General features: G+C 37.7%; 3 protein-coding genes across 5 annotated transcripts; 1 reads left to right on the top strand and 2 right to left on the bottom strand.

Moving 5' to 3' along the window:
- Positions 1-19,256: 19,256 nt before the first annotated feature.
- LOC104086109 (UDP-glucose iridoid glucosyltransferase-like) lies at positions 19,257-21,414 on the top strand. Its single transcript, XM_009590287.4, has 2 exons — positions 19,257-19,823; positions 20,339-21,414. The coding sequence occupies exons 1-2, from the start codon at positions 19,334-19,336 to the stop codon at positions 21,229-21,231; spliced, it is 1,383 nt and encodes a 460-aa protein (XP_009588582.1). The 5' UTR covers positions 19,257-19,333; the 3' UTR covers positions 21,232-21,414.
- A 16,720-nt stretch (positions 21,415-38,134) lies between these two features.
- Positions 38,135-40,642, bottom strand: LOC104086112 (uncharacterized). The gene is made up of 6 exons (XM_009590291.2): positions 40,537-40,642; positions 40,172-40,331; positions 39,698-39,991; positions 39,441-39,553; positions 38,717-39,327; positions 38,135-38,575 (listed from the first exon to the last, which is right to left on the bottom strand). The coding sequence occupies exons 1-6, from the start codon at positions 40,640-40,642 to the stop codon at positions 38,135-38,137; spliced, it is 1,725 nt and encodes a 574-aa protein (XP_009588586.2).
- A 4,412-nt stretch (positions 40,643-45,054) lies between these two features.
- Positions 45,055-52,128, bottom strand: LOC104086108 (mitochondrial import inner membrane translocase subunit TIM10). Of its 3 annotated transcripts, XM_009590286.4 has the most exons (6): positions 52,011-52,062; positions 51,289-51,510; positions 50,807-50,858; positions 50,368-50,420; positions 50,039-50,147; positions 45,055-45,360 (listed from the first exon to the last, which is right to left on the bottom strand). In XM_009590286.4, the coding sequence occupies exons 3-6, from the start codon at positions 50,846-50,848 to the stop codon at positions 45,310-45,312; spliced, it is 255 nt and encodes an 84-aa protein (XP_009588581.1). In that variant the 5' UTR covers positions 50,849-50,858; positions 51,289-51,510; positions 52,011-52,062; the 3' UTR covers positions 45,055-45,309. The 3 variants fall into 3 exon arrangements, with proteins under 3 accessions (XP_009588581.1, XP_009588579.1, XP_009588580.1); XM_009590284.4 differs by lacking the exon at positions 51,289-51,510 and having other exon boundaries at positions 52,011-52,128; XM_009590285.4 differs by lacking the exons at positions 51,289-51,510; positions 52,011-52,062 and adding an exon at positions 50,945-51,273.
- Positions 52,129-52,697: the final 569 nt, after the last annotated feature.

The following is a 52,697-nucleotide window of genomic DNA, read 5'->3' as shown; positions in this document are numbered from 1 at the left end:
TTTCTGGGTTTCAAACCTCATTTTGGTTGAAAGTGCTGTTATTTTGCTGCTGAATTTATTGATCCCTGTTTCGCTGGACTCAAACTTGTTGGATTCATCCTTTATTTGGCATTTCTAAAGTGACTCTTGTACAATCAAGTACTTACTTTTGAGCAGATCAATTATTAGAGAGTTCTTTGTTTACAGCCTTATCTAAACTCAAATTGTATAAGGATGGTTTATAGGTCGACTGTAGTTATCATAAATTTTGAGCTATGATTTTGTGTAATGAGTTTTCAACTTGGTCGAATCATGTGTTAACGTCCGGAATAATATGCTTTGTGTAAAGATAGCTTTGAAATTATGTTAAAATTCAGTGTGGTGCACATTTTTTTTTATTTTTTTTTGTGCTCATGAATTTCTGGGCCCATTAGTTAGGCTGACTAGGATTCATACCCAATTTGGGATTTAACTGATCCCATAATTTGAGGCCTTACATTAGGCCCATGAAGGCTTACAACAGACCCGCACTTCGTTATTTGAGTGATTCTTCTTAAAGCATTATATGACTTTTAAAAGAGATTTTTTACCTTCCTATACACTATTTGAAACTTTACTACCAAAAATATTCACGTTTAGTTAATTACCCGACCTAAACAAGTTTTATTTACAAAATATATACATTTCACCTTAAAAGGCCCCCAATCCATTATTAGTGCCTTCAGTCAAGGGATTTAGTTATACCTTTTTTCTTTTTTCTCTCCTCTTTCCCCCTTTCTCTCCAGATCTTCCACCCTTGTAGAAATTTAGTGATCAAGTCAGTGGACAACTCTTTCATCTGGTTGATCACATAACCATGTCTTAATAGTACTTACAATTTTGTGTTATTTATTCTAATCCTTTTTCTTCTTCTTCTTTTTAACCCTTCAGTTTTACGTTGGAATTTAGTAAGAATTCCTCTATAATTAACAAGAAGATTAGGTTAATATTTGGGGACAACTTTTTACAAGTTTTTTTTAATCAGAATTCAGGATAAAACCAAAATTCTAATTTAAATCCTTAAAAGGGAATCAGACTCTATTCCCTGCCCATCAAGTCTATTTAATTATTATCCAATTAAGAACTTGTTGAAGTTGCTATTCAAAATACAAAATCAGAAGGGCACCCATTTCCAAAGAATTATATCCTATGCTTTCCACTTTCTTTAGGTAGGAGTAATAATTAATAGGACAACCCTAGTTGGATAGAATATATATTTGGAGGGCATTATTCTACAAATCATATTCAACAATGGTTATACTTTTTCCTGCAAAATAAGATGGAATCCTTCTGGCATGTAATGCTGAAGATAGGTAAGTTTACCTTTTATGAGAAGTCGATCTGAATTAAGTTGCAAGGTATTTCATAAAATTAAGTAATATTTTTAACAGTTTTAACACGTTTAGGCAAAGAGCTTAAAAACACAATGTAAAAGCACAACTAATCTACAACTTTCATACATTATTTCTACATAGTTAAATACAACTACAATATCATGCAACTAAAATATAATTTTTATACAAATTTTATACAATATATCTTTTATATATTTTGTATCTAATTTATACATAGTAAAAATAAATTTCATACAACTAATTATATATTATACAACTTATCTACAACTTTCATACGTTATTTCTACCAAGTTATATATAACTACAATATCATACAACTTAAATACAATTTTTATACAATATTATTCAACTTTCATACAATATTTAAATAAAAACATATATATAAACAACAAAATACAATTTTTCTACAATTTTACTACAACTTTACTACATTTTCGTAAGTATAATGCATGCCATGTCTTCTTCTTCTTCTTCTTCTTCTTCTTCTTCTTCTTCTTCTTCTTCTTCTTCTTCTATTTCGAGTTTCAATCTGAAATTCAGCCAAAATCAAGTCTAATATTTACCAAAACACCCTAAAAAATGAGATATAAACTCCAAATAATATTCTTAATTATTTGCAACAATACCCAATAAAAACAAATAATAATTTTTGAAAACCAAAATTCAAATTCAAAGCTTCAAAGTTTTTTAATGGCTGTCAATGGTGGAATTGCTGCTCTCTTACTAGAATTAGGGCTGATCTTCGAAAGTGTTTTCTTCCTCATTGAAAGTTAAGCAAGCAACAGGCGTTAATGGAGGTGTGTGGTAGAGTATTTAGAGCTTGAATCTATAAAAATAGAGAGGTATTTTTGAAGAAGAGTTAAAAAATATCACGACCCAAACTAACCCTGTCGTGATGGCGCCTATCGTGGAACTAGGCAAGCCGACTCATTTCCAAAACAAATCGATATTTTTATTTCAAAGATAATTTCAAGGATATTTAACATAAAAAACTTCGTAAAGGAGTTCAAATCAAAACAAAAGTGCAGAAAGAAAAGCCCGACATCGGGGTGTCACTAGTCATGAGCATCTACTATAATTTATCTGACAATATCGAGACTAACATAGTCTGGAAAATTGCTAAATACAACTAAATGAAGATAAGAGGGAGAAGAGCAGGGCTGCGATCGCCAGACAGCTATCTCGCTATCCCCGAGAAAATCTGTAACTGAAATAGTCAACAAACGCTACCGTATCCAGCTACACCTGGTGTGATGACCCAAAGGGTCATCTTGTAAATTAAGACTCTATTCCAGGCCCGTTAGCCTTTAAAACCTTATTTTTACTCACCTCGATTTGTGTGCGCAGTCCGGGCGTAAATCCGGAAAGCCTTTATGTGGAAATTTATGAAGTAATAATTTTTGGGATTTAAAATTAATTTTTAGTTGACTTTGGTCAATGTTTTAAGTAAACGGACTCGGATCAGTGTTCCGACGTTCCCAGAAGGTCCATAGTAAAATATGGGACTTGGGCGTATGCCCGGAATCGAATTCTAAGGTCCCTAGCTCGAGAAATGAATTTTTGATGAAAATTATAAGACTAAAATTCTATGGATTTAAAGAAATTGATTAATATTTGATCTCGTTGGTATCAGGCCCGTATTTTAGTTCCGGAGCCCGGTACAGGTTTAATATAATATATAAGTCATGTCTGTGAAATTTGGTAGAAATCGGAGTTGATTTGACGTGATTCGGACGTCCGGTTGAGAAGAAAGTAGTTTTGAAATGTTCTTGAGGAATTCCTGAGTTTTGGTGCTAAATCCATAGTTTTGGGTATTATTTTTGTGATTTGATCGCACGAGCAAGTTTGTATGATATTTTTAGACTTGTGTGCATGTTTGGTTTGGAGCCCTGAGGGCTCGGGTGAGTTTCGGATAGGCCACGGGATGTTTTGAACATAGAAATCATAGCTGGTGTGCTTCAGGTCTGCAGACTGCGCAATTGCGAGGTCTGGCTCGCAAATGTGAGCATCGCATTTGCGAAGAAGCTTTGCATTTGCGAGCAGTGGGGTTGGAAGGGGACCTTCGCATTTGCGAGATTTTCATCGCATTTGCTATGGTTCAATGTTCGCAATTTCGAACAAATGGTTTGCATTTGCGAAGGCAGTAGAGATGCGAGGAGTTCGAATTTGCGATACTTTTCTTGCATTTGCGGGCTTCGCATTTGCGAAGCCCAGGTCGCAAATGCGACATCTGCAGCTGATCAAAATGACTTTTGGACGGGATTTTTGATTCATTTCCCAAATCTTCAAAACCTAAAACCTCAAGAGGCGATTTTTGGGCGATTTTCACGAGAAAACATTGAGGTAAGTATTCCTTATCCTATATTAATTATATTTCATGATTTCATACTCATTTATATCATGAATCCGTAAATTTATGCAAGAAAAATCAGATTTTTCTAAAATCTTCCAAAAATGAGAAATTTAGATTTGAAGGTCCATTTGATATCAGAATTGGATAATTTTTATATGGTTGGACTCGTCTCGGAATGAGTGTTCAGATTTCGTAAGTTTTTCCGAGATTTGAGAAGTGGGCCCCATTGCCGAATATTTTAATGAATTTCTAATTTTATCAGGAAAATTAGTAAATTCATATGGAATTAATTCCTATGATTCGTATTGAGTATATTGAATTATTTGTGAATAGATCTGAAGCTTTCAAAGATAAATTTAAAAGAAAAAGCTGTGGTTGAGTAATTGATTGGAATTTTCAAAGCGAGATAAGTGTCGTGGTTAACATTGACTTGAGGGAATATAACCCTTAATTTAATTGTTATGTGAATTGCATGTGAACGACGTATAGGCAAGGTGAGGAGTGTCTATTCGTCGTCAAAATAATTGTTTGCCTGCTTACTTGAAAAATCATAAATTGTTTTAAATCATAAATTAATTATAATAATAATAATTATTTCTCTCCTATTCTTTGCCAAATATTAATTCTTGAATTTCTGCATAAATTGTTACATGCTACTTAAATTATGTGTTTTAATTGTTATTTGACATTTAGCATATTAAATATTAAACTACCTATTTTCTCTATGATTTTCATAATAAATTATTATTTGTCATTGTTTGGTTCATAAATAAATTATAATTATTGTGTGCTTTGATTTTTAATAATTTCTCATTGGATGTGGTATTTATTGGAGTAAATTTTATTACATTTATGAGTTGTTTAAAAATTATATTGGGGGAACGAGTTGCACGCCGCAACGGAAATGAAAGTGTATATATATATATATATATATATATATATATATATATATATATATATATATATATATATATATATATATATATATATATATATATATATATATATATTGGGGGATCGGATTGCACGTCGCAATAGACTTATTTAAAAGTCAATATTGGAGGATCGGATTGCACGCCGCAACAGACTTATTTAAAAGTCTATATATATATACTTGATTGAAATAAATATATGACAGACTTGATTAAAAGAAATATATTGGGAGAGCGGGTTTCACGCTGTAACAGAATTGAATGTTAATATATTGTAAGAGCGGGTTGCATGCTGCAACAGAATTGATGGGAATAATAATTGGTTATGACTGCTGAGTTGGCTTCAATTATTATAAATGAGCTACCTGATTTATTTCTATTATTGTTGTTGTTACTAATATTGCGTACAAGTAATATAAGTGACCTGCCTTAGCCTCGTCATTACTTCGTCGAGGTTAGGCTCAGCACTTACTAGTACATGGGGTCGGTTGTACTGATACTACACTCTGCACTTCTTGTGCAGATTTCGGAGTTGGTCCCAGCGGCGTGCCATAGACTTGCTCGGATTTCGGCTACTCGAAAGAGACTTGAGGTATAACTGCATGGCCTCCGCAGTTCTGAAGTCCCCGTCTATTTTACTTTAGCTGTGTGTTTATTTTCAGACAGCTTTATTTTATTCAGACCTTTATTTGTATTATTCTAGAAGCTCGTGCACTTGTGATACCAATTCTGGGATGGTATTTAGACACCGTCGTTTTTATGGATTATTCACTACATTTTAGACTTTACTTCCGTATTTGTTATTTGATTATTAATAGGTTTAAAAATTATTTTAAAAATAGATAATATTATTCTAACATTGGCTTGCCTAGTAAGTGAAATGTTAGGCGCCATCACGGTCCGAAGGTGAGAATTTCGGGTCGTGACAGTTGGTATCAGAGCACTAGGTTACATAGGTCTCACGAGTCACGAGCAAGCTTAGTACAGTCTGAAGGATCGGTACAGAGATGTCTGTACTTATCACTCAGAGGCTATGAAGTTTAGGAACAATATCACTTCTTTCTTATCCCGTCGTGCGATTTTATTCTATCATCGATGATTAAACCATTCTACTCTTATTCTCTCGCAGATGGTGAGAACACGTAATACCTCTACCGATGGTCAGGGACCAGAACCCCCAGTGGCAACAATGGCCAGGGGTAGAGGTCAAGGCCGAGGTCATGCTAGAGGCCGAGGTAGAGCTCAGTCTAGAGCTCGAGCTGCTACACCTGTTGAAGAACCTCAGGTGGACCTTCAGGAGGAGGTTCCAGTTCAGAATGTATCCGTTGGACCAGTTCAGGTCCCGAAAGGATTCATAGCCACTCCAGTACTTCTGGACGCTTTAGTCCGTCTGGTAAGTCTTATGGAGGGCGCGGCCCAGAATTGTACATTTCCAGTGGCACCAGCCGTCTCACAGGCTGGGGGAGGAGCACAAACTCCCACTACTCCCGCTCCGGAGCAGATGGCTCCCTAGAATCAGGCTCCAGCAGCCCCGCCAATTGGGGTAGTTCAGCCAGTTGTTGCGGCACAAATCGGTGATTGGACCTCCATGTCATTTGAGGCCTTATTGAGACTGGATAAGTTTACTCTTTCCAGTTTACTTCAGTGGTACACCTTCTGAGGACCCACATGATTATCTTGAACGCTGTCATGAGGTGCTGCGGAACATGGGTATAGTTGAAACCAATGGGGTTGATTTTGGTGTATTTCAAATGACGAGTTCCGCCAAGAGGTGGTGGAGAGATTATACATTGACCCGACCAGTCGGATCGCCTGCACTTACATGGGAGCAGTTCTCTCAGCTATTTCTGGAAAAGTTCCTCCCTATCATACTGAGAGAGGAATTCCGCAAGCAATTTGAGCGTCTACAGCAGGGCAGTATGACTGTTACTCAGTATGAGTCCCGTTTTGTGGATTTGGCCCGTCAAGCTCTCCTTTTACTACCTACAGAGGGAGAGAGAGTGAGGAGGTTTATTGAGGGACTCACTCACCCTATCATACTTTAGATGGCCAAGGAGACCGGAAGTGATATTTCTTTTCAGGTGGCTGCTAATGTCGCAAGGAAGATCGAGATGGTTCTTGCACAGGAGAGAGGGCAGAGGTCCGATAAGAGGCCTCATCAGTTCGGTGGTTTCAGTGGTGCCTCCTTTGGAGGCAGAGGTAATTTTGTTAGGGTTCATCCTCCCAGACCGTTTCATTCAGCACTTCATGTATCTCCCGGTGCTTCAGGGAGTCACGGTCCTATTATGCCTTACTCTGGGCAGCCAGTATTCAGTGCACATTCAGCTCCTATCAGTGCATCACCACTCCAGAGCTACTACAGCGGTTATCCGGCCCATTTAGTTCAGCTTTAGCTTCAGCAACCACGACATCAGGATGGGTGTTAAGAGTGTGAAAACATTGGTCACATCAGGAGGTATTGCCCTATATTGGTGAGTAACAGATCTCGGCAGGATTCGCGCTCCATCACACTAGTACCGATTGCTTCACCGCCTGCTCAGCCAACTAGAGGTAGGGGTCAGGCAGCTAGAGGTGGAGGTCAAGCTATTAGAGGTGGAGGTCAGGCCATTAGAGGTAGAGATCAGACCGTTAGAGGTGGAGGCCATCCAGTTAGAGGCCGTCCCAGGGACGCAATTCAGAGTGGTGGGGCCCAGCCCCGATTTTATGCTTTTCCAGCTAGGCCTGAGGCTGAGTCATCTGATGCTGTGATCACAGATATTATTCCAGTTTTCCATAGAAATGCTTCAGTTCTATTTGATCCAAGATCTAATTATTCCTATATGTCCTCCTATTTTGCTTCATATTTGGTTGTGCCTTGTGATTCTCTGAGTGCTTCTGTGTGTGTATCTACACCGGTGGGAGATCATGTCTATCATTCGTGTGTGGTTACTATTGGTAATCGTAAGACTAGTGTGGATCTTCTACTTCTTGACATGGTAGATTTTGATGTCATCTTGGGTATGGATTGGCTATCCCCTTATCATGCTATATTGGATTGTCATGCCAAAACAGTGACCCTAGCTATGCCGGGGTTACCTTGGTTAGAGTGGAAAGAAACCACTGGTCATTCTGCCAGCAGGGTTATTTCTTATATGAAAGCTCGGCGTATGGTAGAGAAAGGGTGTCTAGCCTATTTGGCTTATATTCGCGATCCCAGTGCGGATGTCCCTTCTATGGACTTAGTACTAGTTGTTCGTGAATTTCTAGAAGTATTTCCTGCAGATTTGCCGGGGATTCCACCCGATAGAGATATTGACTTCTGTGTTGATTTGGCTCCGGGAACTCAGCCCATTTCTATTACACTATACCGTATGGCCCCGCCGGAGTTGAAAGAATTGAAAGAGCAGTTACAAGACTTGCTTGATCAGGGATTCATTAGACCCAGTGTCTCGCCATGGGGTGCACCAGTATTATTTGTAAAGAAGAAAGATGGCTCTATGCAGATGTGTATAGATTATCGGCAGTTGAACAAAGCCACTATCAAAAACAAATATCCGCTACCAAGAATTGATGATTTATTTGATCAGCTTCAGGGTGCCAAGGTATTTTCGAAGATCGATTTGATGTCTGGTTACCATCAGTTGAAGATTAGGGCATCTAATGTCCCTAAAATAGCTTTTCGAACTCGGTGTGGGCACTACGAATTCCTAGTGCTGTCATTTGGGTTGACAAATGCCCCAACAACATTTATGGATTTGATGAGTCGGGTGTTCAAGCCTTATTTGGATTCTTTTATGGTTGTATTCATTGATGATATCTTGATTTACTCCAGCAGTCGAGAGGAACATGAGCAACATCTTCGAAGTGTGCTTCACACCTTGAAGAATAATCAGTTATATGCCAAGTTTTCAAAATGTGAGTTTTGGTTAGACTCAGTTGCCTTTTTGGGGCATGTTCTATCGGCAGAAGGCATAAAGGTGGATACTAAGAAGATTGAGGCTATTCAGAATTGGCCTAGACCTACTTCAGTTACAGAGATCTGGACTTTCCTGGGTTTAGCAGGTTATTATCGTCTGTTCGTGGAAGGGTTTTCATCTATAGCAAGCCCATTGACCAGGTTGACCTAGAAAGGTGTCCCATTCAGATGGTCAGACGAGTGTAAGTTGAGCTTCCAGAAGCTCAAGACCGCTTTGACTACGGCACCCGTGTTGGTATTACCTACAAGTTCAGTATCGTATACGGTATATTGTGACGCATCTCACATTGGGCTCGGTGCAGTATTAATGCAAGATGGCAAGGTAATTGCATATGCGTCGCGGCAATTGAAAGTTCACGAGAAGAATTATCCTATTCATGATTTAGAATTGGCAGCCATTATTCATGCGCTGAAGATTTGGAGGCATTACCTCTATGGTGTCTCGTGTGAGGTATTTACTGATCATCGTAGCCTTCAGTATCTGTTCAAACAAAAGGATCTTAATTTGAGGCAGAGAAGATGGTTGGAGTTGTTGAAAGACTATGATATCACCATTTTGTATCACCCCGGAAAGGCCAATGTGGTGGTCGATGCTTTGAGTAGAAAGGCTGTGAGTATGGCAGTCTTGCGTATATTCCAGTTGGTGGGAGCCCATTAGCTGCAGATGTTCAGACTTTGGCTAATCAGTTCGTGAGGTTAGATGTTTCAGAACCCAGTCGGGTTCTAGCTTGCACAGTCGCTCGGTCTTCTTTATATGAGCGCATCAGAGAGAGGCAGTATGATGATCCTCATTTACTTGTCCTTAAGGACACGGTGCGGCACGGTGATGCCAAATAGTATGCTGTGGGGGAAGATGGGGTTCTGCGAATGCAGGGTCGTATTTGTGTGCCTAATGTGGATGGGCTTCGTGAATTAATTTTTGAGGAAGCACACAGTTCCAAGTATTCTATTCATCCAGGTTCTGCCAAAATGTATCAAGATTTGCGGCAACATTATTGGTGGAGGAGAATGAAAAAGGATATAGTTGCATATGTAGCTCGGTATCTGAATTGTTAGCAAGTTAAGTACGAGCATCAGAGACCTGGTGGTTTGCTTCAGAAGTTAGAAATTTCTTGAGTGGAAGTGGGAGCGTATCACTATGGATTTTGTTGTTTTTCTCCCACGGACTCAGAGGAAATTTGACGCAGTTTGGGTCATTGTGGACAGGTTGACCAAGTCAGCACATTTCATTCCAGTGGCAGTTACCTATTCTTCAGAGAGGTTAGCTGAAATTTACATTCGTGAGATTGTCTGCCTTCTCGGGGTGCCCGTGTCTATAATTTCAGATCGAGGTACACAGTTTACCTCACATTTCTGGAGGGCTGTACAGCATGAGTTAGGCACGCGAGTGGAGTTGAGTACAGAATTTCATCCACAGACAGACGGACAGTCAGAGCGCACTATTCAGATATTGGAAGATATGCTCTGCGCTTGTGTTATAGACTTTGGAGGTTCTTGGGATCATTTCTTGCCACTTGTGGAGTTTGCTTATAATAATAGCTACCAGCCGAGCATTCAGATGGCTCCATATGAGGCATTATACGGAAGGCGATGTCGATCGCCAATTGGTTGGTTTGAACCGGGAGAGGCTCGGTAGTTGGGTACCGATTTGGTATAGGATGCCTTGGATAAGGTCAAGATTATTCAGGATCGACTTCGCACAGCTCAGTCTAGGCAAAAGAGTTATGCCGATCATAAAGTTTGTGATATTGCATTCATAGTTGGAGAAAGAATTTTGCTCTGGGTTTCACCTATGAAACGTGTAATGAGGTTCGGAAAGAAGGGCAAGTTGAGCCCTAGGTATATCGGACCCTTTGAAATTCTTGAAAGGGTGGGTGAAGTAGCCTACAGGCTTGCATTACCACCTAGTTTATCAGCGGTTCACCCGGTGTTCCATGTGTCTATGCTCCAAAAATATCATGGTGACCCGTCCCACGTGTTAGATTTTAGCTCTGTCCAATTGGACAAGGATTTGACTTACGAGGAGGAGCCTGTGGCTATTCTAGCCCGGCAGGTCCGACAGTTGAGGTCTAAGAGTTATCCTTAAGTTCGGGTGCAATGGAGAGGTCAGCCTGTTGAGGCAGCTACTTGGGAGTCCGAGTCGGACATGCGGAGTAGATATCCCCACTTGTTCGCCAGTTTAGGTACTTTTCTATGTCCGTTCGAGGACGAACGGTTATTTTAGAGGTGGAGATTGTGATGACCCAAAATGTCATCTTGTGAATTAAGACTCTATTCCGGGCCCGTTAGCCTTAAAACCTTATTTTTACTCACCTCGATTTACGTGCGCAGTCCGGCGTAAATCCGGAAAGCCTTTATGTGGAAATTTATGAAGTAATAATTTTTGGGATTTAAAATTAATTTTTAGTTGACTTTGGTCAACATTTTGAGTAAACAGACTCGGATCCGTGTTCCGACGTTCCCGGAAGGTCCGTAGTAAAATATGGGACTTGGGCGTATGCCCGGAATCGAATTCCAAGGTCCCTAGCTCGAGAAATGAATTTTTGATGAAAATTGTAAGACTGAAATTTTATGGATTTAAGGAAATTGATTAATGCTTGATCTCATTGGTATCGGGACCGTATTTTGGTTCCGGATCCCGGTACAGATTTAATATAATATATAAGTCATGTCTGTGAAATTTGGTAGAAATCGGAGTTGATTTGACGTGATTCGGACGTCCGGTTGAGAAGATAGTAGTTTTAAAATGTTCTTGAGGAATTCATGAGTTTTGGTGCTAAATCCATAGTTTTAGGTGTTATTTTTGTAATTTTATCGCACGAGTAAGTTCGTATGATGTTTTTAGACTTGTGTGCATGTTTGGTTTGGAGCCCCGAGGGCTCGGGTAAGTTTCGGATAGGCCACGTGATGTTTTGAACATAGAAATCATAGCTGGTGTGCTTCAGGTCTACAGACTTCGCAATTGCGAGGTCTGGCTCGCAAATGCGAGCATCGCATTTGCGAAGAAGCTTCGCATTTGTGAGCAGTGGGGTTGGAAGGGGACCTTCACATTTGCGAGATTTTCATCGCATTTGCGATGGTTCAATGTTCGCAATTTCGAACAAATGGTTCGCATTTGCGAAGGCAGTAGAGATGCGAGGAGTTCGCATTTGCGATACTTTTCTCGCATTTGCGGGCTTCGCAAATGCAAATGCGACATCTGCAGCTGATCAAAATTACTTTGGACGGGATTTTTGATTCATTTCCCAAATCTTCAAAACCTAAAACCTCAAGAGGTAATTTTTGGGCGATTTTCACGGGAAAATATTGGGGTAAGTATTCATTATCCTATATTGATTATATTTCATGATTCCATACTCATTTATATCATGAATCCGTGAATTTATAGAAGAAAAATCAGATTTTTCTAAAATCATCCAAAAATGAGAAATTTAGATTTGAAGGTACATTTGATATCGGAATTGGATAATTTTTGTATGGTTGAATTCGTCTCGGAATGGGTGTTCAGATTTTGTAAGTTTTTCCGAGATTTGAGATGTGGGTCCCACTGCCGAATATTTTAATGAATTTCGGATTTTATTCGAAAAATTAGTAAATTCATATGGAATTAATTCCTATGATTCGTATTGAGTATATTGAATTATTTGTGAATAGATTTGAAGCTTTCGGAGACAAATTTAAAAGGAAAAGCTGTGGTTGAGTAATTGATTGGAATTTGCAAAGCGAGGTAAGTGTTGTGGTTAACCTTGACTTGAGGGAATAGAACCCTTAATTTAATTGTTATGTGAATTGCATATGAACGACGTATAGGCGAGGTGACGAGTGTCTATACGTCGTCAAATTAATTGTTTGCCTGCTTACTTGAAAATCATAAATTGTTTTAAATCATAAATTAATTATTATAATAATTATTTCTCTCCTATTCTTTGTCAAATATTAATTCTTGAATTTCTACATAAATATTTACATGCTACTTGAATTATGTGTTTTAATTGTTATTTGACATTTAACATATTAAATATTAAACTACCTATTTTCTCTATGATTTTCATAATAAATTTTTATTTGTCATTGTTTGGTTCATAAATAAATTATAATTATTGTGTGCCTTGATGCTTAATAATTTCTCATTGGATGTGGTATTTATTGGAGTAAGTTTTATTACATTTATGAGTTGTTTAAAAATTATATTGAGGGAACGGGTTGAACGCCGCAACGGAAATGAAAGACTATATATATATATATATATATATATATATATATATATATATATATATATATATATATATATATATATATATATATATTTGGAGATCGGATTGCACGTTGCAATAGACTTATTTAAAAGTCAATATTGGGGGATCGGATTGCACGCCGCAACAGACTTATTTAAAAGTCAATATTGGGGGATCGGATTGCACACCGCAACAGACTTATTTAAAAGTCTATATATATATACTTGATTGAAATAAATATATGACAGACTTGATTAAAAGGAATATATTGGGAGAGCGGGTTGCACGCTGTAACAGAATTGAATTTAAATATATTGTGAGAGCGGGTTGCACGCTGCAACAGAATTGATGGGAATAATAATTGGTTATGACTGTTGAGTTGGCTTCAGTTATTATAAATGAGCTACCTGATTTATTTCTATTATTGTTGTTGTTACTAATATTGCGTACAGGTAATGTAAGTGACCCGCCTTAGCCTCGTCACTAATTCTTCGAGGTTAGGCTCAGCACTTACCAGTACATGGGGTCGGTTGTACTTATACTACACTCTGTACTTCTTGTGCAGATTTCGGAGTTGGTCCCAGCGGTGTGCCATAGACTTGCTCGGATTTCGGCTACTCGGAGGAGACTTGAGGTATAACTGCATGGCGTCCGCAGTTCTGAAGTCCCCGTCTATTTTACTTTAGTTGTGTATTTATTTCTAGACAACTTTATCTTTTTCAAACCTTTATTTGTATTATTCTAGAAGCTCGTGCACTTGTGATACCAATTCTGGGATGGTATTTAGACACCGTTGTTTTTATGAATTATTCATTACATTTCAGACTTTACTTCCGCATTTGTTCTTTGATTATTAATAGGTTTAAAAATTGTTTTAAAAATAGATAATATTATTATAACGTTGGCGTGCCTAGCAAGTGAAATGTTAGGCACCATCACGGTCCGAGGTGCACATAAGGTGCAGGGAGTAACGTGAGTACGCCGACTCAGTAAGTAACAACAATAAATAAAGGCTGAGCAGTAGTGACGAGCAATTAGCATATAAAGTTCATATCATGAAATCTCAGTAAAATACCACATGTTTTTAAAATCAGGGTTTGAATCAAAACATCTCGTTTAAACCCAGTTCCAGTAAAATCATTTAAAGATATTTTTCAACAGTTTTCAAACAAAGGTTCAATGCAAGGTAAGCAAAATTGATGAAATCATAAACAACCTCTCGGGCAAAAAAAAACATCACTCATATACAACCCCTCGGGCAAACCTCACAGTCACTCGTATATAGCCCCTCAGGCATACCTCACAGTCACTCGTAAACAGCCCCTCGTGCATACCTCACCATCACTCATGCGTCCCAGTCACTCAACACTTGGCACTCGACACTCGACACTCGCACTCAGTAGGTACCTGCACTCACTGGGGGTCTGTACAAACTCCGGAGGGGCTCCTTCAACCCAAGCGCTATATCAAGCCAAATCATGACATTAATAAATCAGGCCCTCGGCCTATATCAAACATGATATGGCATGCAGCCCGATCTCATAAATATCCTCACAAATCAGGCCCTCGGCCTCACTCTGTCATAAACCTCTCAAGCCACTTGGGCTCTCAGTAAAACATGGTATTCAACCCAAAATAACATTTATATGCATCAAACTAGAGTAATAAAAATTGAGTTATGCAGTAAACAAGTAAAACCATGATTGGGTATAAATTTTCAATCGAAAATAGTGAGGAGATAGTAATAAAAGGCCCCTAAGTGTCCAAATAGCACTGGCACAAGGCCCAAACATAGCATTCAGCCCAATTTACAAAAACTCTTTCTAAAACACATAAGCATCATATAGTTTCAACGAAATATACAATTTTACAGTTGCTACGGGACGGATCAAGTCACAATCCCCAATAGTGCACGCCCACACGCCCGTCACCTAGCATGTGCGTTACCTCAAAATAGTAAAATGATACAAAATCCGGGGTTTCATACCCTCAGGACTAGATTTATAATCGTTACTTACTTCAAACCGGTCAAATCTCTACCCAGCGATGCTCTTGCCTCTTGACTCAGCCTCCAAATGCTCCGAATCTATTCACAATATGTACAATACCATCAATATACGCTAATGGAATGAATTCCACAAGAAAAACTACCAATTTAAACCAAAAACCCGAAATTAGCTCAAACCTGGCCCCCAGGCCCACGACTCGGAATCAGGTAAAATTCACAAATTACGAACGCCCATTCACTCGTGAGTCCAACCATACTAGTTTCACTCAAATCCGACTTCAAATCGACATTCAAATCCCAAAAATTCATTTTATGAAGTTTCTACAATTTTTCCCAAATTTTCCATCTCAAAGTACTAATCAGATGATGAAATCATTGATATATTCATGTATATTAACCAAATTCGAGTTAGAATCACTTACCCCGATAAATTTCTAGAAAAACTCACGAACAATCGCCACAAACCGAGCTCCCTAGGTCCAAAATATGAAATAATGCCCTAAACCCCATTTATATAGTGCACCCTCTGAACTCCCACTATGCGGTCTGCGAAATTCCAAGTGCGACCGTGCCTCCCAGGTCCTGCGGTCGCGAAAAACTGGTGCGGCCGTACTTTTTGGTGGCTGCACTACCCAGGCTTTAGTATTTTGGTCATAACTTTCTCTACAGATGTCCAAATGATGACTTATTTACCTTTCTGGAAACTAGACACGAAGGGCAACAACTTTCGTTTTGAATCATCTCAAAATTCCGTGTAGATAAAAAGATATAGGCTTCTAAAGTCGGACCAGCGAATCTGCAGAACTTTTCCCCCGGAGTGCGGCCGCGGCAGCATTATGCGGTCCGCGAAATTCTACTGAGGTCCACGAAATTCAAAGCACCAGAACCATACCTGAGTTCCGAAAATGCCCAGACTCGCTCAAAACTCATCCCGAAACACACCCGAGGCCTTCGGAACCTCAACCAAAGGTACCATTAAGTCCTAAAATACCATACAAATTCAATCGAGCTCTCGAATTACATCAAACAATAACAAAAACATGAATCGCACACCGATTCAAGCTTAATGCACTTGAAACCTCAAACCTCATCCGAATAACCTCAAATTTTGCACACGCGTCACAAATTACACTACGATTCTAATTCAACTCCCGGAATTCCATTCCGACTCCGATGTCAAATTTTCCACTGCCAACCGGAAATCACCAAATTTCTAATTTTGCTGATTCAAGCCTCATTCTACCACGGACCTCCAAATTATATTCCGGACACGTTCCTAAGTCCAAAATCATCTAACGGAGCTATCCGAACCAAAAAAATCCTAATCCGAGATTGATTACTCATAAGTCAACATCCGGTTGACTTTTCCAACTTAACCTTCTAAATGAGAGACTGGGTGTCTCATTCCACTTCAAAACTACTCCGGAACCAAACCTACCAACCCGATATAACATAACACAGTTGAACAATACATAAAGAAGCAAAAATGGGAAAAACGGGGCTATAACTCTCGGAACGACCGACCGGGTCGTTACAAAAAATATAGACTGATTTTTGAAGAAGAGTCGAGATAGGCGTTAATGGAGGGATACTGAAATTTGTGGAGAGAAAAATGTAGGTGAGTGCAAGATACGTGGAGGGGAGAAGGGGGGGAGGTTGTGGAGAGAGAAACGTGGGGGAGTGGAAGATACATTAGAGTGATTTTAGGACACTAATTATTATCATTAAATGCCTAAAAATGTACATAATTGATAATTAGGTATATAACATGTATTTATATTAAAATTTGAGTAGGGAGGGTAATAAAGATTGAAATAATGTATAAGAATGTAAAAATTCCCTTTTAAAATTAATAGACCCACGTCAGTCAACTGCCAGTTCCCATGTTTAACCATGTGGCTTTTTTTTTTTCCCATTAATTTATGGGCTACTAATCTATGATGTATAGTATTTGGTTAAACCGCAGATTAGTTTTCGTATTCCAAATGGCATGCGAATCTATTTTTTCTCAAATATCCAATTCTATATATTCTTGACCTTCACATTGATCTCAAACATAGGAAATAATTAATTCTTGAATACCTTAGTTTACTTTAGGCGCGAATAATAAATCATCGTGGTCACGAGTACGGTTTCGATGGCATGGACACTATACGTAAATTCCAATTTGGGTGTGCATTTCATGCCACCCGACCATAACTTTAGATAATAATAAAAACAAACATGTTGTAAATCGCGGGTGCGTTTCACTTGACGTGATTCGCAATGTGTACCAAAAAAATAAGTGTGCGACATCGCAACTTATTCAAATAAACTCTATAAATCCTAAAAGCAATTAAAATTCTATTAAAAGCGGTTCAAAAGTTAAAAATGCACAATAGGTTTTAAACATACAATAAATCAAATAATTAGGCCAATTATTAATAGTTTAGCGACCGTGCTAAAATTACGGAATCTGGAAGTGCCTCACACCTTCTCCCGGGTAAATATAATTCCTTATCCGGTCTTCTGATTTTGGCAGACTTTAAAACAGAGTCAATTTTCTCGATTTAGGATTTTAAAATAAACCGATGACTTAGGACACCATAATAAATATTTCACGTGGCGACTCTAATTAAATAAATAATCTCATTTCGAACAATGTCACTTTAATTGCAAACACTCCCCTATCCCTCGGAAAAAAAGAGGCGTGACAGCTCTAGCGCGAGAAAGGAAGGCGCATAACTTGGACCGAGTAAAGTGCATCAAGGACGAATAAGGTAGAGTTTTGTTGGATGAGGGGCTTATCCGTCGGAGATGGCATACCTACTTTCATAGTCTCTTAAATGAGGAGGGGGACACAAGCATTGTACTAGGTGATTTGGAACTATCCGGGAGTCGTTGTGGCTTTAGGTATTGTAGTCGGATTAGAGTTGATGAAGCTGAGGGTCTATGCGTAAGATGAGCAGGGGCAAAGCGACCGGGCCGAATGAAATCCCGGTGGAGTTTTAGAAGAGTGCGGGTAAGGCATTTGTCTAGATCTTGAGACTCGAGTTCAACTACTTTTGTTTGTCATGTAATAAGCAAACTTCTTAGGATATTTTAAACGTGTTCGCCACTTGAGTATAGTCTTCCAAAAGCCTATAGATATCTAATGATTTACTGAACCAAGTAAGCATTTCCTCAATAGATTCACTTTCTTTCATATGAAAGAGTTCATAGTCATGGATCAGCAGATTTATTCTTGTTTCCTTGACTATGCTTGTCGCTTTATAAGTGGCTTCCAGTTTATCCCATATTTCTTTGGCCGTATCGCAGCTTGATATATTTTCATATTCTTCTCTGCTATAGTGTTGTATAGAAGATTTCGTTCATTGAAATTTACCTATATTACTGCCATTTGCTCATCATAATAGTCATCTATATCCACTGGATCGGTAGATGTTTGTCCATTTGTCTTCTTGTTAGACTTTACTGCTGGAATTGGAGAGTCTCCAATTTTGATTACACATCATATTTTGACGTCATAGGATTTCGCATAGATTTCCATGCGAACCATCTAATGTGAGAAATGTTGTCGATTGAAATATAGAGGCCTTGACTGTGATGTTCCTTCTTGGAATCCGGACATGATCTTCGATTGACTTGAGTGTGCCGTTTTTGAAGCATCATGGGTTAACGCCTTGCTTTGCTTCTGGGATATGCCTGCAAATAAGAGTGATGTTATTTTTCACCATTGAAACTTGGATCTAACGGTATTATGCTTTTCTTCTCATTTATAGTAGAAAACTCTCTCTATTTCTGTCCCCGAGGATTAGGCTTAGCCAAACCTCGTTAAATCCTTATATTGATTTTTCTTCTCTATTTGTTTTGTGTGCGCTTGTGTGTTAGTTAACCCACGATCTTACACAACAAGTACAAATATGTATTTAAAATATTTCAACTATATATATGTAAAGTTCGAGCGAAGAAAATGGTTGCAGCTGCACCCATTACGGCGTTACCTTCAATTTGTATCTGCCTCAAAACCTTTGTAGTTACAATTGACGAAAAATAGGGCACATTTTAACATGAAACTTTCCAACTAATAAGTTTTCCTTTCCTAACATTGCAGTCTTCGCTAGCTACATGGATTTTATCATTTTCTGTTCTCCCACCATATTAATCAATTGAAAGACAAGCAGTAAAGTTACTAATTTTTCGTTAACTATTATATAGTGTACTCCTAGCTATTGTCTAACCATATAAATTAATTGAAAGACAAGCAGTAATGTTAATCATAAGCCGGCTGTTTGTAGTTTACTATATGTATTGCCTATCATGTCAACATCCAAATAGGGTCCCTTGATTCAAAGATCAAATGAATAGTATAACAATATGTGCTGCATATAAAGTTTTGCGAAGAACAATTATAAATTTACTAAGACATACATTTCGGAGCCCAATATTTTCTTAGTTCAGAACCCACAGCGTCTAAATTCTGAATTCGCCACTGCTGATGATCCAGATGGTTGTAGACGAAGCAGAAAAAAGTTGTGTGGTTCTGGTACCATCTCCTTTCCAAGGGCATATAACGCCTATGCTTCAACTGGCTTCTACGCTTCATGCTAAGGGATTTTCCATTGTTATAAACCACTCTGAGTTGAATCCTCCAGATAGCTCCAAACATCCTGAATTTACATTCTTGCCACTGAAGGATGGCTTGTCAAACAGTGATTCTTCTTTATTGAACCTATTGAACATTATACCAGCAATGAATATGAATTGCAGAGTTCCATTCCAAGACTATTTGGTCCAAATGATGGATAAATCAGAGCTCTATGGTCAAATCTCTTGCATAATCTATGACCACCTAATGTACTTCACAACTGAAGTGGCTGATCATCTTAAACTTCCAACTATTCTCCTCCGGTCAAGCAGTTGTGCTTATATGCAAGCTACTTGCGCCTTTCTTCAATTCCAGGCAGAAAATTTTACTCCCTTGCCAGGTAGGGTATGGAGAATACTGTGTTTGGTACGTCAAAAAATGTCTTTTATAGTTTCAATGTTTCGCTATTTCGAATCGTGAAAAATGTTTTCTTCAATACAATTTTTTTTCCCAAATACATATGCAACCTTTGATCAATGAGTTCAACTGAACCTAGTATTTTCGATACAGAATATTTATGTATGTGTATAAGCTTAAACCACTAACATTCCAAAAAATATTAAGTTTTGAATGAATTCAGTGCTATAAAACTTAGGTTGAACACATCAAGTTTAATTCTTAGCTCTGCCTCCGGCAAGGGATCTTTACAAGAATCCCAGATTTTAGTTCATATCAGCTCCATCAACCTTTACTATACAAATTAACAACTAAAACACATACTTTTAACCTATTCTATATACCTTCTGCAATCAATAACCTAGAAAAGAATTTCTCAAAGTAGAGTATTTCACAAACTATATTGTCACAACCTGGTCCTGAGCTTTAAGACTAATTTACCTACTTATACAATTACAGAGTCTAAGCTGCTGCATCCGGTGCCCAAAGTACCAGCCCTCAGGTTCAAGGATCTCCCATTTGTTCTCACTTCCGAAATTCCAGAGCCTCTATTGCAGTTATTAGAAAAGGTGGCTAACATAGGATCTTCTGTGGCAATCATTGGGAACACTACAGAGAATCTTGAGAACCGAGCATTGTTATGGCTCCAGCAACATTATCAGGTTCCTATTTTCACAATAGGACCTTTACACAAAATGGCCTCCTCCTTGCAAACCAGTTTAGCAGAAGAGGACGCCAGTTGCATTTCGTGGCTTGATACTCAAGCCACTAACTCTGTTCTTTATGTAAGCCTGGGGAGTATAGTTGTTATGGATAAAAAGGAGTTCATTGAGACAGCTTGGGGATTGTTCAATAGTAACCAACCATTCTTATGGGTAGTTAGGCCAAGTTCTACGGATGGTTCAACGTCGATTGAACATGACTTACCTAATGGCTACTTGGAAGCAGTTGGAGATCGAGGTCGTATAGTAAAATGGGCACCACAAAAAGAAGTTTTGGCACATCCTGCAGTCGGAGGATTTTGGAGTCATTGTGGTTGGAATTCGACATTAGAAAGTATTGTTGAAGGGGTTCCCATGATTTGCAGGCTATGTTTTGGTGATCAGAATGTGAATGCAAGATACATAACGCATGTATGGAAAGTAGGCCTTGAAATAAGTCATGATGATTTGACTAGATGTGTCATAGAAAGTACAATAAGAAAACTTATGGTGGAAGAAGAAGGCAAAGAATTGAGGCAAAGAGTACTTGAAATGAAACAACAACTCCAGATGTCTTTTCAAGATGGTGGCTCATCACATAACTCCTTGAATAGTTTAATAGAATTCATGGAATCTCTGATCAAGATCTAAGTAGAAAAAGATCGCGTATTCTTGCGATGCGATTGTTCAAAATAACAGTGGAACTACTTCCTGAGCAGCAAAGAATGACATAAGTGATCTTAGAAGAGGCAAGAACTACTTTCCACTTGAAGTTTGTAGAACTGTTTTCTTAATGTGTTATATACAGCTTAAATAACATTGTTGGACTCGTAATGTTGCTTTTGTTTGACCAAAAAATATAACTTTTAGCTAAAACAGTTGAGTTTATATAATAATGGGCTAAACTTAGTTAAAAATAATATCTCTAGATGTTAGTTCCGAAAACGTGAATAATGTTAGACAGATTTGGTAGTGAGTTGACTACAACATACATTAATTATTCTAAAAAGTGTGAGCGATAATGGAAGAAGAACTAACAATAAATAACAATAAATGACATTTAAGTAAATAGGAGAAGTGGTTCACCCAATAAAGGATGAACAAGATGATTGTCTCTCCTGACAATGATGAGTGATAGACAAATCCAAGAATGTTCGAATTATTCTTGGATCTGATGGAAAGGTGTAGAATAATATGAACAAGAATCTTAATGGAAAGATAATGTTTGTACCTTTCTATAAGAGAGAAAATCTTTTCTCAAAAGTTTGTTCTTATCAAAATGAATGTCACATGCCTCTTTTTCTATATATATGAGACATAACCCTAACACACCCAAATAATACAAGTGCAGAGAATATCCACTAGAATATTTTCTTTAATATCTCATTTTGAAAACTAGTCGTTACGACTCTGCTAATGGTGTTCGATCTCGGCCGTTGTTGACATCTCGACCACAAACCTCGTTGCTTCTTGGTCGACCTCGACTGACCCATTCCTTAGTGCTATATTGCCCTAAATATTTTACGGCAGATTTTGACCTATATAGTTAGTCCCTCCGCTTATTGAGGCCGGCCTCAGACGTCCTTGATGAGCGAATTATGTTTGTCGTGGTCGAGAAGATGGGACGAGATGGCGACGTGGCCTTTCGTGAGCCGCAACTTTTAGGGTTGCGTCGTTTCTAGATCGAAGTGATGTCATGACATCATGCGTCATTACGGTGCATTTTTCGATGCTTTATGTCATTTCGCGTGCGTCTGTTGATTGGATCTACCGCTTCGATATTTGTGCTAGGTAATGATGGCATAATTTCTTGGTTTCGATGCCTGAATTCTTATAAATAGGGATGTGAGGGCAAACACTCGTGTTTTACAGATTTCCCATATCGAAACCTAGCGCCTCTTTCTTCTTATTCCATAATTGTGTATCCTCCTTCCCTGCTCTAGAGATCCTCTTTGCATTTAACTTTTCGTTATTCGAATACCCTCTATTTCTTCAGAACTATGGTTAAAGTATCTTCTGGTTCCACTGAGAAAAATGACTCGGTTCCCCTGGCGATGGTTTTGCCTCCTCACGTGGAGGGCGTCTCTGTGGCTGTGGAGGATGAGAACTTTCCCACTGTGGAGGAGATAATTCCTCGTGGTGATAGAGTCAGGTCTGACTTTACGAAGGCTCTAGAGGCCGAGGCCGAGATCTCTAAGTCGGCGATGAAAAAGGTCAATTTTTCAGAGCTTAGGGCTAAATATGATATTCCTGCTCACGTCGAGTTGGTCCCTGCAGGGCAGAACGTGGTACAAGTCCACCGCCCTGGGTATTGTGCGTTCTACGCCTACCCCTTTCATGTTGTCTACATGTTTCCCCTTCTCCCATTGGCATAGAAGTTCTACCATTTCTACAGCGTTTGTCCAGCGCAGCTCGCGCCATATATATACAAGCTCATTAGGATGTTTACTAAGTTCGCGAAATTGGACGGGGTCGAGGTCACCCTTCAATATTTGATGCATCTCTTCGCCCCTAGTTTCTATATGGGGCAATGTTAAACCTTTTCCATTGAGGGAGCAAGTGCCTAGTGGTAAAGATGGATGATAAGGTCAGAACCGAGGATGTGGTGGCTAACGTAGACGGCTTCCCTGAGACATGGAATTATACTCGTAAGCGTCTAACCCTCCTTCGTTGAAACATTTGATTTGCTTGTTCTAGTCGTGGGTTTTGAACTTTTGTTCCTTTCTTATGCAGCCAAGACTACGCCCCCTCCTTTGATCGGGGACATTTCTGATTTGGTTGGCCAGGTTCTCCCTCACATGGTGGGGATTCGCGAGTGGCCGGGTTTTTTTAATAAGTTTGGGCCTACTCCTTCCTTGACCGGTGAGCTCGTCTGTTTTTTATTTTTGATTTGGCCTCTTAGTCGCCTATTTCTTATAGTTTGCCTTTGCTGATAGTGATAACCTTTTTCGATTCTTTCTTTTCCAGCCCGAGGATCTTCGAGGAGGCCGAAAGCTCCCCCTCCTGCATACCGTAAGAGGAAAGTTGCCTCCTCGTCGGCATCTATCCCCCCTGCGACCGTGGTTAGGCCTACTCGCTCTTCCGTTTTTGTTCCCTCCTCGACCGCGGCTAGGTCTGCTCGGTCTTCGGCCCCATCTACTGCTGCCTCAACATCGGTTTCTTCTCTGCCTGCAAATATTTTGACAGCAGAGCTTCCGGCTACACCTTTATTCCGTCTTGTGGATGAGGAGGAGGAATCATCGCCAAGCGATAGGAATTTGGTGCCCCGCAAGAGAAAGTCAGTAGATGTTGGTGACGGGGTTTTGACGGGGCCGTAGATTCTGTGATGGATGATTTTACCATCCACGAGACAGCGGCCATAATACTTGAAGACGACGTTGAGCCGGTGTTTGAGGTCCCGATAACGACTGAGGCCGTAGAGGGCGTATCCCTTCCTTCTGCAACGACGGAAGCCGAAGAGCTGTCTGCAAGAGTTTCTGATACTTCGCAGCAAGAGGGGCCCTCGACTTCGTGATCGGCTGATGGTGCTTCTTCGCCGGCTAATAGGAGAGACAAAGGCGTGGTCGAGGATGGCTATGAGACGGGCTCAAACCTTGACGCTGTAGAGCTGAGGATGATGGAAGAGGGATTTGCTCAGCTTGAAGTGAGACTGGAGGGGTCTACGCGGACCATCGTGATCTCCGTGGACCATGACCTGTTAAAAAACACAGCTGACCTCGCTCTCAGGGTAAATTTTTCAAGGCTTCTTTTTCTTGTCTGCTTTGTTCAGATTTTTGGTCTTCGTTTTAGTGCCTTGTTCTCGTCAGGATAGGCGTTCTCGTGTTTGACTCTCTTTCTTTTTGTGATTGCAGGTCGTGATCTTGGAAATCTAAAGTGCCCGAAGGGAGGAGAGGCATAAGGCTATCTTCAGGAAACTTCAGCGCAAATACTTTAAGTACCGTGGCAAGTATCGGGAAATCCGCAGGTATTTTGGCGAAGGCAGCAATTTGCTGACCCTTCGGGACGAGGTGAAGCAAAAGGATGTCGAGCTAGTGAAGGACTTCGAGAAATGCAGTGTCATTGAGGGAACGTTGAGAAATAAAGAATAAGAGCTTGAGGTAAGTAGGGCCGTAGAGGTTCAGTGCGGCGACCTCCAAACGCAGGTGATCGAGTTGCACAAGCAATTAGATGAGTGTCGCCTCCAGATGGAGGTTCTTCACAGCGACATCACCGAGAAGCAAAATGAGTTGGATAGGGTAGAGTTAGCTCGATTGGGGGCTTTGAGGAAGACGGAGGCCCTTGAGGTGGTGATCCGGGCCCTCCGTTTTGAGCGGGAGAATGACTTGGAAATGGCAAGGTTAAAATAGGAGCGGCTCGATGAGAGGATCAGAGAATTGGATAAAGAGAATTCTGACCTCTACGACCGAGTTGCTGCCCTTAAGGCCGAGAAGGTTCAATTACTGGCGCGACCGTCCGCTTCTCATACTTCAAACTTTCCTGATGTTCCTCGAGAATTATACAAGGAGTGGATTCATACCGAGGCCCAGTTAGATGTGTCTGATGATATTTGCATGCGGCGGGATCTATTTCTGGGGCCGCCCTTGAAGATGCTCATGAAGCTCGAGTTGCTTTCAGGTATGATCCTGCTATGCCAGAGGCCGACGAGGGCGAGGGGGATAAAGATGTAGACCGGCTTGACCAAAACGCCTGGTATGATGCTGCATATCCTGAGGGCGAAGGCGGCGATGGCGAGGGTGTTGAAGGCCGAGAGGGTGACGTAGTTGAGGGCCAGGTCGGCGAGGATGTTGCAGGTGATGAAGATGGTGGCTAGTAGTTTTCTTTTTTGTCTTTTCTGTATATCTTTGTGTGTAGTTGGTGGCGTCTTCATGAGCTTTTGTAAAGATGTTCTAAGTATGAAATGCCAACTTTGTTATTTGCATATGATTTTCTTCATGTGGTTCGTACTTGTATATATTGTTTTTTGTTGATTTCGTCGCTTGGTTGCCTTGATTTTCTAGCCGTAACCACTCAGTTCGAATAAGGTCGAACATATCCTAAGTTTAATTATCGCTGAGGATTAGTAGGTGTTAGTTCAAACAAGGTCGAATATAACGCATGTTTAACTATGGCTGAGGGCCATTAGGTGTGAGTTCGAACAAGGTCGAACATAACTTACGTTTAATTATGGCCGAGGGCCGGTAGGTGTTAGTTTGAGCAAGGTCGAACATAACCTACATTTAATTATGGTCGAGGGATAGTAGGTGTTGGTTCGAGCAAGGTCGAACATAACTTACATTTAATTGTGGCCGAGGGCCGGTAGGTATTAGTTCAAGAAAGGTCGAACATAACCTACATTTAATTATGATCGAGGGCCACTAGGTGTTAGTTCAAACAAGGTTGAACATAACCTACGTTTAATTGTGGCCGAGGGCCGGTAGGTATTAGTTCGAACAAGGTTGAACATAACCTACATTTAAAAAGATATGCTTCTAGGTGCGGAGTTTGTCGATATCATAAACTTTAAGCATTGTTGCCTTGGTTGTGCACTTGGAGAAATAGAAATAAATTTCATGCATTGTTGCTTTGTTCATACACTTGGAGAAATTTACAAATTTTTGGGCATTTGCTGGTGTTTCAGTCCCAGTCCCAGTCTATCTAGTACCTTCATTGGTTGATCTGGAGAAGGCTTGAGAGGTCGAACAATGAACTGACCGTCCTGTGCCTCCGTCTTTGTGTACTTCGACTTGAAGTGTACCTTTCGTTGCCTCGTTAAAAACCTCCTTGATAAAACCCAATTGGGATAAAACTCAAGTAAGGGAAAAAAGAGTACGACTTGGGGGACGCTTTATCTCTTAGAAGTTGAAGTACTTGAGGTGGGTAATATTCCAGTTGTTTGGTAGTAGCTTTCCTTCCATTGTTTCCAGTTGGAATGACCCTTTGTTCACTGTTACTGTGATTTTGTACGGGCCGTCCCAATTTATTCCTAGTTTGCCTTCTTGTGGGTCTTTGCTTGCTTATGTTTTAGCTTTAAGCACGTAGTCCCCGACTTTGAGCGGCCTGACCTTTGCCTTCTTGTTGTAATAGAGTTCTACTTGTTGTTTTTGGGCAATCATTTTTATGTAGGTCATGTCTCTTCGTCGAGTTCCTACCTTCTGCTTTCATCATTCCTTGGTCCTCTATCATGGGAGTATCTCAGACTGGGCTCCCCAACCTCAACCGGTATTACTGCATCAGTCCCATAGACTAAAGAGTAGGGCATCTCTCATGTGCTTGTCTTCAGCGTTGGTTGGTAAGCCCACCAAACTTCTGGTAATATTTCCGGCCATAGTCCCTTGGCGTCTTCGAGTTTCTTCTTCATGATGTTCAGTATCGACTTGTTGGAGGACTTTGCTTGCCCGTTGCCTGCGGGGTTGTATGGTGTCGAAAGTATTCTTTTGATACGCCACTTCTACAAACATTCAGCGACCTTCTTCCCCGCGAATTGGGGTCCATTATCGCAGTTGATCTCTTTGGGGAGGCCGAACTGGCATACGATGTTTTTCCATATAAAGATGATCACTTCTTGTTCAGGTATTTGGGCGAATGCTCCTGCTTTCACCCACTTAGAGAAATAGTCAGTTAAAATCAGAAGGAATCGTATGTTACCTCACCCTGCTGGGAGGGGACCCACGATTTCCATCCCCCATTTGATGAACGGCCAAGGTGAAGTGACCGAGTGGCGGTGTTCGCCTACTTGGTAAATTATTGGGGCATACTTTTTGCATTGCTCGCATCTTTTGACGAAGTCCGCGACCTCTTTTTTCATGGTGGGACAGTAATACCCTACTCATATGAAGCATATGACCAAAGCCCAATTGTCGGAGTGAGCTCCACAATCGCCTTCGAGGACCACTATAAGGACGCGCCGAATTTGTTTTGGGCCCAAGCATTTCGCCAGAGGGCCGCCGTACGTTCTCTTATATAGGTCGTTGTGGATGATGTCGTACTTGGATGCTTGCATTCTCAATTTCTTGGCCTCCTTTTTATCACTTGAGAGTATGTTGTCCTGCAAATATGTAATAATACGGTTGCGCGAGTCCCAAGTCAGGTTTATGGTTCTTACCTCGATTTGGTCTATCGACGAGTTGAGAAGGTGGACTACACTTCTATCTCCGGGTATACTATTTTTAGTGGTTGCGTCTAGTTTGGCGAGGTCGTCCACCTCGGCGTTCTGTGCTCGTGGGATCTGGTCGAGTTGACATTCATCGAACTCGGGCAGTAACTTGCAGATTTTGGTCTGATATTTCTGCAACCTTTGTTCCTTTATTTGGAAAGTTCCTGTGACTTGGTTGACTACGAGCTGGGAATCGCAGCGTGGTCTTAACCGTTTTTCCCCATACTTTATTGCTAGCCTTAACCCTGCAATTATGGCCTCATACTCGGGCTCGTTGTTAGTCATATCTGGGCACTTTATGGACTGGCGAATCAATTTGTCGGTTGGGACTTCGAGTACGAGTCCCACTCCAGACCCTGATGTGTTAGACGCACCGTCTGTGTACAGGACCCAGAGGTCCTGTGTTTGGGGAGAAGCATGGGCGGCTTCTATTTCAACTTCGAGCATTATTTTTGCATTGAAATCGGCGACGAAGTCAGCGAGGACTTGCGACTTTATCGATGTTTGCGGTTGATATATGATATTGTGCTCGCTCAATTCGATGGCCCATTTGGCCAACCTTCCCGACAGCTTGGGTTTATGCAAAATGCTCCTTAGGGGGAAAGTTGTGACAATCGAGATGGGGTGGCATTGGAAATATGGTTTGAGCTTTCGTGAAGCTACGACTAAGGCCATGGCCAATTTTTCAAGGTGAGGTTACCTCGTCTCGGCATCAACTAATGTTTTGCTAATATAATAGATGGGAGACTGCGTACCTTATTTTTCTCGAACCAGGACTGCGCACCTTTATTTTCTCGAACAAGGATTGCGCTTACAGCTACTTCGGATACAGCTAGGTAAACGAGGAGATGTTTCCCTGGCTATGGCTTTGAAAGTAGTGGTGGTGATGACAGGTACGCTTTCAATTCCTTCAGGGCCTGGACGCACTCAGAAGTCCATTAGAGGTCGTTATCATTTTTTGGTACACCGAAGAATCTGTGACACCTGTCTTATGATCGTGAGATGAATCTTGAAAGATCGGTGATAAGGCATGTCAACCTCTAAACCTGGTTTTTGGTGGCCAAGTGTTCTGGTATCCCCTCGATGGCTTTGATTTGATCAGGATTAACCTCGATTTCTCGTATCGTCTGAGTATATCGAAGGTCTCTCTCAGATGGTCGATGTGATCTTCTTTCCTTTTGGGCTTGACTAAAATTTTGTCTATATAGACTTCCATCATTTTGTCGAGCTGGTCTTTGAACATTCTCGTCACCAACCTTTGGTAAGTTGCCCCTGCGTTTTTCAGCCCGAAGGGCATGACCTTGTAGCAGTACGTCCCCTGGTGGGTGATGAATGTGGTTTTATCTGATCTTCTTATTCCATGAGGATTTGATTGTATCCTGAATAGGCGTCTAAGAAGCTCAGTATTTCATGCCCGGCCGTTGAGTCGATGAGTTGGTCGATATGGGGTAATGGAAATGAATCCTTGGGGCATGCTTTGTTCAAATCTGTGAAATCCACGCACATCCGCCATTTCCCATTCTTCTTTTTCACCATCACCATGTTGGTGACCCATTGGGGATACTTCGACTCCCTGATGGAGCCATTTTCCAATAGTTTTTCCACCTCTTCTCGTACTATGTCATTAATCGTGGAGTTGAACTTACGCCTGACCTGCCTCACCGAGGGGGTGGAATGGATCGACGTTTAGTTTGTGCATGGCAATTTCTTTTGGGATACCCGACATTTCTGCATGGCTAAAAACAAACAACCCCGCATTAGTAGTTAGGCACTGATGGAATTTACCTGGTTCCTGAAGTTTGCAGCCGATGTAAGCTTTCTTATTATGATCGTTGGTGTCTAATTTAACAGGGTCGAGTTCTTCTATGGTTGATTCTGCAGCTTTGACCATATCAGGGTCTCTGATGACGTCTTTGCTATTATCATATATGGACCTCGACCATGTTGATTTCTATGCCTCTTTTTCTTGGTCCTTCGCTTATTGAGTGGCCATACAGTCTAGAGCGATACGGTAGCATTCTTGAGATGTGCGTTGTTCCCCTCATATGTTGAATATCCCCTAGGGAGTCGGGAATTTGATGACCTGGTATAATTTGGAGTGGATGGCCATCATGGTGTGTATCCATGGTCGCCCTATTATGGCATTGTACATTGTATCTTAGTCCATGATGTGGAACATGGTCTCCAAAGTGATGCCACCAGTCAGAACGGGAAGCGTGATTTCGCCCGATGTTTACTCAACTGCATTGTTAAATCCAGTTAGCGTGATGTAACGCGGCACTCTCATTGTCTATCCATGCACGCGCCACTCTCATTGTCTACCATAATGCGTCTCACATCGGTATCTTATCGAAGTGAGAGAAAACCATAGTGAGGGAAAACCAAACCGTTGATATCTGACTTATCGAAGATGATACTTTCTTTGAGTTCGTCGTACCGCTCGGGGGTGATCGAGCATTTGAGCTTGTGGGTAGTGGTAAACTTTACGCTATTGATGGAAACATCTTCGCCGCCACCGATGATCATATGGATGGTGCGGGTCGGTGAGGGAGGTTTCAGCGGCCCTTGATGTTGTTCGTGCCCTCTGGCAAAGTTAGTCCTTCTTCGGTCGCTCAGCAACTCTTTGAGGTGTACCTGTCATAACATGTTTATGACCTCCTGCCTTAGGGCGATGCAATCTTTAATTTTGTGCCCTCGTTCTTGATGGAACTCATAAAGGGCATCCGATTTTCTGGTACTCGGATCTGACCTCATCTTTTGTGGCCACTTCACCTTTGGTCTGAGATTCTCCAAGGCATAGACTATTTTTGTAGGTGACACACAAAAGTTGTGAGCGGATAATAAAGTAGGCATACCTTTCTCATTCCGGTGAGTCCCTGTCCTTGATCTGGGTGGGCCTTCTTCATGGCGGGAGGAAGGGGGTGCAACGGCCGCTCTGACATATGGTTGATGTTGTTCCATGTTGGGTCATGAAGCAGCGAGGTCCCTTCGGGTATCATTTCTTCGATGAGTCGATGAGTTTGTCCATTGAGATCGTCCATTGAGGTCCATTGAGGTCGTCCTCGTCTGCTCGGAGCTCGGCACTATATGCGTTATGTATTTCATCCCAAGTGGTTGGGGGATACTTTATCAATCGACTCAATAGCTTTCTAGTCACCCTCGAACCGTCCCTGCTTAGCCCATTCTGGAAGGCTCTGACTGCCATCCCTTCTGGCACGTTTGGTAGGGTCATCCTTACTCGATTGAAACGGGCGAGGAAATCCCTCAGTCCCTCTCCTGGAGATTGCTTAATAGCAGATATGTCATTCACTCTTGCCTCGGCTTTCTTGGCCCCAGCATGGGCCATTACGAACTTGTTAGCCATCTTTTCGAAAGTTTCAATGGAACGCACAGGTAGTTGTGAATACCATGTCAATGCTCCTCCTGTGAGGGTTTCACCAAATTTGTTCAACAAAATGGAGGATACTTGTTTTTGGCGAGATCATTGTCTTTCACGGCGGTGACATTGTGAGTCACATGATCTTCAGGGTCAGTCGTGCCATCATATATTTTTAGGTAGTGCGGCATTTTGTAGGTTTTCGGTATGGCATGCGGGGCTGCATCGTCACTGTATGGCTGCTCGATAAATCGGTCGGCGTCTCACTTCGGCAACAGTTTGGGGGTGCCCGGTATTTTGTCGACCCTTTCCTGGTGTTCTTTCATTTGATCTCGGAGTACTTTGTTCTCGTTCTCCATTTCCTCCATCCTTTTCAAAATGGTTGCAAGAGCGTTATCACCTGCATTATCAATGACGTTGTGAGTAATACATGTTGTTGGAAGTGGAGGGAGTTGGTCACACTGTTCGTTCGCCCGTTGCACAGTGTAAATCCTTGCATTTTCCACAGTTGCGTCTCGGTCAGACTTGTTGAGGATGCTAGTTAGCACGTCGGTTAGCCATGCTTCGAAGAGCTTTTTTTACAGCTTGGGCGTCTCTTCCCCCACAGATGTGGAGGCTCCCTTACCAAGAGATTTTATGATGTTGCAGTGAGGAGGGGGTGACTCATCTCGCCTAGGGGAGGCATTGGGCGTTGCGTCTTCGTTCGCTGTTTCACAGCTCTCATTGATGACGCTCATGAGGTTGGTTAGGAGGTCACTTATTATTCTCGTCCTTTCTTCTATGTTATCTGCCATATTGGATTTGTGCATACAAATAAAGGAGATCTTGTTCTTGCTCTCTTTTTTTTTTTTACGTTAGCAATCCGTGTTAGTTATAAATCTAGAAGAAACTAAAATTTTAACTAGAAAATTTTCACAGACGGCGCCAAATTGTTTGACTAAAAAAATATAACTTTCGGCTAAAATAGTTGAGTTTATATAATAATGTGTTACAATTAGTTAAAAAATAATATCTCTAGATGTTAGTTCCGAAAACGTGAATAACGTTAGACAGATCTGGTAGTGGATTGACTACATTAATTGTTCTAAAAAGTATGAGAAATAATGGAGGAAGAACTAACAATAAATAACAATAAATGGCATTTAAGTAAATATGAGAAGTGGTTTACCCAATAAATGATGAACTAGATGATTGTCTCTCCTGATAATAATGAGTGACAGACAAATCCTAGAATGTTCGAATTATTCTTGGATCTGATGGAAATGTGTGGAATAATATGAACAAGAATCTTGATGGAAAGATAGTGTTTGTATCTTTCTATAAGAGAGAAATTTTTCTCAAAGGTCTGTTCTTATCAAAATGAATGTCACATGCCCTACATCGTTGTCTCTTTTTCTATATATATGAGACATAACCCTAACACGCCGTAATAATACAAGTGCAGAGAATATCCACTAGAATATTCTCTTTAATATCTCATTTTGAAAAATAGCCCTTGCGACTCTATTAATGGTGTTCGATCTTGAACGTTGTTGACATCTCGACCACAAACCTCGCTGCTTCCTGGTCGACCTCGATTGACCCATTCCTTAGTGTTATATTGCCCTAAATATTTTTGGGCAGATTTTGACCTATACACCTTTCACTAAAACAATTAATGTGTAAAATCTCACTCTTTTATTTCACTCTCATCTGTCATCATTTACAAAATCAATTAAGAGAGAAAAGTTAGAGTTGAATAGCATAGAAAGTGATAGAAGGTAGAAGCAGCTAAATAATACGGATTAACCGAATACCAATTTCAGTTATTTAAGTTTTACCAATATTTTTATATGAAAAGAAAGACATAACAGGATACTCTTTTTGGGGTAAATTTCACAAATGGTCATATAACTATGTCTTTTTTTCACCAAAGTCATATAATTTTATTTTCTCACACAAAAATCATATAACTATGATTTTGTTTTCTTTACAAAAGTCATATAACTTTGTTTTCTCACACAAAAATTATAAAACTTTCACTAACTCACATAAAAATTATAGTGGTCGAAAAATAAATTTTTCGATCCTATTTTCTTATTTTTTATTTTTTTATTTTTTATTTTCAGTCTAATAAATAATTATCCAATTAAAATAGGAGAAATATGAGTATATTTTTAGCCCTCCAAAAATAATAGCCGATAAAATATTTTTTATATATGTGTGTATTATATACATATAACATACACATTCTATATATAATTTAGCTAGCAAATACAATTAGTTTCGATGGGTCGGTTAATTTTATATTTTTTTCTTAAAATAGGAATGACTCAACCCAGTATGAACCAATAACTATATACGCAAGTTAAAATAATACGAAAAGTGAATTTTTCCCCCATAAAAACTTAGTTCAGAATGCATGAGATTCTAACAAAAATTAAAGAAATAAAAGTTATAATTAGAGAGCACTTGAAATAAAAATGCTATCAATTTGAATAAAAATCTTAAAAAGAAAAATAAAAGATAGAAGTATCATGTTTTGAAGGATTTACTATTCACTTTTAGTATTATCTTAATTTATATATATGAGTATTGGGTCGGGTTGGGTCGTCCCTATTTATTAGACTGAAAATAAAAAATAAAAACCACAAAATAAAAAAATACTACTCAAAAATTATATTTTCCGATCACTATGATTTTTGTGTGGGTTTTTAAAAGTTTTATGATTTTTATGTGAGAAAATATAGTTATATGACTGGTGAAAAAAATCATAATTATATGATTTTTGTGTGAGAAAATAAAGTTATATGACTTTGGTGAAAAAAAATCATAGTTATATGACCATTTGTGAAATTTACCCTCCCCAGAGATATACAACCACATCTTTATCAATGCATACGTGAATTTGTTGCATCGAGGTAGCAGCACCTTTCGAACTCGATGGATAACGGACCCCTCTCTGCCTCGCTCTACTTAAATGTAGGTTAAATGTAGGCTTTTTTTCTATGTCAAAGTTCAATCTCTGACATGCACCTAAATCACAATTTGTGTTCTTACCACTAGGCCAAACCCAATGGGCAAATTATACAAAAATATTTTAGAATTTGTACATTCCTCTGTAAAATAATGAGAAGCTATTTTCCAAACAAGAAAAAAGTTGAGAAGTCATACTTAAAACAAATTGTAACCAGCCATAGTTGGGTGAACGATGAGGATGCAGTCAAGCTGTGTATTCTCTATTTGGTGGACTCAGGGCAGTATGAGAACTACGCATGGGGTAGTGAATCTCATACACAATTGCTTCAGTCCGTTAGGCACAAGCTCAACCCTTATGTTCATTTTTATGTCATTCGAGGCTTTTCACTAGCTATGCAAATATGGTTGTATGAGTGTTGCTCTACCGTCAACACTGATATAGCTACAAGGGTTGCTAATTCGATCCTTCGCATACTTAGCTGGTCGGCTAGTAAGGGCAAGATATGGTTATCTGCAATTGAAGATAGAATGATCAAACCATCATGGATCAAGATAAATGGTTTTCACTTCTACGGATACAATCTAATACAAATTATCTACACTTTTTATACATATTATGTTTAAGTCACTCACATTTCTTTTTTTCACTCAATTCACCAACATAATTGAAGCACCAAAAGAGCTTTCAAGAATGAATTTACCAGATAAAGTTGAATACATCCTTTAAGAAGTTGAAACAAAGTCCGAGCATCTGATAGATGCTCCATCTCCACCCGGATATAAGCAGGCAATTGGAATAGATGACAAGAAAGATATTGTGAAATAAATAAAAAAATTAAGAAAAGATGTTGACAAGGTAACATATATACATAATCCTAGATAGTTTCTTTAATTTATGTTATGCAAATGATTTCGTTAACTCTTTCTATTTTAATATGTAAGTTGGTTCAGATCTTGGAACTTTCAAGAAAGAGGTTTTTCAAGAACTAGGTAGCATTCGACTGCTACTCAATGATTCAATCAAGATTGTTTTACAGGCGATAAACAGTCAAAAGGATAACATTGATGCTAAGGTTTCATTTGATATATATTCATTTTAGACAATATTTTTTACCATGTCTAAGTTTATATTATCATTCATAAAGTATATAGCCTAACAAATTAAATGCATGCAGTTTACTGGCAGTTCTACAAAAATGATGACCACTCCAAAGAAAAGAACAATCAACACTTTCCGGGCAGTAGTGCTAAACCAGTGTATGCCAGTAGCAGTAAAACATGCATCTACATTATATATACATTATATCTACAATATATCTACAATATATCTACATATATCTACATTGTGTCTACAATATATCTACATATATCTATATTATTTCTACACTATATCTACATATTGCCTAAATTACCAGCAACTAATCTGTATTATATTTCCAATGGTTTTCTTAGATACAGGGCACGTGAATGACATAGAAATTGAGGAGAATGTTCCTGTAAGTGTTGATTTATCTTCCCAACTTGAAGGGGCGTTTGATGAAAAGAATGCAGGTATGATTTAGTACATGTTATCATCACATTTCACAATACATTTTGCATATCAACTGCAGGACAACATTTCAACAAATTTACTACAATTAAACTACAATTTATATGCAGTGATATTAATATTTACTACAAATTATCTATAATTTTATTATGTTATACATATTTATTGTAACAGAGAAGGAAACTATGCATGTAGAATCTCCAAAACAGGAAGCTACAATAAGCATTCCAGGAGAACAAAAAAATGAGGAGAAGGAGACAAAAATGCAATCTCCCATTCAAGAAGAGAACATTATACAACAAGGAGATAATTGCCGTGAAGATTTCAGTGGTATTATATATTACATTATAATTGTAGGAAAAAAAACAGGTTTAATATAAGTTTCAATTTTCAATAAAGAGCTGATGCAACATGTCTTCTTATTCTTTTATTTTAAATTTTGAAGGTGAACCAGCCGACTACATTAATATAGGTGATTCGGACAATGACTCCAGATCTGAAAAAAGGGAAGTAACACTTGATGATTTTGAGCTGTTAGAGAACTTCTCCCAGATTGTTAAGTTCGGCGAGCTTAATGAAGATGAAACAACCCGTGTGCATAAAGGAAGAACAAGGCAGCATGGAAAGCATGCCAGATCCTCCTTTCTCCCTTTTTACAGTTCTGGGGGGAGTACTTCCGTTGGACCTCCAATTTTTCTCATCAAGCATCCATTTAGTGGGGTTATTGGCGAAGATGTTGATCCTGACTTGTTGGAATAATTCAATAGGTGGTTATACTTTGGTATCAATACAGTTTCAAAGAGGTTAGTTTATACAATTTGTTCATATTTTCGAGTACATTCATCTTTTGGATTTCCACTTGAATCTACATATTTATTGTAATTGCTATGTGTTTAAATAGGAGGAAGGCGCCTTATTCTGTAAAAGATAACCAGCTTAAGTCGTGGTATGATCTTGGAGTGGAGAAAGTTGATTAAAAGGAATGGTTTTATACTTTGGCACGTCACGGGCAAGTCCTCAACGACACGGTAAACACATACCCTGGCAAAATTTGATGACTAGCTGTAGTATTCCGACATCTAAAGATTTTATAGTTTTTTTGTTTAAAAATTATAGTTAAATTGTATGAAGTATTGAGAAATAATGAAATCTATTTTTATGCAGTACAATGATGTTATTTTATACTATTTGAGAAAGAGAGGAAAGTATGGTCCTCAAAACAAAATACGGTTTACAACCACTGATTGTATGTTCAAGACTAGAATTGAACAAATTTATCAGATACATCAATGCTCCTACCGATAAGAAGCTTGTTGTTGTCAAACCCCAGGATGTTGTATCAGAATACATATTGGGGTACACGTTACTCGCAAATATTGTATGAGATCAAGTTGATTTTGTGATTATGCCCATAAATATTGTGAAGAAATTTTATTGGTTGTTGGTTGTATTTAATATTACCGATAGGGTTCTATATGTTTATGATTCTATGGTCTCTTCACGAAATCACAACCTTGTTGAATCTGTTGTCAATAAATTTTCTTTTATGATCCCCCTCTACTTGTCATGCACCGGCTTCTATGGCAAGCGTCCAGACATCAACTACAAGAACATAAAGGCATACATTGAAAAAGGTGTTACTGACCCTCTTGACATTCAGTGGTTGGTAGGTGAGATACCCCAACAAAAAGAGGGATCACTATATGAAAAAATTGTTTTCCCTTTTATCTATTTAACATATTTTATTTTACAATGAATGCTTAATCATTTCTCCTAAAAAAATTGCAGTGACTGTGGTGTATACGTGGCTGCATTTGCAAAATATGTCAGCATTGGAGAGCCAGTAGTTTCAAAGGAAGACCTTTATGATATTGCTCAACATCGTAGATGCTATGAAGCGCTACTTTGGGATTATGCTAGGAAGAAGCAAGATACCGGTACAATTAGTGAGAGCGAGGTGACTGGCAGATTAGGAAGAAGAAAAGGTGCACCAGCTGTGAATGAGAGAACACAAGCCCAGAAGAAAAAGAATTAGTTGCCCTTTTCTGTAGAAAAATTGTAATTAAATTAGTTAGTTGTAGTTGTTTTGTAGTAAAGTTGTAGACAAATTGTTATCTAAGAACAAGTCAGTTGAAGTTTATTTGTAGCAGATTTGTGCTGCAATTGTTTTACCCTATGTTTTGTTATTTTATCCAGGATACTACTACTTAGAATATGAAACATCGGTTATTGTTTTTTTTTGGTGGAAAGTCGTTAGTACTTGATATCGTTATTGTTAGCATAAAATTTCTTTACAACTTAACTACAATTATGTATTATACATACAAAAAATACATAATCCAATCAAGTTATGAAAGGCTTAAATGAATACACTCAGTAATTAAATAAAACAAATACAAACCAATTGCATTAAGAGCTGAAAATATTTCATTATAGGAGACAGTCTTTATTCAATTTATCAACACAATTACACCTCAACTATAATTCTCCAGAACACCTCAACACACTTTATCAAAAAATCTTTTGACTTTATCAAATTTTATTTCCTCTTGGGAGCATTCTTACAAGATCTTTTGTTATGCCCTTCTAGTCCGCAGTTGCCACATGAAACCTTGTACTTCTTTGCATTTAATTCATCACATGATTTGTATCTTTGTTTTTGAGGTCTCCTTGGCTGTCTTTTCCCAGTAGGTGGCATTACAACTTCTTCAGCTATATGTTGTGGCACATTCCATTTGCTTTCGTCAGGCAGCGGGTCTACTGGTATTTCATAAGTATGCAAAAGGCTTTCCCTCGTGTAATAAGGAGAATAATAGTTTTCATAAGACTCATTCTTGTGCCTCAAAGCCGCCAAAGTATGTGCACAAGGAAGTTCATCAAGCTGGAATTGTCCATAACTACATCTCTTATTTTGAAGACAAACAATAAAGCGCTTCACACCATCTATCACTGTATGGATGTGATCTGTTGAAGCCCTCACCTACAATTTCATTACAAACACACAATAAATTGTCAGAAACGTATACAAAAGAACTACAATTATATAACATTTTATTTATAATTAACAGTATATATTTAGTTTGATGGAATCATTGATCTGATGTTACTGGATATAGCTTACTTTCATCTTCTGCGATAATGTCCTGTTGTCCTCCAACTCTTTGTTGTATTTTTTCCCAAGGTATGTGAATGTACCCTTTGCTTTTAATAACTTTTCATTAGTCCAACGTTCAAGAAGAGTCCTCATGTACTCTAATAGTTCTACTATGGGCAGCTCTCTTGCATCTTTTGTTACCGCATTCAATGACTCTGCAATGTTTGATGTCATCATCCACGTTCTGTTCACCGTAGCATGTACTTGAGACCATCTGTGATAGCCAATATCGTATAGGTATGCTTTAACACACGTGTCGATCTCTTCAATTTTTGACATTCTTTCATTAAATTCATCAAGCATGTATGATCGTGCCGTGGAAAAGTACAATTCGCTTAACTTTAGATGACCCTTCTTGAACTTTGACCTTATATTTGTCCAAATATGCCACATGCAAGCATAATGTGGCATGCCGGTATAAACAATAGATGTTGCCTTCAAGATACTCTCATTCTGATCCGAAACAACACACATATTTGGTTTTTCACCATACGCATGTTTGAATTGCTCAAACAACCACTTCCATGATGCGTCATTTCCTGAATCAATAACAGCGTATGCCACTGGTAATATGCTACCTATCACATGTGGCAAAAAGAAATTCAATTTCCATAATAAAACTGGAGATGAAAAAAAAATACATACTAAAAAATAAATTTACAACAATATTTCTACAATTAATCTACAATACCTGCAGCATCCATTGTACTAGCTGTTAACATTATTCCTCTATATGTCGACTTCAAGAAGGTCCCATCAACTACTACAACTGGCCTACAATACTCCCAACCCTTGATGGACGTACTAAGCACAACAAATGCGTACAAGAAACAGTCATCGTCAGTCTTCTGCAATTTAACTACCGACCCCGGATAAGTCTTCTCCAGAATATACAAATAACTTGGCAAGCGACTGTAGGAATCAGCAGGATGACCTCTAAAAAATTACAAAGCCTTTTCCTTTGCTCTCCAAGCTTGCATGTATATTAAGTTCACATCGTGTTCCGACAACATATCAGTTTGTATGTCTTTTGGTGTGTAAATTATCTTACAATCCGCATATTTTGGTATAACCATGCTATCAACTACCGTGGCAGTAGGTTTGCGTTGTATGTATGTATTGTCCATCAAAGAGCATGGGTGAAAGCTGTTGAATTTTCGAACCTTGAACAATGCTGAATCATTTATGCTGGTGGACTTGAAGTGCCATGTATAATTGTCCCCAACACATAGCAGGCAGTAGCTACAGAATAAAAACAATTTAAAGAATGTTATGAAAATGTAGCTACAAAATAATAGGCTGTTTAAGCATAAAAATCTTATATTTAATAATTTATATACAAAAAAACTATAAATTATATATAATTTGTATACAATAATATTACAAACTATACAAAAAAAATATGAAAAATGTTATTGGAACTTGTTCATGACAGAATAGTGCTTCATTGGCATATGTTCCAGATATGTTCCAAAACGAAATTCAATAACATTTGGCATATGTTCTGTTATGATGATATTTTCATATTCCACTATTGCCGGAGATGTTTGCATATCAATCAACTTCAGTGTTCCAGATGAACCTGCACTCAATTAAAGCTAACTACAGTTCAGACATACATTGTAGATAATTTGTAGTAAAATTATAGAACACGTGAAATTCAATACTTCACTATCTATAACAGTTGAACTACACTTGTTATGTAGTATTTTTGTAGCTATATTGTAGAAAAATTGTAGAACGCATGTAATATAAAAAAAAATCACCACTGAAATAACAGAGCAAACCTGCAATTGTGTTCGAATTAGAGATACTGCATTCCAAATCAAAATCACGCAATGTTATACATAGCGGATACATTCCTAAGCTTTTGTTGTCCTTTTTCTTCTCCATGTATACTCGAACTCCCATATCGTTCCGAATTTTTATTGGAGGACAATGTTCATTGACAATGTATTTGATTTCGATAATTTTTTCTGATGTATCGATCATTAGATGCTTTGAGATTGCAGAATTCAATTAACTATAATTTGAATCATCGCTGACTACAATTCCGTCAATATTAAAAATTTTGTATCTCTCAAAGCTATCCCAATTACCATTTAGCTGAAGCATAATAGCTATTTTGGACATTATGTCGCGGAATTTAATACAATTGTAGATAATTGTTTGCAATTTATTTTTCAAAACCTTCGCTTATGGTTGTGAAACCAGAGGAGACAGAGAAAACCAGAGTATCGGCGATGATAAACTAAGAAAATCAGCATAATAGTAGGCTTAATTCAATTGCGATGATTGTGTCGCAAAATTCTCGGAAGAATCCTACGCGATCCCAATCCCCCCTCTAAAAAAGGAAGGCTACTGCAAAAAGGATTTTAGTTTAAATAAATGTATATATTTTGTAGACAAAATGTGTTTAGTCCGAATAATTAAGTAAACATGAGCATTTTTGGTAATAAAATTTCATATAGTGTATAGGAATGAAAAAATCCCAAAGATTTTTCAACCACATAAAGATAGTAGTACTCTTTATATCCTAATTTAGACAACACTATTCCATCTTAAAACATCCCGACATGTTTGACACAATTAAACTACTTTCACAACTTACAATAATCTAAAATCATTTACATACTTAAATTCAAAAGTTTATGAGATATTTTCACTATCAAGCTAACTTTGCAACCACTACCAACCATAAGTTGACATATAAATACTCAGAAGGGAGAATAATTGGTAATTAAGAAAAAAAGATAAAGAGACGCAAGTTTCTAGTTGCAAAATTTCAATGCCAATTGGCAATTGCCCATAAACCAAAAAAGTAATATAAATTGAGAGGAAAAGAGCCCACATTTGCGTAATATGTGGTTCAACTTGTTTTAAGATCGTAATATAATGGGGTTAGAAGCGGATAATTGTAGATGGGTCACTCACTATTTTTGACTTTTTTTCTCAACTATACTATTTTATAAATTTATTTATCTGTAGTAAAGAGGTTATCACTTAATTATATATAGTCTCATATATGAATTAACAATTATATACAAATTAGTGATAATATGCTTTCTTCCCCTTTAGAATCTCAATATCAAACTCGCGAACCAATACCAGTCTTCATTATTCAGCCTCTGTTCAAAATAACGTCGTAAAGGGTAGGGGACTACCTGTACAAGAAACGAAAAGGTTGTGCTTCTCATTGGGAAAATATGGTCTTGGATTTTCTATAGGAAATTAATGCTAGTTATATGTACTGCCAAAGCAGATTGAACTGAAAACCTGCTAATCCATCAAAAACTCTATTTAAAAAGTTTAGAAGCTTTGAATTTAAAAATCGAATTTTGCAAAAGTATTATTTATTTGGATTGGGTATTGTTATAAATAATTGAGAATATTATTTGGAGTTTATATCTCAATTTTAAGAGAATTTGGTGAAGATTCGAGTTTATTTTGGTTGGAATTTCATATTGAAACTCGAAAAAGAAGACATAAATAAATTGTATATACATTTTATACGTCGCGTGTACAAACGACGTAGAAAATATATACAACTAACACAATTGTATACAAGTTGCACATAAGTTCTAGCTTTTTTCCAATTATGTACAACAAAAAATTAAATTTAAGTTGTATATACTAATAGTTTTCACCGAATTTGTATATATTTTAAAAACTGTAGTTACTTTCTGTAAATAGAAAAACCTAACTAAAACCGAGTAAATAAGTTTATAATTTCATATATATACAAAAATAAAATTCCTTTTTTTTCATGAGTCTCTTGCCAAATCGGGACAAATGGTTGCACGGTTGATGTACCAAGCCCAAATGTTATAGACCAACCTAAAAACGTTAGAGAATCCGACGGCGTCAATGAAGGCTGCATTTTAAGATGCGACGCTTCGTGGGGCGTTTGTGGATGGAAGCACCGGGCCAGATGGCTCAGAAGCGCCACCGAAGGATAGAGTTCTTATTTTCTTTTCTTTTTTTTAACATAGACAAGGTGGTGGAGCGGACGAAAAATGGGCCCGTGCAAAGCGTGTGAAAAGGAAGACGCGACAATGATGTCATAACCTTGCCAAAATATGGTGATAAGGCTATAACATCACCGTCGCCTCTCCCCTTTTACAAGCTTTGCATAGTCTCCTTTCATCGGCTCCATCAATATGTGCGGGTTATAACAAAAGAAGACTCGGTATCCTTGTGCAGCGGTTCTAAGCCGTCTGGCCTAGTGTTTTCATCTACGGACGTTCCACGTAGCGTAGCCTCTCTTACAATGCAGCTCTTATAGACACCGTCATTTGCTCCAATGTCTTCACTTTAGTCTACTCAAGGATAAAACTCAAAGGTTAATTACTATCGAATTGGTCTCACTATCATAAATGCACAAGATTCGATTTATCTCATTAAAGGCACACAGATTCACCTTTTCATCATTCCATCATGATTTTTTATTTTTTTTTATAACCGTAGTGTCCGGATCAGCTTGCGCGCACCTCGATTAATTCCACGGGATACCTGCCACCTCCCACCAGCAACAGGTACCAGATAACTCTATCCACCAAGGCTTGAATAGATGGGAAGAAATCACCTAGTAATTGTCTCCACTGGAATTTGAACCTGAAACCTCATGGTTCTCACCTACTTCCCTGACCACTATGCAACACCCTGGTATCATTCCATCATGATGCAAATCCTAACTATTCTAGAAAATATATAAAAATTATATAAGATATATTGCATAGCACTTCTCACTTATAGTGTTTCTAATGTGAAAATTAATCTTTATCTTGTAATAAAAGTTAAAATATTAGCAATTTTACATCTTAAATAGGACAATGCCTCCTTCATTATTTGAATTCTAACATTAAACAATTCGAGTAAATTACACTAGCATCCCTATAATATTATGACTCAATTATATATATTCGTTGTATTTTAACGTTAAAAACTTACTCTCTTTTGTGAAGGGGATCCTACGAACATATTATTATTTTTGATAATTTGGGCCGGGGAAGTTAAATGATTAACTGCATATTGAATCATGTACATAATGGGTTTTAAGTGTCTTGATTGAAATATAGAGATAAAAATCATATTTGTGTAGAATTTGCAGTATATAAAAATAGTGTTTGATTTTGAATACGGAGAATGTAGCCGCAATTGAGGCATATTAGGATAACGTTTACAGTAATTAGTCCCAGAATATGCGTGTTGTGCATTTACCCAATACCAATAAGCATTCAATTAAAATTTAACATAAATATTATATATATTTAACAATATGTTTAAATCATAAAATAAAATTTTTAAAAGATATAAGTTTTTGAAAATTACGAATGTTAATTATATTACAACAAAAGAAAAAAATCATGCGTGGCATTAAATGACTACATTTTTATCAAAAGTTTGTCCACTGCTTTTTCCAATTGATCAAAACTGCAGTTTATTACCAAAGAACTCTACCTTTAAAAGATTAAACTCAACACAAAATGTTAGTTGGCTTTTAAGCTAATAAATGGATCCTAAAAATGTCTATAAAAAACTTAAGTCTCTAAGAAAAAAGGTTGTCTTCATCGAAAAAATACTAAGGCTGGCAAAATAAATGAATTTGACAAAATAAACCAAACGCCTCCTTAGAGGCTCCCTGTAGCTCTGTTGTCTAATATTTGAAAACGATATTGACTTAATCAATTCTAAAACTTTTTGTTATTGCCAATCGTTAAATCATTCAAATAATAGTGAACTAATTTTTTCTTTCAATTAAATTGTGACTTGTGAGATAATTCAATCAGTTGATTATTTATTTTTATTGAAGTCATTATATATATAAGCCTTGAAAGACAATATGAATGAGAGAAAAAAGAAAAAAAGCACTTACCTTGAACGCCGGTTTCTTTGCATCCTTAACAAGAATTCTGGAAAAGAGATAATGAGCCTCATATTTTAGTTTCTATTTGTAAAATAAACAATATATACATATTAAAAAGACTTCGCAAAAATTCCAGTACATTCTAGTTTGGACAAAAGTTCTAGTATTTTGCCTATGAACCAATATATATATATTGTTACACCCCTTGGGGTGCGGCCTTTCCCCGACCATGCGTGAACATGAAATACTTTGTCCAACAAGGCTGTCTTTAAACCAACTTACATGCACCTCGACTAATTCCACACATTTTTTATTTGAATTAAAGGATGGCTTGATTGAATAACATTTTTTACTAACATCAATAAGGGCCACGCTTACAAGAAAGGCCATGGTAAATTGAAAGTCTAGATAGGAAATTCGTCTAACAATGACAAATGTGGAAAGAGGAAATTTCAGTTACATTAAGAAGGACAATATGACAAAGCTTTAATTAAAATACTTCCATATAAAGAAGGAAGTCACTGGAACTAATCCTAAAAAAGGAACGAAAACCTATATGCTTACCAACCGCAAAAATACATTACTGTAAATCTCAGAAAAACATCAAAATTTCAAGGTTTTGGTGGCGATAACAAAACCATAATGCTAATTCATATGATATCCTGGTCTTTATATGGTCATGCGTAGAAGAATTTCACAGGGGTGATCGTCCATTACCGAGCATCTGACCGATAAGGTTTGTTGCCTGAAAATAAAAATAAAAAGTGACTTGAATATTTGACAAGTGCAGATGTACCAAAGCTATCTACATTTTCAGCATAAAATTACCAGAGGACATCTGAAACATATTTGAATAACAAAATTGTATGCTAGTTGTATTCAACTCGAGAAGCCCGTTAATGTGCATAGAGTTTGAGAAGCATGCATGTGGCATGAATTTACCACAAGCTGAAGAATCACAAAAAACATTAAAGTAACACCGATACGATTGTTTGACAAAAAATTAGCAACTAAAAAGAGGTCTGACTTATAAGTAGCTGTTCACTATGTTCAGATTTAAATTTTTGATTTGGCTCAAATTAGGGCTCTTTAACCAAGAATATATGACCAATACCTGCATCAACTACCACATAGCATCGACATGCATATAGATCCCGAATCAGATATCCCAACAGAGTGCATTGATGTTGTCCCCTTTTTTGGGTTGGGGTTGGGGTTTTGTGTGTGTGTGTGGGGGGGGGGGGGGGGAGGGGATAAAGTAGTGTGATTTATATTGCTAGCAGCGATTGGTATTTTTACCAGCTTCTCTTATGCTTTTTGATGGATTTATGCCCCATTTACTGTGACTAATTGACTAACCATGGTTTGATGTGAGAGCATAAAATATGGAATAGCATCAAACACTTGCATAAAATTGAGCAAAGGCCAAAACTGAAGAAGGAACTGAAGGAGCAAAAATTCAGCCTTCGTAGCCAAGTGCTTCAGGTCTTCACAGAAAAAAGGAGTTGCGAAATAAAGGGACGACAAAGTTTGAAAAATAAGCAAAGGGTGAACATTGTGAAAAGAAAAGAAGGTGAGTGTTGAATTCTATAGTGCTTAGGAAGATCGTAATCACTTATTACCCATATTTCTATCCTACCCCTATTTAAAAGCCTACATTATATTCATTCAAGTCCTAAATAATTCCAAACTAGGTGCACCTACATTAGAGGAGATTTCTACCAAATACTTCAGTTGCTTATTATCATTTCAGCACTTTTATCCAAACACGTAACTGATTACTTAATAAATAAGCTTCAGCACTTAAAAGTGTTTTTCAACACCTAATGCTTATCAAATATCAACTACATTAAATCAACTAAGCGAAACATGCTCTTAAGACCCTTGTTCACTACTCTCCAATAATATAATGATATATACTACATAGAAATAGATAGATATAGATACTAAATTGACATTAAGCTCCTTTTAAAATTTTAGTTTAATATTCAACTACTTTGGGCCAATGACAATAGTATTTGCACCAAAGCACGATTAAACACTAATTATTGTTATCGCATTGAAGATTATTTTCCCAAAATATCAAAAAATACACATCAACTAAATCTTGATATTCACAAGAGACAAATCGTTCCTCATACAATTAGCGCAATAGGATATATAGATTTTTGGAAGTCGATTATCTGCTTGCGAGCCACATCTTGATTTAGGCATCACATAGGCCAATTTGGACATCTTCACGGATCAACTTGGGCTACTCTTTTCTTATGGGTTATTTTGGGCATAGCCCAAATCATCCCACCAGCAAAATACATTTTACCCAATCCATTAAATTTTGGGGCGGGTTATAGACTTCTGGCCAAATTTGCAACCCCTAGATTTAAAAAAAAAAAACACTTCCAAAATAATGAAACGACATCCTCTAACTCTCTATTAGCCCAAGCATCATCATCTCAATTGAGTGGCGAAATTGACCCAATAATATATAACTCACCCAACCTGACAAAGATTTAACCGGACGGACAAAATGTGTTTTGTTGGTCTACTTATTTGGGCTATGCCCAGAGTAACCCATTAGAAAACAGTAGCTGAATTAACCCGTGGAAATGTCCAATACTGACTCGTGCCCTAACTTCACCCTTGGGCTAGGCATTAGTAGGTAAATAGTCCCCTACACACACGCCTAATCCGATAATAAAACGAGGTCAACCCTTGCTCTTCAGTTCTATTCCTGATCTATACCCGCATATGATTTATAACCCCACACAATTGCCAATTGAAATACTTCCAAAAGTCATATTCTAGTTTTCTTTCTACTTTTTGTTCATTATTATTTTCAAGTTATTTACGAATATGAAAAATTGTTTTCAATTCTCTTTCTTGAAGGATAAGTGTGTCCCACGTATTAGTTTCCTGGAAGTGATTATATCTAAGCTTGTTTGTTGTAACTAGTAAGCCACATACTAAATGTTAAGTGATGGTAGATTGGTAGTAACTAATAAAAGCTAATTAACATTTCTACAATTTTTAAAAAGCTTTGAAGTCTCAACATTATTGGTGAGACTATTATTTTCATAATGTTTCTTCAGTTCTGTGCTAAGATTAAATACATCAATTAAGTGCGAGGGAATTATAAAAAATGTTACATAAATAAGAGAAATAGGTATGAAAAAATTAAGTATTTGCTGTTGATTTTACTAACAAGATTGGTTGAGGGCAGGTTGAGAATCTTAATTGATGCCTCCAAAAAGAATGAACAAAAAGGTCAAATTGTGCCCAACCCATTTAGGTCCAAATAAACTTTTGGCAGGTTGGGTCATGATCCACTTGTTGATTCAGCCCATTTTAACTTGCACAATATCGAAGTAAACTGCCCAATTGCCACCCCTAAGTCTTAATTAACTGGTCCGGAATCCACTAAACTATTCAATTACCTATTTTCAAACTTCTTCTACCAACTAGCTATCATTTCAAAACATAAGGAAAAAAAAACTCTTTTGGCCACAAACTAGAGTCCAATTATTTTACTTAACTTTGGAGACATAGTACTCTTTGCCTTGCAATATGTAATCTCAAGTCTTAATCAGCTTTCATGGACTAAAATGAATGTACTAATAGCCTATTTGGCCGTACTTCTTTTTGGCCAAAAGTACTTTTTCCAAAGTTATGGTGTTTTGCCAAGTTTTTAGAAGAAAAAAAAAAGTACTTTTGAGTAAAAGCATAAGCAGTTTTTGAGAAGCAAAAAAACTAGCTTCTACCCAAAAATACTTTTGAGAAAATTATACTTAGAAGCACTTTTTAAAGCTTGGCCAAACACTAATTGCTCCTCAAAAGTGCTTTACAAATTGATTAGCCAAACACAAATTGCTTCTCACTTTCAAAATAAGTTGATTTTAGAAGCACGACCAAACAGGATATAAATTTCTATATTAAACTAGCATGAGTATCACACACACCCCTTAGACTTTATAAAATGGAACTTTTCCTAAATCTAGGGGTGTACAAAGAAAACCGATAAACCGCACTAAACCGACAATCCGAGTCAAACCGGAAAAAAAAATCCGATGTGGTTTGGTTTGATTTGGTTTGGTATTGAAAAATAAAACCCGACCATAATTGGCTTGGTTTGGTTTTAACTAAAAAAAGTCAAACTGAAACTAAACCAACCTGATAGTACATTTATATAATTTTTAAAAATATTTTATACATATAAATATTTATTGTAATTTAATTTATAAATATTTCTTAAACTTTTTCATAATTTTATCTTTTAATGTATTATTTCAAGTTTAGACTTGAAATAATGGTAAATCAATTTTAAAGCCCATAAATGTAGTAACTCAAACAAAGTTCAAATAAATATTAATGCTAACAAAAGAAATTCAATTTAATACTAGGAATGACGATAGTGTTGGATAATTATTTTAGTTTTACATTGGTTTATAATGAAAATGCATCGCTTAGTTTATCTTTTTCTTTAGTGCTTAGTTATGTAATTAATATTAGTATTTATTAGCTATACTTACTTTAGCATGACCTATATAGTATTTTTAGATTATGTTAATTTTTATTATGGCTTATTAATTAGCAATATTTGTTTTATGTAATTTTATTATTTTATCTTTGTTATTGAATACTTTAGTATAATGCTATGACTTATCTCATATTATTGTGTTAGTTTCTTGGAAAATACATTATATAGTTATGTTTTACTAGGACTTAAGAAATATTTGGAGCACAAGTTACATATTTTATGCTATGAAGACTTTACCGAAAGAAAATCCGAAAACCCGAAAAAACCCGAAAAACCCTAGAAAAACCGAGAATGAAAAAGCCGACTTTGTTGGTTTGGTTTGGTTTATAAATTTAAAAACCCGACACCATTGGTTTGGTTTGATAATTGAAAAATCCGAACCAACCCGACCTATGTACACCCCTACATAAATCCATTGTATATTGACTAAAGTACTCATTGAGGCTATCTACCCTGTCCCTTTCCCCAACCTCTGGTGACCCCATCCAGTGACCTTTACGGCTTTACCCTAACTCCCATGCTAAAATGGTAAGAATTACCACTCAGTATGAGTGCTTTGTTTAGATGAAAAACATAATACTTGTTTGCTTTAGTCCACAACTACCAGACAGCCCCGAAAAAATTAGTATATGAACTGGGTTTTTTTTATTATAAGGTCACTATCTGAACTGTTATCTAAACCTAGAAACTGATAGAGTTCCTGGAAAAGCGCATGATACACAAAATGTAAGGAAGAAAATAGTCATAGTTTCCGCTGCTTTTTGAGTGAAAAGGCAGCTATAATTTCAAAACTAATACATTACAGTTCATTTAACTGCAACCAGATCACTTATCCTCAGACCAAAAGGAAACAAAAAAAGTATTAGAATGAAATCATCGAATCATTTACCTGCCAATATTTTGATACACAACGATCGATGCAGCTATTTTCGCCAATATTTAGCTCAGGGTCCTTGTACTTTCTCTCGACACACTTGTTGAAGCATGTTTGAGTGAGCCTAGATCACAACAACAAACATCAATGTATGTAAGTTCAGAAATTTTGTACACATGCCTTCAATGGAAGTAACTAAGCAACAATATTGGAGCGGAATTAGAAGGAAAACTGAATCATATGGATAATCACCAAATCTTTTAATTTTTTTACTCCAAGAAGATTTCATTGTGCTATTAGGTTAAGACTTATGATTGAAATGGTTACAATTTGGAACACCTTACTTGTTAAATAATTCAACCCTGTACTCCATCTCCTTCTCAGCCATGCCAAAAATCTGCATACATAAGGAAAGAGGTGAGGGGGTGTAAGAACCAGAAACATTTTAGCTTGAAAAGTTCTGCATTCAACGTCTTACATAGAACGCAAATACAGTCAAACCTCTCTATAACAGCCTTGTTTGTTCCAGATTTTTTTGGTTGTTATAGCGAAGTACTGTTATAAATAACATATATTATAACATAGCATGGAAATTAGTTTCAAAGAAACTTGGCTTTTGTAGTGAATGGTAGTTATATAGTGATGCTGTGATAGAGAGGTCTGACGGTATTTTGAAATTTGGAAGCTGGAATTACTAACAAATGTGTGATAATCACACAGGAAGCATTTTTCCTTACAGAAAAACAAAGACTAAATGATAAACGCATCACAAAAGTAAAGAACCTGCTCCTTGTCAACGGTTGTTGGTAGGTTATTAGCAGCCATCTTTACGGACCTATGAGATAAAAAGCAACACTTACATCAAAAAGTCTAATTATAGGTCTGAACCCAATGCAAAAAAAAAAAAAAAAAGGAACATACGGCAAAATATGCTAAAAGAACTTTAGCAGTTTAGCAAAAATCGAGGAATGTGAGAACGTTGTCCAATCACAATACACCTTATGTCCTGGGCAATGAATTTACTGTATGTTTAGAAGTCACTGCTGCACCCACTGCCTTCAACTCGATGTTGTGTACATGTTTGTGTACAAGAAGTCTTATTACAGGTCTGAATCCAGTCTAAGAAGCATACAGCAAGATCTGCCAAGAAAACTTTAGCCTAAAGGATGATGCCCAATCATCATACCCCTTTATGCCCTGGACAATGAATCTGCTTTATGTGTAGCAAGTGTTAATGCACACACTAGTTAGGATCAAGTACTTACCATTATGCCAAAAGCTATAGCTGATAGCAAGGGCGCAACTTATTTCTTAACCAAGCCACCAAGCAAGCGCCATGTTCGATCATGATTCCGACCCGGGCCACCCGAGCTCCCTTGCGGGCCTTGCCATAGGCAGGATGTTGGCGTTACCCAACAACACTGCCTTAGACTCCATATGTGTATACGCACACCTTTTGCCGGCAAACTACCCTTAGCCTACCTCATCTATAAGCATTTCTGTTAGTCCACCTGCTAGATCACATTGACTACTCTACCACTACTACTACTACATGTACGAAGTAAAGACAATGTCAAGTGGGCAAAGAATCTACTGCAAATGCATTTGTAGAAGGAGCGGATGTATAGTATTAGCTACGTGTTCTGCCAAACCCAGTAGTTTTGGCTCAGACCCTATATGTGTTAAGATATTTACTAAATATGTAGATATATTAAATTTGAACCCAGTAACTCAAATGGTCATTGGGTTCACTGGAATTCCTAACCACATAAAGTTCAAATCCTGGATTCGCCTCTAGTTTGTTGCTTGTGCAGATTCATCCAACGCCTTCGTGTTGAGGTGTTTGTGTCGTGTTGAGGTGTCTGTTTAACACACAGTATATGAATCTATTGCTACAAAAGATCATAGCGTGCAGTGATAATTTTCGTGCTACTGATAAAAATTCCTAAATCTTCACAACATGAAACAAAAAGTTAATGAAATTTACCGATAAATGGTGTCTTCTGTGCTCTTTCGTCTTTATAGAGAAGGGAGAAAAGGAAATTTTTTTAATTTATTAGGGGTTTAACAAGGGGTTTATTCGAAGTGAATGGAACTTTTGGAGGGTGGAACCCGACCCGAATTCTATAGTTCATGGGCAGTTTGACCGCTTAGTGTTTTTTTTCAGTAGTTGTTAAGGTTAATTTTGTGGAAGGAATAATTACAGTTATTTTGACACTGTTATTACTTATTATTTCCTATCGAACCAAAATATTGAAACGAGTTAAAACAATTTCATATATATATATATATATATATATATATATATATATATATATATATATATATATATATATATATATATATTATTATTATTATTATAAAAACAAGAACAATTTATATTAAATGTTGAACGAAAAAAATATCCCCGAAACATCGATCGACTTTTATAATCTTTAATATTTATATAATTTAAGAATATAATTGTAAATCACATGAGGCAGAATTTCTTTTCTATTTAAACTACACCTACACCGAGACTACAAAGTCGCTTTTGGGTCAAATCTCCTCACAGCCTAATTCTTCGTCGTAGCCTACTTATATTATACCACAAAATTGTTTAACTGTAAAGAAAAATAAAAGCAAACCAAATGAGATACGTAGCTTGGGTCCTTGAACCAAATGAAGCAACAAA

This window comes from Nicotiana tomentosiformis, chromosome 2, assembly GCF_000390325.3.
Source record: "Nicotiana tomentosiformis chromosome 2, ASM39032v3, whole genome shotgun sequence".
Classification (NCBI taxonomy): Eukaryota; Viridiplantae; Streptophyta; class Magnoliopsida; order Solanales; family Solanaceae; genus Nicotiana; species Nicotiana tomentosiformis.
This window is presented reverse-complemented; position numbering and strand designations above follow the sequence as displayed.

Coding starts and splice junctions, on each gene's coding strand:
- LOC104086109 (XM_009590287.4), top strand. CDS start 19,334: ATGATCCAGATGGTTGTAGACGAAGCAGAAAAAAGTTGTGTGGTTCTG. Junction 19,824..20,338: donor AAATTTTACTCCCTTGCCAG/GTAGGGTATGGA, acceptor ATACAATTACAG/AGTCTAAGCTGCTGCATCCG.
- LOC104086112 (XM_009590291.2), bottom strand. CDS start 40,642: ATGGAGAAGAAAAAGGACAACAAAAGCTTAGGAATGTATCCGCTATGT. Junction 39,328..39,440: donor TAGTACAATGGATGCTGCAG/GTATTGTAGATT, acceptor CACATGTGATAG/GTAGCATATTACCAGTGGCA. Junction 38,576..38,716: donor CATTATCGCAGAAGATGAAA/GTAAGCTATATC, acceptor ATGAAATTGTAG/GTGAGGGCTTCAACAGATCA.
- LOC104086108 (XM_009590284.4), bottom strand. CDS start 50,848: ATGGCTGCTAATAACCTACCAACAACCGTTGACAAGGAGCAG. Junction 50,421..50,806: donor CAACCGTTGACAAGGAGCAG/GTTCTTTACTTT, acceptor TTATGTATGCAG/ATTTTTGGCATGGCTGAGAA. Junction 50,148..50,367: donor AGGGTTGAATTATTTAACAA/GTAAGGTGTTCC, acceptor GTTGTGATCTAG/GCTCACTCAAACATGCTTCA.